Below are 72,089 nucleotides of genomic sequence, written 5' to 3'. Positions count from 1 at the left end.
ATAATTTGAAATTTGAGCAGATGAAATTTTTTTTTAAATTGTAGAGTTTGGATTATTAAAAAAAAGCCTTTTTGAGAAATGAAATCTCTTAAAAGATTTTTTAAATTATCAAAAAGGAACCTAGATGATTTTCGGGTAATTTTTTAGTTATCACAGATTTTAAGCAAACTAATGGAAAAATTCGACTCATTTAAAATGTTATAGAAAATTTTTGAATAATTTCAAAAATGATTAAAAATTTCAAAATATGAAAAAAATATTTTAAACCAAATATAGACTTTTGAAGATTTCGAAAAAAATACGCAAGCCTTTCAAGAATTTTGAAACGTTTCAAAAGAATTGCATGTTTTTAAGATTCCTAGTAAAATTTTATATGATTATTTTTTCAATTTAGTTTTTTGAAGATTTTGAAAAGGATATCAAAATATTAAAATATTATTTGAATCCTTAAAAAAATATCCGGAAGGTTTCAAGGATCTTTTTTGTTGTTGTAATATTCGTGCCGGCTACGAAAAATATCAACACTATTTTCTTAATTTGCAGGATTTATAAACAATTTGAAGAAAACTGTTAAATTTAAAAAAAGCTACTTGTGACTTTTTCGAATTTTCAAAGCTTTTAAAAGATTTTTGAAATTATAAAAAAATCAAGAATATTTCAAGACAATTTTTTAGTTTTGAAAGATTTCAAAAACGTTTGGAAAAATTTGATTCATTTTAACGTCATAAATAGAAGTATTGAGTAAATTTCAAAAAAATATTTGAAATTCAAAAACATTTTAAAAAATTGGAAACAAAACATAGATTTTGTACTATTTCGAAAAAATGCACAAGCTTTTTAAGTATTTTGAATTGTTTCAAGAGAATTAAAAATTTTTAAGATTCCTATGAAGATTGAAAAATAAATTTTTTTATTTCTTTCAGTATATTAAAAAAGATTTCCAAAAGTTTAGAAGATTGGAAGCTTTTGACGATTGGAAAAGATTTTAAAATATATATTTTTAAGTATTTTAAACTAGAACAGATTTTAATTTTTTTTCAAAAACTGTAGATTTTGTAAGATTTTAAAAAAGAAAACTTCTTAAGAATTTTGACAGATCTCAAGAGAATTGGAATTTTTTAAGATTTATCGAAAAATTTTTCAATTATTTTTTTGAATTAACATTTTGTGAGATTTCTCGAAGAAAAGTCTTCAAGATTAATTATATGTTTTGGATAGTCCTAAGAAAATTAAAAAAAAAAAATTTTTGAAGTACTTGTCATTTTCGCTTTATTTATAACCTTAAAAATAACGAAACTGAAGATTTAAGAAAAAAGCGCTATTGTCTAGCATGGTGCCATAAGAAGGCACCATGTTCAAACATTTAGGCTTGCTAAATTTTGTTATTTCTGACCTCCGACTATGTGCAAATTAGTAAAAAAGTTGAAACTTTCGGCAAAATCTCAAATTTCTAGCATTATTTAAATGCAATATTATTAAAAATACAAAATCACTTTATAAATTATAGAAAATTTGTTTTAAAAGAAACAGCTAAAAAAATTTTATTTTTAATTAAATTAATAATTTAAACTAGGGAAAACCCCTTTTTTCTTTTATGGGGTTTATTTGTGACCCTATAAAATGGACTTATATTTTCAGTGTGATCATTTAGCTGCATTCAATAGCTTGTTTCAAATGGAAAAGTTAAGCTTTATATGGATTCACCTGATATTGATGGTTCTTAATGAACAATAAATTTTTTTTTAATTGCAAATTCATATTAAATCTGATAGGGCTTGTGGAACCTCCAAACATAATTTTTTTGAATTCCCAAAAAGAATTATTTTGTTGTTGTAAATTTAAACAAATTTCCGGGCGGTATGTAAAAAAAATGATACAAAAAAATCCTTTTTAAATGCCTATGTTGATTTCAAAACATTAAGTAGTATTGAACAGGATTTGGTCAACCGTTTTTAAAATTGTGCAAGAATTAAAAGAAAAGTGTTGAGTAGTAAAACTCAGCCTAGAACCAGCCGATATGGATCAGTAGTGAAGGGTAGAATAAATAGGTTAAGAAACTAATTTGTTTGTTACGGATTCATCATTCTTATTGAGAATTCACATATGTGGTGAAAAATTCGTTTTTTTTATATTAATTATTTAAACTAAAAGTTTTACTATTCCACGTGCAGATTTATCATTTTAGTTAGAAATTTATCTTGCCGCTTTAAAGTTATTTTTTTAAAATAAAATTTCACAAATAACTTTTAATTTGTTAAAAATATTTTTTTTTAACTAAAAATCTAATGGTTCCCTTTTGGTTTAAAAATTAATTTTTAAAATTAAAAATTCCACAACTATGGTAAGAAATTAACCAATTTGTAGAAAATAAATTTTTTAGTGGAAGTTTATTTTTATGATTGAAAATTGAACTCTTTTATTGGAAATTTATTTATTTTTTGTTAAATTTAATTTTCGTTGATGAAAATCTAACATTTTGGTTCTGTTTGAAAATCGATCTTCTCTGGTTAAAAACGCAACTAGTTGATTGAAAATTATTGTTTATTGTTGAAAATTTAATTGTTTTACAGAAAATTCATCTTTTGGCTTGAAAGCTGAATACATTGGATGCATTTTTTTCTTTTCTTTCTTGACTGAAAAATTTTTACTGGTTCGAAATTCGTCTGTTTGGTTGAAAAATTTGATTTCTACGTTGAAAGTAGAAAATTAATATTTTGGATTTAAAAATTTAACTGTTTTGCAGAAATTTAATCTTTTCGGTTTAAAATTTGTCTTTTTAAGTTAAAAATAGAACGACTTTAATAAGATTGCATTGTTTTTTTGGCTTAGATTCATTTGAGTTAAAAATTGAACTATTTGATTAAAAATTTGACTATTCTAATCAGAATTCCTATTTTTTTATTAAAAATTTTTCTTTCACTTCAATTATTTAATAAATCCCAATAAGAAAATTTATCATTTTTGGGTTGAAAGATCATTTTTCTTGGTTGAAAAGTCTAAATATTATCTTTTTGGTTAAGCATGTACTAGCTTTTTTTACCATTTCATTATTTAGTTTGAAATTTATATATATATATATATATTTGGGTGTTTCTAATTAAATTTTTTTATTTCATCTTATTTGAAAATTATAAATATTGTCTTTTTATTTAAGAATTCATCTTTTTTGGTTACCATTTTATTATTTGGTTGGAAATTGAACTATTTTGTTGAAAATTTAAGAATACGAATTTGATTAAAAATTTGCCTTATCGGTTTGAAAGTCATCTCTTTTGGTATAAATGTCATTTTTTAAATTAAAAATGCAGCTTGTTGATTTGAAATTGATTTATTTTGGTTTAAGATTAAACTTCTTGATTAAAACTGATCTTTTTTGGATGAATTTGACTGTTTTAATTAAAAAATCTTTTTTGGTTGCAATATTCATTATTACATTCTTGAGTAAGAATTCATATTTTTTGTTGAAAATTCAATTAGTTACTGAAAAATTGAAATACTTTCTTATAAATTAATTTTCTGTTAAAAATTCACTACTTAATTTAACAATCAACCTTTGCGGTTGAATTCAGCTGTTTTTTATTTATAAAATAAAATCTTTTTCATTTGAAAATTTAACTGATTTATAATAAATCTCCATAATTGTCTTAAGAATAGTTTAATAATATTATTTTAATACTTCTATTGTATATTCTTTGTTCATTTTCAAAGTTTATTTTTTTTAGGGTAAAATTAGGACTTTTATACGCTATAAAGGATAGCCGGCTATAAGGATGCGTCAGCGAACTGACGTGTTTACGGCTTTGCCGTAATCAAAATTTGGGATGATTTATGCAGAGCCTTTGCCGTTTAGGAAGATCTATCTATCCTTTGTTACAGCAAAAAATCCCTGAGATTTTACCTAAAACATAGAGTTAAATAATAACCAAAGAATAGGTAATAAAAGTTCAAAATAAAGCCATTTTTTCTTTAATTTTTATGAAAATTATTCAGCTTTATCACAAGTGTCTGCGATTATTAGAAACTGAAAACGAGGCTGTGTTTATTATTGTTAATGGTGCAAAGACCAGGAAATAATTTCACTGTCATTTAAAAATGTTGTTTAGCTGAAAAATTAATATAAGATTATCTTTTTATAATTCCAATTATAGATAAATGAAAAAATTAAAAAATAAATAGAAGAATATTATGAAAATGTAATATGTTGTAAGAATTTTTTGAAATTTGAGACAGCCATATTAAAAGTTTGATAATATTCGTTTAAAATTTGAGAAAATTAAATTTGATTAAAACCAGATTCAAACCCCTTTTTAAGGTCCAATAATCAAGTGAATTTTTCAAGAGTTCTATACATTAATATTCGCTTATTTAATTTTTTTAAGTTTTTGATATATATTTACCAGTTTACAGAATAATTTATTATTATTAATTTCGTACTGGATTTTTTTTTAGCAAAACAGAGAAAATTCATTTCGCAGCTAAATTATTTAGCTCATGTACGAAATAAGCAAAAATATTAATTAAAAAGACTTTTTGTTCATATTCTACTTTTTAGCTTGAACTTTAATTAAAATTTCAACTTTTTCGTAAACCGTCATCCATTTTTGTCAAAACTACCAGTACTTGGTTGGAAATTGAACTAATTTGATAAACATTTATTTTTTGCATGCCGATTCAATTCGCAAGTTGAAAATTTTCTATTTTGGTTTTAGAAAATAAATCTTTCTGGATATAAACACATCTTTCCAGTTGACAGGTTAACTTTAAAAAACTTTTTTTTCAACTTTCTTTATTTTAGTTGGAAATGCATGTCTTCATGCAGCTCTTTATTTATTTTTTAACTGTTTTATTCTAATACGTTTTTCTTCTTTCAAAATTTAACTGTTCTTCCACCAATTAATGTTTTTTTGTGAAAAATTATATTTTCTGGTAAGAAGTCAATTAATAATGTTTAGAAACATTCAGAATTATTTTTATCATCTAAAAGACTTTCTTACTTAGAAACTACAATTAAAAAGTGCGAAAAAACCGAAAAAAAATTGGCAAAAATCACTTGAAGTCATAATTAAAGAGCATAATTGAAAGCGTTTGAAATTTAAAAAATGTAAAAAATAGAAGAATCTTAAATTGTAAGCCTGTTAAATTGAATCATTCTGAAAAAAACATTAGAAATAAAATGCGAATTTTGAATGAGAAACATTAAAAATAAAAATGTATACTCTCGAAGATTGAAACTTAAACAAATCTGAACTTTATTCAAGAATACAAAAATTTAGTATCAAAGAATTTTTAAATTAAAACTTTTTTTACTCAAAGCCTTAAAAATGTCTATTAATTTAAATGGATTTAATTCTTAAAAAATTAAAAAATTTCAAATTATTAATTATAAATTTTGTAATTCAAACATTTAAATATTAGTCAATTGCAAATTTTATAATTTTAGATTGAAACATCCTAATTATTTTAGTTTTAATTTTATACGCAAAAATCTCCTGATTTCTTAAATGTTGCATAAATATCATTCCAAGTTTTTCCAGGAATTACACTGATTACACTGATTCGACATTTCTTCAGAAATTTTTTAAATCCTGCAAAATGAAAAAAGCTGCCCTCAAATCTTTAAAAAAATAATTTTGTTCTAGATAAATTTTCACCAATTTATAAAATCATTTGAAATGATTTGAAAAAACTAAAACCAATTCGTACTTTTTTAGGACTAAAAAAATTTAGTCTTAGAAAATTGTTAAAATAAAACTTTTTTGTAGTTAAATCCTTGAAAATTTCCATTACTTGATGTAAATTTAATCGCTAAGAAATTTAAATTTTTTAAATTGTCAACTATACTTAATTAAATTCAACTAATTTTATTTTAATCAATTTCTAATTATATAATTGTTAATTTAAATATTCTGAATAGTTTGATTTTAATTTTAGATGCACAAAACTTTCTGGTTTTTAAAATTATTAAAAATTGTATAGTATCAAAATGTAAGACTTGATAGTATTACACTTTTTAGTTTAAAGGACTTGAAATTAAACTATTTGAAATTAATTTCCTCCAGAATAAATTCAATTAAATGAAAAATTAAGACCATAATTTCTAAAATTAAGGCTGTAAAAATAATCAGATTTTTTAACAAGGCATTGAATATTAAAGGTTTTTATTTAAAATGTTCTTAAAAATAAAGCATTTCAATCTCAGTTAAAAAAATTTCTGTTGATTGATTGAATAATTTATTTTATTTTTGATGGTTTCTATTTTATAATACTGAATTTTTATGGTATAAACTTAAATTAAGTTTTTCTTTATCATTAGTTTAAAATTGGCAATTAAAATTAAAATGCTTGAATTTCGAAAAGTATAATTGAATTTTTTCAATTATTTGAAATGTTTTTTATTTAAAAATAAATTTTAACTGTTTAGAACTAAAATATTTTCATTTGAACTGTGAAAATAAATTTATTTTTTGAATTCAGCAAGACTTGTCAATTTTGGTCTTGATCATAATTTTTTTAATTTAAAAGAAATTTAAATTTCTGGAATTTTAGTAACTTTAAATTGCCCTTTTTTGAAATTTTATTTAAAAATAATTCAAATTCGATATTGTTGAATTTAAAACAAAATTGTCTAATTAGGAACGCTTTAAATTGGAAATGAGATAATTTCAGCTGCTTTATATAGGAATTGTCCACATTAAAAAAATTTAGTTTAAAGATTTTAAATTTTAAAACCTTTTGCTATACACTTTATAATTTAAAGTCACTAATTTTAAATACTTTCAGTTGGAAATGATACACGTTAAATTCCTTTTTATTATTTCGAAATATTGCTCTTTTTAAAAATTTTACCTGTCTAAAATATTTTGAACTGAAAAATTTTTAATTCAGAAATATTTCATTAATTTTTCATGAGTCCGCGTGTGTGTGAGCCGATAGTAGAATCAGTCAATGAGGATCAGGAGTACAGGTGCATGTTTAATCAGACATTGTCTGGTGGTCTATGAGGCTTTTCAGGTCAATGGGGGCCATAGAGCTCATAAGTAAAAATTCGTTGTTTAGTCGGACATTAGAGTTTCAGTAGCGAAGTCCAGTATATAGTCAGGCATTCAAGAAAGGTGTACAGGAATTGTAAAGATGGGGTAGTTTCAGTAGCAAAAGTCGGATTGTAATCAGAAAATGAGAATAAGTAGTAAAAAGCACAGGTAAGAATGATATAAGTACTCAGTAGTATAGGTCAGCCTCAAGTCAACTATCATCAGTAGTATAGGTCCATGACGATATTGCAATCTTTTGTGTTCATTTTCATCATTAGGTTAAATTTTGAATTAAAAAAAAATTTCATTTCTAAATTTTAAGTTTTTTTAATTTGCACTTTTCTTTCCGTTACTAGGATTTAGTAATTAAGTAATAAATAATTAATCAGTTTATAAGATAAAAAATCATTAAAGAATTTTTTTCTTCAAAGATATGAATAATTTTTATTTAATATTTTACTTTGAACTCAAAGGTTGAAAATGTAATTATTTTTGGAAAATTTACATTGTTTAAATTTTATCTGTTTTTGTAAAAATTCATTTATTTTGTAGAAAATTGATATTTATGGATTAAAATTAATTTTTTGGTTGAAAGTTTGTTTTTTTTGGTAGAAGAGTAATGTTTTTAGCCTATTCCATTTTTGGTTTAAAAATTATATTCTTAAGTTAAAAATTTAACTATTCGATTGAAAAGTAAAGTATTTTGTCAAAAGTTAATTATTCTTGTTGAAATATAATTTTCATGGTAGAAAATTCATCATTTTTTCTCTAAAAATTCGACTTTTTTTGTAAAAAATTAATCTTCTTGTCTGAAAATTCATCATTTTGGTTAGAAATTCAACTTTTTAGTTAAAAATTCAATATTTTTGTTAAAAACTCATGTATTTTGTGAAAAATTAATGTTCATAGTTGAAAATGTATCCTTTTGGTTGATAATTGGTCTTTTTTTGGTTTAAAAAAGTATCTTTTTTAGTTCAAAACTGAGTTGAAAAAAACGATTAGATTGAAAATTAACTTATGAAGTCAAAAGTTTTTTTGTGTAGAAAATCTTTTTGGCTGACATTTTATCACTTTGGTTAGAAGTTCACCTTTTTATTTAAAAATTCTTATTGGATAAAAAATCATGTATTTTGTGGAAAATGAAGGTTCGCGGTTAATAATTCATCCTTTTGGTTGGAAATTGGTCTTTTTTTGGTACAAAATTAATATTCTTATTCTGTTTGATTTTTGATTTAAAACGTATTATTTTTTAGTTGAAAATTTAGTATAAAAAACTATTGGATCAAAAATATATTTATTTAGTCAAAAGTGAATTTTTTGTAGAAAATCAATACTAGTGTTCGAAAATTCATCTTTTTGGTTGAAAATGTATCTTTTTTGGTAAAAAATTAATTTTTTCGGCTGGAAATTTATCATTTTGATTAGAAATTCAACTTTTAAGCTAAAAATTAAATATTTTGGTTCGAAACTTATATATTTTGTGGAAAATTAATGTTCGCGGTTGAAAATTCATCCTTTTGGTTGAAGATTCGTCTTTTCTTTACATAACGTGTATTCTAAGCCTTTTCAATTTTTTGTTTAAAAAAGTATTTTTCTTAAGTTAAAAATTTAGTTAAAAGAAGCTATTGGATTAAAAATCAATTTATTTAGCCAAAGGTGAATTTTTTGTAGAAAATCAATACTCGTGTTCGAAAATTCATCTTTTTTTGGTAAAAAATTAATCTTCTTGACTTAAAATTCATCATTTTAATTAGAAATTCAACTTTATGGCTAAAAGTTGATTATTTTGGTTCAAAATTGATGTTCGCGATTGAAAATTCGTTCTTTTTGTTGATATTTTTATGTACAAAATTAATATTATAGCCTATTTGATCCTCGAATTGAATAGGTGTGCTCAAAAAGAAAAAAATGATATAATTTGCAAATTGAAAAATCAAATTAGACTGTTAGAAATCAAAGATATTCACAACTAATTTAAATTTTTAAACAAATAACTTTGTTTATTCAAAATAAAATTTAAAAAATGTATTTCTTCTTGAAGATTAAGAAATTCCGTTTAAAACCTTCAAATTTCAAGTGTTTTTAAAACTGACAACAAAACCAACATTAGACTTAACTAAGAAATCGACCATTTAAAAAACAAGCAAAAATATAAAGATATGAAATTAAATAAACATAAAATAGATTACAATAACAACCTAAACTATACATGGTTAATAAATATATCAGTTAATTAATCTATCAGTAGCTTTCTTTTAAATAAACATGTAGAAGTTTTTAAATTATTAAAGATTTGGAACCTAATATTGAAAAATTTCTGATAAGTCCCAAAATAAAATTTAAAGATAAAATGCTATCAATTGCTTCAATTTTTTCATAAATTAATAAATATGACGAAAAAAATGACAATTTTTTCTATTTTACGTTCCCGGTGCTCTTCAATAAGATGAACGCTGTTGTAATCGCCAAAGTTTTATAGATTTATATTATATAAAGATATTCGATCATGATACAATAAACAAACAAACAAATTATAAATAAATGCATTATTCAGGCATATTTCGTCAGAAAAATTCGTTTTTTTTTCAATGTTAATTTTTTCAAATTAGGAACCTCATGATACTTTAAGAAAATTCATGATTTTTTGATGAATTTCATGATTTTATTAAACAAATTTAATAAACAAATGCATTATTCGAGCACTTATGGACGGAAAAATTAATTATTTTCAATACCAGTCCTTTTTAATTGGAACGCATGATAATTTTAGCAACATCCATCAGTATTTAATATATTTTTTTAAAAACAAATTTAATTAAAAAATGCATCATTCGGGCATCTTTTGGGGAAAAATGCGTTTTTTTCGATGTCAGTCTTTTCAATTGAGAACTTCTGGTTAATTTCAGTAAAAATCATAATTAGTTCATAAATTTTATATATTTTTTTTTAAAATGTATTAAACAAATGTGTTATTTCGGAATTTGTCGACGAAAACACTTGTTTTTTTCAAAGTCAGTCCTTGTAATTTTAGAAAAAAATTCTTTTTTTTTTCATTTCGTACTTGCAGTTGGCCAACACAAAAGGGTTTTGAATACATAATAACTTTCTTCTTCCAGTTTTGTGTTTAAATAACGGTTTTTGGGTCGGTCGACAAATGCCTGAATAATGCATTTTTAAATGAAATTTGTTTAAGACAAACATAAAATTAATGAACTAATTATGAGTGTTACTGGTAAAGTTTCCAATTATAAGGATTGACATTGAAAAAAATGAGTTTTTTCGTCGACAAATGCCCAAAGAATACATTTGTTTATTAAATTTGTTCAAAAAGTATAAAATTTATTAACTAATTATAATTTTTGCTGAACCTAATATGAAGTTCTCATTTAAAAGAACTCATATCGAAAAAAAAAATTTTTTGTGAAAAGATGCCCGAATAATGCATTTGTTTATTAAATTTGTTTGAAAAAAAATTATCAAATAGTGATGGTTGTTGCTAAAATTATCATAAAGTTCTCAATTAAAAGGATTGGCACTAAAAAAAACGAATTCTTCCGTCGATAAGTGCTCGAATAATCCATTTGTTTATTAAATTTGTTTATAAAATTATCAAGAATAGACTTCAGATAAGTTTTTAAAATAAAATATTGTTTTCATTCAAATTTCTGGCAATATAACTGAAAAAAACGTTGAATTAATGAAAATTATAGGAAACCCATTTTAAACAAATAATTTGTTTATAAAAATATTTTTTGGTTCTAGAATCATGATCGAAATTTTTTTTATTTTCGTTTCGAAATCTTAATCAAATCGTATTTTTATTCGACGTTTTCATTGTTATCCAGCCTGAATCGAGTACTCAAAATCACACCACGTATGGTAACTTTTAAAATAAAAGGAAATTGTGGAGAATAGTCGCAGTTCTGTGACAAGCACAATCACAATAATCGACTAGTAGAGTGCTTTTACCCTATACCCTGTGCTTTTTTCACGTACCATTGTACACATGGTTCCTGGAAGAATACAGGAATGGAAACAATGCTTTAGATGCATGCTGGGAAGAGATCATGCTGAAAAAAGGGAAACCTGAAAATACACTGAAAAAAAGACGAAAGCTGCGTAATATTGACCGAGCGTTCGATTGATGCTTTGTATATAGGAAGCCGTTATTTTGAACAGAATGAAAATCCTCTAGTCCATTTCTATCCTTCCGCGTTGGCGTCAGTTCAGTGGTGTGTTTGCAAATCGTTTGCAATCTGGAAAAAGTACTACCCTCTTTCCAATAACAACAATGGACCACTTTTAGGTAGCCCCACGATTTCCGAAGCATTTTTTCATTTCATTGTTATTAAATGAAAAATATAGCTATGATTAAATTTTTTTTTTAAAATACCAGAAAAAACCTTAGCTGTCAGGAAAAAAAGAAAATAATTACTTGCAATCGACTTTAAGATTTTAGAGATCAAAGTGCTCTCAAAAGAGGGGTTATAGAGTTATTTTTTTACGAAAATAAGGTAAGAATAGGGGAATTAATTTTTTTCCATCAGATTAATTAATGTAGCATAATTCTTAAAATTTATTGTAAAAGTTTACTTCGCCAAAATACTATTTAAAAAATACTTCAATTTTGAACCAAAAAGGAGTAATTTTATACTAAAGGATATGAATGTATTATTAAACATAAAAGGCACATTTTTAACGCATGAATTGAATTCTCAAGCCAAAAAATCGATTTTTTTAAAGAAAAATTTGACTTCTAAACTAAAAACGAAGAATTTTTAACAAAAAGTTAAATTTTTAACTAAATTTTGAATTTTTGAGCTAACAAACAAAACAAAATAACAAAGAAAAGACTATTTTCTGCAAGAAATAAATTGTTAGCAAAGTAATGCAGCTTCTGTAATGGACTGTTAAATTTCTAATCAATAAAGATAAATTATGAACTAAATATTTAAAAAGTTGATCCTTCTACCAAAAAATATATTTTACTTTTAATAAAAAGCATTTAGATTCAACAAAAAAATATAAATTATTGACAAAATAGTTGTATTATTCACCAAAAGAGATTAATTTTCAACGAAAAGTTCAATTTTCAAACAAAGCAATGAACTTTTAAAGCAAAAAGACAAATTTATAACAAAAAAGATGTTTGAGATAAAAAAAAAATTTAACCAAATTGTGAAATTTAAAACTAAAAAAACGGATTTTCAAAACAAAAATATGAATTGTTATCAAAAAAGTTAATTTTCAACAAAGTAATTAAATTTTCAACTAAAATAGATGAAATCATAAACGAAAATATAATGGCAGACTTTTCAATAAAAACTAATTAACTTTCAATGAAAGTAGTGATTGTTCAATCGAAAGGGCGTGCATTCTATCTAAAAAATGAATGCTTAAGAAAAAACATTACTTTTTTTATCAAGCATTCATTTTTGGATTTTTTTTTCAACGAGAAGTTCCATTTTTCAACAAAAGCAATGAACTTCCAAACCGAAAGGACAAATTTTTAACAAAAACTATTTTTGAGGCAAGAAAAAAAATATAACCAAATTGTGGAATTTGAAACTAAAAAAGTGGATTTGCTGCAAAACAGTTAGACTTTCAGAACAAAAATATTAGCAATTACCAACCAAAGATGACACCAATTTTCTTACACATTGGGTAATGCGAAGCAAAGTTAAGAAAACGTTCTGACCATACAGGTTTTCTATATCAGTTTGTTATAATTCTATTGTTTACTATTTCTAGTGTTAAATCTGAAAAATTAATTTTATTTTATTTTGCTGATTCAATAGTGAATTTTAATTTTTCATATTCATATTAAAATTGCCACTGGACTCACTAAAACCACAGTCCCACTCAAACTGTTTTGCAGAAAAAGACAAACTCCACCACCCCTTCTCTAGTATCTGTCTCTTCGAAAGAGCGAATAGTTGTCAATTGAAAAGAAGCTAGAAGATATATTTGAAGTTAATCAGGACTCAGAAACAGCAATTAAATAGTAGGAACATGTACTGAAAAAATGTTTAAATTCTAGACAATGTGCCAAGACAGACCGGGCGTTAACATGAAAAATGCTTAAGATATCCATTGATATATAAAGAGAAAAATTACAATGTGAATACGATACGAGGTCTGTTCAAAAAATACGCGGACTTTTTGAATTTCGCGGCTCGAGTTGGTTTCAGGAGAATCCGCTTGGTGTCGCTAAGTTCGTACAGATCAGCTATTTAAAACGCGGTATTCTAGTCGCAGATATCTTCATTTTTTGATAAGCTACACGTTTTAAGTGAAGACTGTTTTTTTTGTTGGTCGGCATGTAAAATGGACAGCCTGAAAGAGAAAAGAATTGCTGAGAAATTTTGTGTGAAACTCGGGAAATCTGCAACTGACACATTTTCCATGTTCAACACGGCCTACGGTGATGTTGCCATGAAGTGTACTGCATGTTTCAAGTGGCATGAATGTTTCAAGGGTGGCCGATAGTCGATTGACGATGATGAGCGTCTTGGGGGTCCTTCAACGTTAACTGACGACCTACGCGTTGACAAAATCAACACCCTGGTGTGCGAAAATAGATGTCTGGCCATTAGGGAGCTTGCCGAAGAGTGTGGGATATCAGTTGGATCTTGTTACGAGATTTTGAGCGAAAAATTGAAGATGCACTGCGTCACTGCGAAATTTGTGCCACTCCTGATGACCGACGACCAAAAAGCCAATCGCGTCCGGGTTGTCAGGAACTGCTTGATCGTTCAGATGAAGATAAGAACTTTTTGACACGAATTATAACCGGTGATGAATCATGGGTTTATGGTTATGATATTGAAACGAAGGTACAATCAAATAATGGGTAGGTCAAACGTCCTCAAGACCCAAAAAAGCTTGCCAAGTTTGGTCGAGTGTCAAGGTTATGTTGACAGTTTTTTTTGCTAAGGGTGTTGTTCGCCACGAGTACCTCCCTCAAGGCTTCACAGTCAACTAGATTACATACATTGAAGTATTAAAACGTCTGAGGGACGCCGTACGACGCAAAAAGTTAGAACTGTGGAGAAGTGACAATTAGTTTTTCCATCACGACAACGCCCCAGCTCACTCAGCACTCAGAACTCGTGAGTTTTTGGCCAAACACTCGATTACTGTTCTTTCCCACCACCCCCCCCCCATCCTCAGCTGACCTTGCTCCTTGTAACTTCTTCTTGTTCCCAAAACTAAAAAAACCCCTCAAAGGAAGAAGATTTGAGACGATTTCGGAGATTAAGGCAAATGCGACGAAGGAGCTGAAAGCCATCACTAAAGAAGCGTACCAGGACTGTTCAACAAGTGGATACACCGTTAGGATAAGCGTGTGCGTTGGGGAGGAGAGTATTTTGAAGAAGAACCAGACGTGTAACTTCTAAATAAAGTACATTTTTTATGACCTCAATCCGCGTATTTTTTGAACAGACTTCGTATGTATGAACAAAATTCTGTATATTTGCTACAACTGTTTAAGCAGGTGAAACAGAAGTGTCTAAGAAATAAAGCAAGGAGATTTTAATACTTTTCTATGCAAACAAACAAGATTGAATGAGGATACAGAGTGAAAATGAGTGAAATACATGTAGTGAGGTAGGAGTAGCACTTGAGAAAAATTAGAGCTAAAGTTGGTCGCAGAAAAGTTGAAAAAATATTGGACTTAGGCTGTGGTTGCTATTGTAGTCCCTCTAGAGACAGTAGGTTTGCAAGATGTATTCTCGGCGCACCGTCCTCCTTTCGGCAAAAATTCTTCCACCAGAACTCCAAAGGAATATAATTTTCTTGTCTCTTTGGAGACCGAGAGCAATAGCATAGATTTTCTGGTTGAGTGGAGTTAAAGCCTCACAAAGATAAAAAAGGCGTTTCTTATTTTCGGTCTCTCCTAAACTCGAGGTAGAAAAATCCCTTTTGACTTAACGTCTTTCAATCATTTTATGGCGTAAATGTTCACAACGTCATCCTTAACAAGAGTTACATCAAGAGCCCTGGCAATCGACTCTATCTTGGAGATAAGGCCCTTATTTGTCTTCATTGGAAGACCATATATTTCAAAAGTAGTATGTAAAACCGCTTGATCGTTCAAATTCTGCGCGTGTTCAAGTGCAGCCACTTTCATCTTAAAATCTTTTACTTCCTTCTTAACGAGGTGAATTTCCTCAATTTGCAATACGGAACCGGCTTTGAGAAAATCTATGTGGATGGTGTTATTGGTGAGGTCAGTCTTCATTTCTAAAAGGGTTGAATTTAACTTTTCATTAAATTCCTGTTGTCGACTTTCCAATTCACTTAATCTCGCTAAAATCTCCCGAGACTGTGCAAGGGATTCCCTTTGGGCGTCCGAGATCACTTAACGTAAAACTTCAACGACATCTGCAGGTAGAGCTGGTGGATTGACAGGGGTGGAAGTAAAGGGTACAGAATTTGCACTACCGACGTACTGAGAATCGCAGATCTCGTTATTGGCATCAAGGTTGGTATCCACTGCCGCAGAGGTGGCACTAGTAGTTAAAGAATTACATCTCTTGTAGACATAATCCATCTGGCCCTTTTTAAGTTTTTCAAAGGTTTTTTTGCTGTGCCAACTTTAGCACAGGTCAAGTGAATGAGACTGCCATACTTCACACATGCTAGAACCTCAGGACCACCCCTAGAAATCACTATGTTGCACTCTGGACACGCTCCCTTGTTAACGTAAATTATACGTTATGAAAATAACTATAACTGTTGTAAAAAAGTTTGCACAGACTAGCAACAATTAAACGAGTTAAAGCAAAGCTAAAAGTTACAAACAAACCGGCCTCAAACACTTTTACAACGAAAATTTATTTATTTCCTTCTATCAGGAATGCTTAAACATTTTGAAATAAATTTTATGATGAATTTAATTTATTTAAAAAATTTGATGTACAAACTATTTCTTTATTTTTTTCAAGGAAGTTAAAATTGATCTTGCTTGTCTTTCGTTGTTGAAGATATCGACATAGAAACGAAGTTAAATAATATTCTAAGTGATTCTCGTTTAAAAATTAAATCCAAACTGATTAAATCTATTCCTTCTACGTTATCTTTATTTTTCGGAAAACATGTTCCGGACAATATTAGTCTACTTTTTAACGAAAAAATTTGCTCATGCTCAACTTTTAACCAAGTAATTTAATTTTTAATAACAAATATTAATTTTCAATAAAAAATGTTATAGTTGATATTTGTACCAAGAAGATTTTGATTTGAAATTAAAAACTGTGAAATTAAAAAAAAATAATTTGTAACAAATGAATTGTATCCTCAACTAAGCTGTTGAAATTTCAACAAAAAATATGAAATTTCTACCCAAAGAGACAAATTTGTAAGTAGAAAAAATAATTTTTAAACAAAAGTAGAATTTTGAACAAAGAAAGATTTTTTATTCAATGAAAAAACAAAATTAATACAAAATGTTAAATTTAAAAAAATGAAAATACAAGCTTTCTATAAAGCAGCTGAATTTTTATCCAAATTATTGAATTTTTAAACAAAACATGCATTTTTATATAAGAAGATTTATTTTCTACCATGAGTGGCGCAAGTTATCAACAAACCCAATACTTTTTAAAACAAAAGTTTGAATTTTATACCAAGAATATTATTTTCCAACGATAAGAGATGAATTGTCAACAAATTATGTACATACATTTGCAATCAAAAATTTTAATTTTCAAACCAAAAATGTCGAAACATATCAATTTTATTGCAAGTACAAGACTCAAGTTTTCATTTAGAAAAGTTTATTTTCAATTTGAAAAAAGAAATCTTCTACAAAACACTTAAATTCTCTACCAAAAATTTTGATTATCTATCAAATTGTTGAATTTTCAAGCCAAAGAGATCAATTATTTATAGAAAAATTAATTGAAAAAAACAAGTCCACAAAAACATAGTTAATCTTTTCATGAAAATTTGTTGACCACAAAGAAAATGAAATTCTGAAGAAGGAGTTCCACATTCATCTAAGTAGTGACATTTTCAATAAAACAGACGAATTATAAACGCAAAATGTCATCTTTAAATTATCAACTAAAAACAATAAATATTTTTAATAAATAAAAGATTTGAATTTCCATTTGAACAAATTAATTTTTTAAGCATAAAGATCAATTGTCAGAAAAGGTTATAGCTGAAATTTCAGTCAAAAAACTTTTTAATTTCTAATGTCAAGTAAATTTGTTTCACTAAAACAATAAATCTTCAACAAAGCTATTGAATTTTCAAACAAGATTGATGTCCTACGATGAAAGACACATTTTAAACAAAGTATACACCCAGTTTTCAACCTAATTTTTGAATTTTCAAACAAAAAATATGAACTATTACCAAAAGTGCAAAGTTCAGCTGAGTTTTCTACTTAATTGTTTAATTTTCAAGCTAAAAAAACGAATTTTCTATAGAAAAATTAATTTAATCAAGAATTAGCAAAAAAAAGTAAAAATTTAAAACAAAGAGATGAAAATTCAACTAAAATTATACATTTTTAATAAGAAAAAAAGAATCTTTTAAGAAGGAGTTTCATTTGCAAACCAAATAGTGACATTTTCAAAAAAAAAAAAAAAAAGTATTTTTCACGAAAAATTTAATCGAAATCGGTAAAATTACATGAAATTAAAAGGTAAAATTACGAATAAAAGGCTAATGCTAATACATATATAAAAAAACATAAAATTAACAGATTAAAATATATGATATTACGAGGTAAACATAAAATAATAAAGGTCGAAAAGAAAAATTTAAACGTATAGCGAAAATACAAAAACGAAGAAAAAAAAATATATATAACCACCTATCTCAGGGTTGTGAGACGTGATTGTGGCACCCGCTCCCGGCGAAATCCTGTGGTTGTCCTCCTGACAAATTTTTAATTATATATATATATATATATATATATATATATGGCAAAGTTAAACTAAATTTATAGTCTAAAAGTAAAAATTGAAACGTATCGCAAAAATACAAAACGAAATATCACAAGAAAATATATCTATGGCTTATCATTTTGTGTTTCCTAACCCTTATTAATAATAATAACAATAAGAAGGAAAAATGGAAGTTTTGTTAATTATTAATAATTAAAAGAAAACAGGAATTGCGTTTACATTACGTGTTAAATACGTTGGGTTGGTGACCGCTGGCTGCTTCTCTAATAAGAAGGAAGAGCGAGAGAAAAGAGAGAGAGAGAGAGAGAGAGAGAGATGACGCGGCGTGAGTCGTGCTCAGAAACCTGGCCACTGTAAAGCAATTTAATCCGGAAGGTTTTCCCAGTCTGAGCTTATGTTTTGTAAACACAGGGGAATTATTCCTGGCAAATTGGTTTAGAGTGGTTCTCAAACTATGGAACCATAACAAAATGATCAATTTTCATCCAGAAATAAATTAGTTTAATTCACAGTTAAAGAATGAATTTTCAACCAAAGATAAAATTATTTTCTTATGAAATGTAGCAACATTGAACCAATAAAATAAAATTTAAAAAAACAGTTAAAGTTTAAAACCAGAAGTAGAAACCTTTATCAGAGGAAATTATTTTTAAACAACAATACAATAATATACTTTACAATAAAAACGTATTAACTTTTAAATAAAAAATAGTTGTATTTTCTTAAGGGCAAAATGAGAAAAAGGTAAAAGAGAAAGATAGGGGAAAAACTGTGAAGTCTAGAGTTAAAAAATAGCAGCAAAAATTTTCTTTAAAAAAAGTTTTAATTTGAATTGTCTTGATAATTAAAAAGTACATAATCATTGCGGTAAATGATTCAGTTCTTATTTTTCGTGAAATATATAATATCCGTAAAAAATCTTAACAGTAAATATACTTAGTGAGTGATTTTAAGACGGTTTATTGGAACTAGCTCGGTAATTTGATCATAATTATGTTTCGAATGATTATCATGACATTTTATATAAATAAGAAATCATTTGGTGCCTATGAAATGTATTCACAATTGTCAGATTTCTCAACCTCATAACGAAGTAGGGAAACATTGATATATAAAGCGAGAAAAATAGAGGAATATTCACTTCTTCGATTAGGCAGTTGAAAATTAAATTTACTGCATCGTCATGCGATTTTTAATTTTTTCCTTCCTCGGTTACTTTCTTTCCAATGGTGCTAGTGCTATCTTCGAAATCGACCATGTATTTAACACCCAGTTATCAGCTCAACGTGAGTTTTAAAATATGTGACGTGGAACAAAGAAACCAGGCTTAGGACCGAAAATGGGATGTTGGATCCGATAGAGGAAATATTTATTATTTAGAATCAATAAAAAACAGAAAATTGATATTTTTTGTCATAAGGCTGGTTTCTTCGTTCGTCGTGTTTGGTTGAAAATTTAGCTGTTTTGTAGGAAATTTATTTTTTTTACATTGAAAATAATTTTTTAAAAATGGAAACCTAACTTTTGCACTATCAAAGTGACGAATTCCTGAACATTATACCAAGAATTCAACCACCAAATTTGGACAGCCACCACAAAATTTTCCTATTGAAATTTTCAAAAAGACAATGAGAAAGACTTTTTTCTCCTAAACATGGAAAGTAACCAATTTTCCTCCTTGGAGAACAATAAAAAAGAGAATAAAAGATTTTTTTAAAATGATACTCGGGCGTCAGGATCGTGTTATTGATGTTGTTCCTGTCTGATAGGGTATATTTTATTTTAATTTAATTTATTTTTTATATTGAATTTTTTTTTGGCTTGGTAAGGGTGATATGAGTACTGAAATGTTGATGTTTATTTATTACGGATGTTTTTTGTTGTGATTTGAGAATAATGAAAATAAAAAGGACGAAAAAAATAAAAAAGAGGATGGACGGGATTTGGTTGATTGTCTTCGTATTTTTCTTGTTGTCCAAGGAGAAAAATTGTTTTTTTTTGTTGCTTTTATAAGAGAAAAAAATTTTTTTTCTTTGTCTTTTTTTCAAATTTCAATAGGAGAATTTTGTAGTGGACGTCTAAATTTGGTCGTTGGATTCCTAGTGTTATTTTTAGGAATTCAGCACATTAGTTTTGATTATGGGACGTTAAAAAGGATTGTAAATTTGATTTTAATCTGATCTAAATTACTTTAATTTTAAAATTGCACTTACAGTAAGAATTCATATTGTTTGTTAAAAAATCCAAAATTTTTGTCGCAAATGTATGCGCATAATTTGTTAAAAATTCCCTTTTCTTAAGACCTTCAAGTTTTTCATAAATGTGGATTTTAAAGTTGTGTAATTAATTTAAAAAAAACTAATAGTCGTAACAAAAAAACGAAACAAACAAAAACACTTCTAGATTCGTCTGCGAAAAATCTCAAGGTTTTTTTGTCTTTTTTTTCGTTTAAACAATTTTAAAACAATTATGTTACTTTTTATAGTTTTCTTTTATTATAAACATTTTTTTATGGCTGTATTTGTTGTTTAGCGTACATTTGCTGATTGCTTGTGAATATGGATCTTAAAGTTGTGTAATTATTTTAAAAAACTAATGATCGCATTAAAAATATAAAAAACATGCCTATGCATAAAATTAAAAAAAAATAATTACATCAATTTTTATAGTTCTGTAATTGTTATAAACAAAGTAATCCTCGGATTAGAAGATAAGCAAAATCTCTGGATTATTCTCGAAAATATCTCGATGCGATTTTTTTCTTTTTCTTTAAAAATTTTTTCAACAATTACTGTATCGATTCGTTTTTACGGTTTTTTATTTAAACCATTTTTTATACAATTACATCACTTTTCAAAGATCTACAATTATTATAAGCAAAATGATGGTCTGATTTCACAAACAAAATGACTCTTGCTGTCTTCTCCAAAATATCTCGATGCGTTTTTTAAAACCATTTTTTCAACAATTGTTGCATTTGTTTTCAATTGTGCATTTGATGACTGCCTGTGAAAAACGAATAGTCGTATCAAAAAAATAAAAACATCCTTTCATTCGTTTCCGAAAAATGTCAACTAGATTTTTCATGTTTCTTGTTTAAACTATTTTTAAAACAATTGCATCACTTTTTATAGTTCTGCAATTGTTATAAGCAAAGTAATTGTCGCCTTAAAGAATAAATAAAATTTTCGGATTATTCTCGAAAATATCTTGATGTAATGTATATATTTTTTAAAAACATTTTTCCACAATTACTGTATTTGTTGTTCAGCCTGCATGGATATGGATCTCAAAGTTGTTCATTTAATGAAAAGAAAACTAATATTTGTTTTAGAAAAATTAAAACATCCCTAGATTCGTCTATCAAAAGTCTCTAGTCAAAGTTGTGTAATTAATTTAAAAAAAAACTAATAGTCCTATCAAAAAAATAAAAACACTCGTTGATTCGTCTCTAAAAAATCGTGATTAGTTTTTCAAGGTTTTTTGTTTTGTTTAAATAATTACATCACCGTTTTGAGTTCTTCAATGGTTATTATGTTATATAAGTTTTTATTGTTTAAATACGTTTCTTAGTTTTTTTTGTTGAAATTAATTACACAATTTTAAACTTCATGCCCGTGTAGAAAACTTATTTATTTTTTAGTTATATAAAATAACTTTTGAGCCGTTGAGCAATCCTTGGCTCGTTTATCTCTCTCACTTGGTGTGACGAGGATTGATTAGTCGTCTCTTCTTGGACGCCACAAGTCACGCCTGGTCCAGAGGAGAGAGATTTGCGTACTTTACGCTGGTAAAATGGAAGCATCTGCGTTCCGATGATTTTAACCGGACGGTTTCCCATCTGTACCTGGTAGACTTCGTCGCATTAGTGCTGTATGACCTGACATGGTCCTTGTCACTTTGGGCCGAGGGCGGCGTTGAAGCCGCGCTCCTTGTCGGACAAGAAGTGTGTACGAACGCGTACTAGATCACCCACTTGATAATGTGGATGTTTTCTTGGCTGGGGGTGATATTTTTTATTAATGTAACGGGCCTGATGACTCCGTACTTTCTTCGAAATCTCCTCACATAGAAGCTGAGGTTTAACGACGGGGGGCTCTGAAAACGCCCATTCTCTAGATCTTTTCGTGGAAGTACCGAAAAGCACCTCACTTAGAGTCTTTCCCGTGGTCTAATTTCTCCGATTGTGTGGATTAAAGAGGATCTCAGGAATGTCCTTGTCCCAATTCCGCTGAGTTTGGACATGGAGACGTACCAGCATTCCTTTCTTGAGTTCTTGATTTCTTCGCTCCATCGGATTAGCCTGTGGGTGGTAGTTGGGTGTTGTCCATGGCTCGGCACCCCACAGGGCGCAAGCGCTTCGTCACACCTTCCTTGTAAATTGAGTGCTGTTGTCGGTAAGAACTGTCCGAGGGTAATCATAACGCCGGAATACCTCGGACTACGTGAGTTCAACGATTTTCTTGGCTTAGCGTCACGGAGTGGAAGGCCTCGAACCATCTAGAAAATAAATCGGTAACGACAAGCAGAAATTTTTTTGCCACGAGAAGATCTAGAATAGGGCCCCATCAGATCTAGGGCGACAATTTTCCATTTTCCTTCAGGTTGTCTTGGTCTCTGCGGATTTATTTCAGGATTCTGTAAGATTTACAACTGGCACATAAAAGGCAGGTCCGTACATAATTCCGTACATCGCTAGGCATCCTATCCCAGGTAAACTTTTCCTGAATAGCCGGAAGAGTCTCATCGCATCCCGGATGACTCAACACACCACTCTCATGGTACTCGTAGAGAACCCGTTCATAGGAGTTCTCCGTTATCAGTATTGTCCACCGGGCGTCGCAACTTTTCCAGAGGCCGGAACCGTCTACTTTAAAGCGTTGTAAAAAATGCTCTTCTTCGTATACCATGATAGTAGCAAGGTAGATACCGGAAGTGCTGGCGTTCGATTCAAGTCCTGATGGCAGCAATTGCTCATCGTCATCGAGCACCTCCGACACACTTGTTTCATCCGGCCGTGACGCTAGTACCCTGGGTAAAGCCGATTGTGCAGACAGGCAATATTTCTGGTCGAAACTAACGCTGCCCAGCGGACAAGCCCATTTCCGCAATTTGGTGCTGGTACCTTTGTATCGATTTAACCAGTCTAGAGATCGATTATCGGTAATCAATGTGAACTTATGATTAAAAAATCGTTTGTATTTTTTAATCCCCCAGATAATCGCTAGGCAATTCTTCTCAGATTTTTCATAGCGAGCCTCCGTCGGTGAAAACTTCGCTCTTCGATAGCTGAGATTGGATTTTGCTTGATCAGAACGGAGCTGATATAAGACGGCACACATTCCAATGTCGCTAATATGTATTTGAAGACTGCAGGGTAGGTTGGGGTCAGGTCTGCCCAGCTGCAACAGATGGCTGTATGCTTCCTTTATTCGATGAAAAGCTTCTTCCGGCTGCGATGTACAAGGTTAATATGTAGGAGGTGTTCTTGCCAGTTTTGGGAATAAATAATTATGTCATCGAGGTATACGATGCAAAATTTATTAATGTACTCTTGGAGTTCTATTAGAGCCATGAGAGTCTGGAAGGTATTTGGGGTGTTTTTTTAAAACGAAAGGCATTTTCAGAAAACGGTGCATTCCCCCATTTAGGGATGCGAAAGCTGCGTACTTTCGAGACTCAGGGTCCATTGGCACCTGCCAATACCCGCTTTTCAGATTCATGGTGGTGAATATTTTGATATTGCTAAGTTCTTTCACGAAGCTTTGGATTAAGAAAAGGGCTTGCGTGGTATCCTCTGTAATTGCGTTCAAGCGACGGAAATCTGTGCAAAATCTTAATTCCCCGTTTTTCTTTTTTGCTAGAACGATTGGTGAGCAATACGGGGATACGCATGGTTGAATTATTCGTAGGTCAAGCATTTCCTAAATTTGCTCTTCTATAATCCGTTTTTTCTCCTGAGAGTGACGGTAAGGACGCTGTCTAAACAGTCTGTCCGTGGTCAACGTAATTTTGTGACTGATAGAAATCCCCTTACATTGCTCGGCAAATTTTGTTGAAAGCTCCGTTTGTATTTGATTAAAATCGATTTGACCCGCCTTGGTGACTGACGATAGATCAGTCAAACGAATTTTGAAACGCTGATTTTTGTCAGCGTGCAGACATCTTTAAGGTTTATTATAAATCACCTACTGTTCTGAAATCCAAGCATCCCCTAGAATGATCGGGTGTCTCAGCTCGGAACTAACGAAGAATAAGGTGGTCATAACGTGACCCTCGATGGAGAATTCCGCGATTAATTCGCCCATAAGGTGCATTGATACGGCGTTGATGGCTATCTCGGTGTTCTCGAAACAGGGCATGAATGTGGTCATTATTAAACTGCACGAGAACTCGAGGCCACCTTCGCCTGCTCCTCGCAGCCGTTCTTACGCTTATTGAAGATTGTTTTTTTTTTGGACGGCCTTGCAGGCCGTCTCCAGTTTTCTGGAGCCGGATATTTTTCTTTTTTTTTAGGCGGGCGGGATTAACCTTGCCAGATTGTTCCATTAGTTTATTCCTCTCGGGACAGTCCCGATTCAGGTGTCGTCCTGGGCAATAAGAACATCTAGGCGGGGCGTCTTTGGCGTCGATCTACTTGACCACCGGTCTTAGCTCGGTCCTGTTTTCATTTCTGAGGAAAGAATTTTTCTGTAGTTTAATTTCATCTGCCTCGGCATTGTTGGCAAAGGTAACTAAGTAGTGATAGGTCCGGATGTCACCTGCCCTTATCCCTTGTCAGATGGTTGGTCTTAGTAATTCTAGAAAGATAGCTACTAGGGTCTCCTCGGGCTCATTTTTGCTTAGACGGCGGTTCAGGAGCATTTTATTTTGTAGGAAGACGCTCCCTGGATCCCTTTCGCCCTGCTTCTGTAAATATAGGACAGATAACAGACGGCCTTGTGTGGCCTCGTTGTTAAAGCGCTAGATTAAATGTTCCCGAAAGCGGTTCCACTCAAACGCCAGATCTTTATGAGGATCCCACCACCAGGCCGCGTCTCCTAGGAGGGAGGGCGTCTCGAAGCGCGTTCTAAGATGCATTGGGGTGTTCGATGCATCCATGTATTGCTCTATCTCATTCAAGAACACGAGTTGTTCCTACACTAAATTCGGGTTTAAGAGGACCACAAAGCGTGCTCGTTCTCTGGGCCATTATCGGATGGACCACCCAGGAATAAGTTTGCCCCCAATGGCCGAGGGGTAGCGGGACCCCATAGGTTGTAGGTGCTTGCACCGATTAATGTGGGTATGCTTGGGCATAATTGTAGACGGGTATGCGGGACTCGTAGATGGCGGATGCTGGGGTATCGTTCTAGGCGGGAACGTGAACCCCGTGGGAGTTGGGTGGCTAAACACCGTTAAGAGTAGGTCCATGTGCCCAGGTAAAGATGGGCGTCTGGGCGCCATTGGAGGCACGAGTTTGAGGACCAGTGTGGGATGGAACTTGCATCCTGTTGTAGGTCGGTACATGAAAACCGCTGGGGTTAGGTGCCTGGGTACCGTGGAAGGCTGGTGCCTGGGCACCGTAGAAGACGGACGCCAGTGTCCCGTTGTAAGTAGGTACCTGAGCACCATAAAAGGTGGGTTTTTATTTACCATAGTAGTTTTTTGCCTGTACACCATTGTAGGCGAGCACATAAGTCTGCTTGTAAGGCCTGCACCTCGTTAAAAGTGGGTCCACGGGCGTTGGTAAAGACGGGTGATTGGGCGACGTTGAAGGCGCGTGTTTGGGCACCCAGGTGGGGTGAAACCTGATTCCCTTTGCAAGCTGGCGCCTGGACCCTATTGAAGGTGGGTGTCTGAACACCTTGGTGGTCGGGTCCTGGGGAACCATTTGAAATGGGCGTTTGTACCCCGTTATAAAGAGGGACAGGAGGCCCTTCGGAGGTTAATGCCTTAACACCGTGCAGAGTGCATGCCTAGCCACCGTTGAAGGTGCGTGCCTGGACACCGTGGATATCGGGTCCTGGGGCACTATTAAGGATTCAACACACAAGATTCAACAGACGAGGTCTAAAATAGTGCGGGGAATTGTGGAGAGGAGATTGTGGATGATCGTGGATGGCCAGGCGAGTGAAAGCCTGTCCGTGAGCGTGTGAGAGCTCGGCCGGTGGATCGTGTGGAGCCGTCTGTACCTCTTCTGAGGTATGGCTTCCCACCACGATGACGATGACGGCTACAATGTGCAGGTCTTCCTAGGCGTGGCGAACTGCACCACGACTTCCGACGTCTTCTCGGGCGTGGCGAGCCGTTTGTGCCCTCCTGGGCAGAGGTTACTTTACCGCGGCTTAGGTTTCCCGGGGCTGGATCTCTCCTTGTACGGGAAGGCTCCTGTTGTTATCCTGCAGGTAGGTGTCCAGCTGGGCCATATACCGAGTCTGGTTTCTGCGGCTGGTTGGTGGTGATAGTGGGAGGCGAGGGGCCCCTCGAACCTTAAGCAGGTATTGCCAGGCCTGCAGTCCATCCGTGTGTTGGTGGGTGGAGGGCCCCCGACACGTGCAAGACGTGGTGACTACTGATACAAAATATTGCAATGAAACAGAATTTCTAGCCTTCCTGTGTTTTCTAACCCCGGGTATTATTGAAAATGAAAGGAATTAAAAATATTCATTGAAAAAATTACAAATGAGAATTTAATTTAACAGGGAATTTTGTTATACGTATTAGTCAAGTTGGGTTGGCGACCGTTGGTCGCTTTCCCAACGAAAAGGAAGAGAGAGAGAAAAGAGAGAGAGAGAGAGAGAGATGACGCGGCGTGAGTCATGCTCACAGGCCTGGCGCGTGACGGGGAAACCTTCCGTCGCAGATGCGCCAGGTGTCTTTATGGCTCTCTTCCTTTTAATGACTCATGGAGAGAAAGCAAGGTCGTCTTATTGCCACTCTAAAGCAATTTAACCCGGAAGGTTTTCCCAGTCTGGGTTTATGTTTTGTAAACAGAGACGGGGAATTATTCCTGGAAAATTGGTTTAGAGTGGTTCTCAACTATGGGGCCATAACAGTGTGCGTAAATGTGTAATAGCTATTAAAGATCATGAAATCTATTTACAGTACATTGCATTGATCTCGAGTACGACATTCATATGAGAAGTGGATCAAAGCTTCTTTGTACTCACTACCTACAACAATATCGACCATTTTACCTCGAGAGTTATGAAAAGGCCATACGTAAGTAAATTAATTTCTATTATTATTTTAAAAAGTGATAATTTCTAATATTATTATTGAATAATATCAAGTATGGTGGTTTAGTTTTTTTCGGATATTCATGCATATCGCCCGGAAATTTGTTTAAATTCACATAAAAATAAATTTCATTTTTTTGTAAACATTACATTTAGAGGTGACGCAAGCCCCGTGATAGTTAACACGTACGAACGGATAGAGCTAGAAAGTCGCTGTTTTATTAATTATACAGGCCCATAAAAAAAAGTTGTCTGCACGAGACAAGTGGCTAGGCTACCCTTATGGATTTTGAGTCGCTGAATCTGAATGTGGCCTCAGAATTTGTCATACTCGTCTCAGTTTTCCCCTAGATGCAAGAAGTAGGGAAAAGCCTAGAGATTTTCTCGTCACACAGGCCATACAAAAAATTTGTTAGCACGAGACAAGTGATAAGATAACCCTTATACATTTCGAGCAGTTGAATCCAAATCTGACCTCAGAATTTGTCCTAAACGCCTCAGTTTTCTCCTAGATGCAGAAAATATGGGAAAACTGGGGCTATTCTGGAAATTAGTTTGATAGTACCAGTATAAAGAGGAATAAACGTACTGGTGTCATATTCTTATGTTTTGTGACTCTAATGGATAAAATTCAAACACAAAAATTCCCTAGTGTGCTTACCCTTTTATGAAAATTTACGATTATCATCTATATTTACATTATTAGAATTTTTTAGCTTCACCAATATTTTTAATTTTCTATTTCTTATTGAATCTCAAAACAAAATTATTAAAAAACAAAATCTTTAAGACTAAACAAAACTTCGTGTAGTGAAAGGAAACAACTACACAGTGAGAACACTATTTAAATGATTAGTAATTTTCTTCCACTGTTTTTAAGCTTAAACGCTTTTTTTATTATAAATTTGATAAAAAAATATCATTTCTTTACAGATCACTGCATCCGTGAACTTCCCCATGGACGCGGCTTTGTATGCCGTGATAGCCCAGTAGAACCAATATCTTAGTTTTAACACAATCTATACTAGGAAGCTGTCTCTAGAAATTCAGATGACTTCATCATAATTAAGCACTACCGATATCAATAGAATATTTTTCAAAACAGATTTTAGGCCGAAAATACCATAAAATTTAAGAAATTTAAATTGGTTTGAAATCAAATTTAAAGTTTTATTTAACATCCAATAATCAGTTGCATGTTAAAAATTTTTAAAAATAAAACCAACAATCCAAAAAATAAATATGAATAACCACCATGAAATGCTTCTATTCTGATTTAAAACAATATCCTACTATAAAAAAAATATATTTCCTAAAAACATATTTCTGGACAAAAATAAAAAAATGCTCTCTTTGATACCTCATTTTTATTTCCATTTTTTATTTTTTTCCAGACATTTCTTTTTGAACATTTTTTTTTTAAAGTGACTTTTTTAAATCTAAATAGGAGATTTTGTTGGTGGTTTTTCAAATTTGGTCGTTGCTATCTTGGAGAGCGAAAATATTTATTTTTACAAGGCTAATTCTTTTTTAGAACCTTTTTGGCTAAATAAAAAAAATTATTGGACATTTTCAAAATCGTTTCCTCCATATTGCTTTGAATAAAACTTATATCCTAATTGCTAAATATATTATTTGTATGATAAAAGCCAAAAGTGATTTAATTGTAGCGAAATCACTGAAATTCATAGGAGAAAAAACTACTGTTAAACAATTATACAATTACCAGTTTTGCTTTTTGTAAACCTGATATGTATAAAACTCTTAAAAGACAAATAAAAACATCTTATTAAAAATAAAAGCTTTCTGAAAAAAATTCTTTCCTCACAAGTCCTAAATACCTAAGAACTATTATTATTAATGATTTTTAATTCAACATTTTTATAATTTTATGTAAGGGAAAGTTCAAATATTACATTATATTAAAAAGGGGGAGTTTTGAGTTTTTATTCAAATTTTTTTAAGTAAATTGAATTTTGTAAGGTTTCAAGAGGGGGGTCGTGTTTCCTTACAGCTTGGTATGTTTGGAGGGGGGGAGGGTATATTTACCCGATGACGTAACCTTTTTAATTTATTCATTTATTGCCCCATTAACTTTTATGCCAAAATTTGTAAATAAATAATTCACATTCATTTAGAAAATTTATTTTGAAGTTTCTCTAAACATTATTGATAAACAAGAAAATTTGATTTTTTTAAATTAAATAAATTAAATGATTATAAGCAAAAACTTATTTTGAAGAATCCGAAGAAAATTTAAAGATTTTTAATAATTATGCAAGATTCAAGGAGTTTAAATATCAGGCAAGATTCTTAGAAAAATTATGAATGGTTAAGGTTTTATTTTAAAAGAATAATTTTAGGTTTTGATTCAACGATTTTTAGGTTAGCTGAAGCGGGGGTTATTTTGAACCGATGACGTAACCTTTTTAATTTATTAATTTAATGCACCAAAAACTTTTTATATCAAAAATGGTAAATAAATAAATTAAATTCATTTATAAAATTTAGCTCGTAATTTTTATGAACATTATTCGCAAACCAGAAAATTTGATTTTTAAATCATGAAATAAATTTAATAATTATGGAAAAATACTTATTTTGAAGAATCCGAAAAGGTTCTTTAGATTCATTGGAAATTTTTAAATGATTGTTCTGTATAGAATTTTCAGCGAAAATTGAAAAAAGATCCTTAAACATTTTTTAATTATTTTCCAAAGTTCGAAAAAATGGTTTAAGACATTATGTTGAATAATTTTGTATTGTGCCACATTACTCAATTTAAAAAAATTCAAGTAATTTCAAGACATATTCAGAAGATTTCAAATGATTTAAAAATAATTAAAGCTTGTAATGGTTCTTTTACAATTTTGTAAAGTTTCATGCAATTAAAAAAATAAAAATTGAGGTTTCCAGTAAAAATTAAAATAATTTTTTAATTCGAAAATTTTATTCTTTAAGATATTATTTCGAAAGATTTTAAACTATTTCAAAATATTTTGAAAATTTTCCAAGAAGAATCTGAAAGATTTCAAGGCATTTTTTTTTTAAATTTTGCAGAATTAAAAAGAAATACGAAAAAATTGCTATAACTTTTAAAGATTAGAAGGTATAAAAGGTCCGACTAGATTAAAAAAAGGATTTTTTCTAATTTTCGATTGAAATTTTGTCATGTTTTTAAATTTTGAATGATGAACTATAAGAGCGAATTTAAAAACGTATATAAATATAAAAAACGATTTCCTGAAATTTTGAAAACGAGAGTAAAAGATTCTAACAAAAATCTTTCAATTTGGTGAAACTGCAAAATAGGCCCCAAAATTTGAGTAAACTTAAGAAAAACTTGTTAGAATTGAAGAGATTTATAAAGAATTTTAAACTTACAAGGACTTTAAGAATAAAGCTTTTTAAACAGTTCAAAAATAAATTTCAAAAGCTTTTAAAGAATTTCGAAATATTTCAAAAGAGTAAACACATATTCAGAAAATGTTTGGGAAAATTTAAAATATTAAAAGCCAATTTTTACATTTGAAAAGACTTTTCAAAATTTTGAGAAAAACTCGAAATTTTCATAAATATTCTTGATTCCTTCCCAAATTCTACAAGTCCTAACCATTCTTGAAAGAGACTCAAATCCTTAATAATATTTGTTAAAAGCCTATAAAATAAAAAAATTTCTTTTAAATCTTTTAGGTTCTTTTCTTATACTGCTAAAATATTTTAAAATATTTTTTTTATATTCAAATTCTCAGAATTTAATTTAAATTTTAATTAAAGTATTATAATATTATAACTATTTTGTATTCTTCATGTTAATAAAAATAATTTTTAATTGTTGAATTTCAATTAGTATTCACATGAGATAACTTTAATATTTGCATGACTAAAAAAATTTTTAAAAATGAGTTACTGCGACATAAAAAAATTGTTTTATTTATTTTTGGAGAGAAATTCACCTTCAAAAACATGTTATTACATTAGTAAAAGTCTGTTATATTTTTAAACAAAACATTAGAAATTTATGTAAGATGCATTTTAAATAACTGAATATTAGCGGTAATGAAAAACAAAAAATCAGACAGGAAGGTTACAAAATTAAAAAAAAGTTGGCAGACACACTTGTATAATAATATTTTTAGTTCAAAATTATCATTATTTTTTTTTATGAAATCACTGATTTTGTTGACAAATGTTTATTTCTGTCACAAAATTCTTCTCTTTGGGTTGATAAGTAACCTCTTTTTATAGAGAATTACCTTGTACTTTGAAAATTTTACTATTTTTTAGTCAAGTCGTATTTTCGGTTTAAAAGTTCGAAGTTTAAATTATACAATTTATCATTTTTATCGACAATTTATTTTGATCTTCAAATATTTAAATACTTGTTTAAAAGCAATTTTTCTTAATTAATTCTTTTCACCGTAAATTTAACAATTAATTTTTTTATTAGATATCAATGTTTTCTGTTGGAAAATTGAACTATTTTCTGGAAACTTCTTTTTTGTGTGTGGATAAATTAGTCTTTCTTCGTTTAAGGTTGAAAAACTTTGTTGAAAATCAATTTATTGTTTGTTGCAGATTAATTACTTTAGTTAAAAATTTATTTCTAGGTAGAAAATGATTCCTTTTTACCTAAAAAACCAACTTTTCCATTTTTGCATGAAAATTTAGATGATCTCATTTTATTGGAAAACCAGTGATCTCATTTTATTTTTAGGGCTGGAACACTTTTCAATTTTTTTTCGATGATGTAATACGTAATTTTGCATGTTTGTTAACCGTATTAAAATTTATAATCTGAGTTATCTTTTGTGACGAAAGACTTTGAAATAAAGGCGTCGCTGAATAAACTAATAAAACAAAATTTATATTAAAAAATGTTCACTTCTTGATGCTTATCAGATTTTTTCTGATAGAATGTTTCTAAATGAAATTTGTGGAATTTCCGTTGGCTATCGGAGAAAAAAAAATATTTTTAAATTTGTTCAAAAAAATAAGTCCAATCTGATAAAAGTTTTGAATTTCTTATCGAGGACAAATCTTTGTTATTTTAGTTTTTGCGAATAAATTTTAATAGGAATAATTACCTAATTTTGAACGAAATTTTTTAAAAGTATAATTATACAAAATGAGTCATTTTTTATATTTAATTAACTTGAAATTTAGCTGGGTACCCTATTTATCATCAACAAATGACCTACAAAGGATATTTTTAAAAATATAGACATAAATCATGTATTTTATTTTAAAACGGAATTAATATCAAATTTGCATTTTGATATACAATTGGATATTTTTAATTATTTTGGAAACTTTGCAGACATATTTACGTGGAACTTGTTTTTGACAAAGTAATAATTTCTCAAGGTGGAAAATATTGTGAAATAAAAGCTTATCAGTTTTATATACGGGTCTCGAGCAAATAGGTAAGACTCTTACGAAATGGTTCTTTTGTCTACAAAAAATGGCTACATTATTAATTTTGGTGAAACAAGTAGTTTAACCTGTAACATAATAATTTACGATTGTTGTTAATTTTTTTATCTGGCCAGCCTTAAATGTTTATTATTTAGAAAAAATATAGAGTAGTTTTTGTAGACTTCAAGGATTCTTCTAAAAATACAGAATTACACAAAAAGACAAATTTAAAAAAATAGCGGAATGGTCTATCTCTGAAATGTTTTCCAAACTCTAAAATGACGTTTAATCTGCTCGCTTGCAGTGAAAAAAAAAAGTTTAAAGAACCCTATTTTTTTTAGTTTTTTTTTTGGTTCTTCTCGCATTTTCTGTATTTAAAAATTCGAAATAAATTAAATTCTTGCTTTAAATGATTAAATCTCTGTTTAATTTGCCTCTCTTATCTGGATTGGACGACTGAAAAATCCCGAAAAATAAAATTCCCCAGACTGTAAAATTCCCGAATTAGAAAATTCGCGATTAATCAAATTCGCGAATAATAAGATTGCCGAAAAATAAAAATACCGATTTGGAAAATTCTCAAATAGTAAAATACACGAATAATAAAATTATCGAAAAATAAAAATACCTAATTGGAAAATTGCCGAAAAATAAAATTCACCAACAATAAAATTGCCGAAAAATAAAAATACTGAATTGAAAAATTCTCGAGTAATAAAATTTTCGAATAGTAAAATTTTAGAATTATAAAATTCCCGAATAATAAAATTCTCGACAGTTTATAATATTACCGAATTGGAAAATTCCCGAATTTTAACAATTAAAATTTTTGAAAAATATATTTTATTGATTACAAATACAACAATAAGAAATTAGTTGCCAAATTTTTTTTTAATATTTAAAATTTCGAAGCTTATTTCTTGAATTTAAAATAGCAATAATTTTAAATAAAATATTTCTAGGTGACGCATGTTTTTTTAATTTTCGCAGTATTTGAAAAAATCTAAAAACGTTTGCAAAAATAAAATTTTTAATTAATATATATAAATTGAGTTTTTATTTGAAAAACTTTGTAAGGTACAGAGAAAATTTAGTAATAATTTTTTTTCTTCGAAGCGCATTTTTTTTACAACACATTTTCAAAAAAAGCGTCAAAATGTGAGTCATTATTTTTTCTTTCAATATAGAATTACATTTTTTATCGCCTTCCTTATTTTTGAAAACGTGCGCTTGGAATAAAATTCTCTTTAAATTTTCTACGTACCTTGAGACGTTTTTCAAACAGACACGAAATATAAATTTATATATATATATATATTAATTTAAAATTTTATTTTTGGGAAAGCTTTTTGTTTTTTTTTCAAATACTGTAAAAATTAAAAAAACATGCGTTACCTAGAAATATTTTATTTGAAATTATTACTGTTTTTAATTAAAAAAATAAGCTTCAAAATTTTTAATGTTAAAAATAATTTTTAAAACTAATATTTTATTGTTGTTTTTGTAATCAATAAAATATATTTATAAAAAATTCTAATTGTTAAAATACGGGAATTTTCCCATTCGGATATTTTATAAATCGGCAATTTTCTTTCGGGAATTTTCCAATTCGGTAATATTATAAAGTGTCGGGAACTTTAATATTCGGGAATTTTCCAATTCGTTAATATTATAAGCTGTCGTAAATTTTATTAATCGAGAATACTCTAATTCGGGAATTTTATAATTCTAAAATTTTATTATTCGAGAATTTTATTATTTGGGAATTTTTCAATTCGGTATTTATTTTTCGGCAAATTTTATTATTCGCGAATTTGATTATTCGGGAATTTTCTAATTCGGGATTTTACTGTGTTGGGAATTTTATTTTTCGGAATTTTTCAGTCGTCCCATCTGGATCACATTAAAGATGATTTAAGACAAATATTTCACAATTCAGTTCTTATTGTTAGTCAATAAATTAAGCAATGATATTTTTAATAGAAAGACGAATTATCAACGCAAAATAAAATTTATTGTGGATGCATATCATCAGAACGTTTTATCTCTACAAGCAAATATTCAGTTCCTATCAAATGTGGTAACAATTGTCATATATCATAAGCTTTATAAAAAAGTAGAAGTAGATTCTGTGTATATAAAGCGAAAAAAATTCAGAAAAATTCTTATCCTGAATTACGCGTTTCAAAATCATTTTTCATTGCATTGCCATGCGATGTTTACTTTTTGTCATTTTCTGCAACCATTTTTACAATGTTTGTGCTGATCCTATTGTATACTATACCATGGAGAGAGCTGAAGGTGAGTTTCAGAATATATTTTATACATTTTCTATAAATTAATTTTATGTGTAATAGTGTTTTATCATTTTGGCATTCGAAATAAATAATTAAATTAAAAAAAAATGCACTAATTCCCGGCTTATTCTAAACACTCTTTAACACAGCAAAGCATAACTTTGCAAAACAAATAAATTTTGAAATAAATTATTTAATTTTCCACTAAAAATATCAAGTTTGAAAAAAAAAATTTAAGCTTTATTTAAAATAATTAATTTTTAACAAAAAGAAAATCTCTGTTTTAATAAAATAGTTTAATTTTTAACCTAAACATGGAATTCTCAATCAAAATGAATAATTTTTAACTGAAATAGTTTAAATGATAAAAATAAAAAATTAATTTTTATCAACCAAATTTTTTTCAATTAAAACCTGAGCATTTAAATTTTATTTGAGAACAATTAATGTTTTAGCAAACAAATTAATTTTCAACTCAAATTGTGAAGGAATCTGTATTATCAACAGAGAATAAATAAAATTTGAAACAGCTTTTCAGGCTGGATGGATATTTGAATTAAAAAATTTTTTAATTAAATAGTTTCTGAAATAAGATCTTCTCCTTCGCTCTGCTGGGAATCGAACCACTGAACTTCCGGTTTCCATCTGGGTGATTTTCCCTTAAGCTACTAGAGAGAGCAAAGGAGAAGCTTGTTAAAGAAAAAAATTAATTTGCAAATTCTATATGCTTAATTAGAATTGTTAAATTTTAGACCAGAAAAATGATTTTTCATGTAAATTGCTAAAATCTTTAACTAGCGTAATTGAATTTTCGACCAAAAAGATTAATTTTCACCAAAAAATACGAATTTTACATTAAAAAAGATCATTTTCCAATAAAAGAAATTCATTAAATTTTTAGTCGGAACATGAATATTTATCTAATGAAGTGAAGGCCCAACTATAACTATGGGATATTCGATTGAAATAAGTGGTTAATTTTTAATTAAATTAGAAAACTTTTAACGTAATTTGTTTAATTATAGGCCAGAAAGAGAAATTTTCAAATAAAAAATATAATTTTTTAACCTAAAATTAAATAACTAAATTTTTAGTTAAAAAACGAATGGTCAATCGATGCGATTGGAAATAAGGAATTATTATTGGAATAAGGAAAATTTTAAGCAAGAAAGAAACAAAGTTTTAAAAAAATAAACAAATAAAAGCTAATTTTTTACAAAAAAAGAAGATTTTTCCATAAAATAGGTGGAATTTTAACGAAACATTTGATTTTTCAATTAAAAAAGACAAACATGCATCCAAACTAATGAATTTTGAATGATAAGAGTTCAATTTTTAATTAAAAATAGAAATGTTAAGTTTTTAATTTAAATGTAAGTTTTTTAATGAATTTTCTACAAAGTGCATACATTTTTAAACAAATAGTTCAGCTTCGAAATGAAAGGTATCAATTTTAAAACAAATCCTCAACCTAAAATTGATTAGAATTTTTTTCTAAATTTGCGTTAAAAATAAACAGATTTTCAGCAAAATAGTTCAATTTTCTACTGAAGTAAATAAATCTTCAATCGAAAAATTGGCTTTAAACAAAGCAGTTACATTTTTAATTAGAGATTAATTTGGAATTTGAATTATGAATTTTCAACCAAAAATATTAATTTTTAACAAAAAAGTTTGACTTTTAATCAAGTATTTGAATTTTTAACTGGAAAAGATGAATTTGCAACGAAAAATAAAATATAATTCATACTATAATTTAGAAATATATCTTCTAAAAGTACTTCTTCTACTCTAAAAACTACTTGAAGTACTTTTTAAATCTAAAATTTGGAAAGGAGAAATTTCAAATTTTCACTATTTTGATTTAGAACAAAGATTTTTTAAAATACTTTTCTTTTAAATCCGAATTATAATTCTTTAAAAAAATTCGCTTTTTATGTGAAAAATGCAATTTTCCAAGTGAAATTTTATCCCTTTGTGGAAAATTTTTAAATTTAAAGAAAAAATGTGCTTTATCTTATTATTTTTTTTTTTTCAACAATAATTATTCACTTCTACTCAAGAAGCTTATTTTAATTGTATGGCTTTTTTTCTTATGCAAAGAATCAAGGTTTTATAAACTAAACTGATTATTAGTGAAATTTTACAAATTTCATTAGCGAAAATTTATTTACTACAGATAAGATAATAATTAATAATTTGACTTGTTATGATAATTCACAATCAACAGTGAAAAACAACTAATTGCTTTGTAAAAATATATAAACTTATTTAGGACTGTATATAATAAATTTAAAAAGTTATTAAAATATTAAACGTTAAAAATATATAAGTTTATTTAAATGGCGCGATAATGTGCCATTTTTAAATCTACATATCAGAAAAATCAGAAGCTAGTATTAAGAAAATGTTGATTATTGAAATATTATAATATAATTTCACATATTTATAATTCGTTGAGATCTAAAAAAGTCCTTAAAAACCTCGTGAAATTCCCGGAAATCTGGTCAAATATCCTAAAATCATGGAAAATTCTTAAAAAATTCCTTGAGAGTTTCTTCCGGAATTATAGAAAATGTTTCAATACCGCATAGTTTTTTTGTTATTACTCTTAATCATTTAACTTCTTGAAAATTTTTTTCGATTTTGTAAATCTCCGGAAAATTTCTTAGAAATATCCTAAAATATTAAAAATCCTTCGAAACGTTCTCAAATACCTCAAAATGTTTTTAGGCCTTGAATTTATCTTTTTAAATTTCTGAAATAGATTGAAAATATTAAAAAATATTTTTAAATATTTTAATATCTTTGAAACCCTGTAAATCACTTAGTTCTTGTAAATAAATTTCTTGAAATACACTAAAATATGATCAAATCCGTTTAAATTACCTAAAATTAGATGAAATCTTATAATGTTCCTTTATCGATAGTGACTCTTGGGGTTTATTTTGTTAAAACGGAAAAAAATATAATTTTTTTTAAACAATTTTCTATAACTAAATGCACATATCGACCATTTTCCCAATCAGAGGCTCTATTTTCTTTCTGAAAAAAACTAAATATATATTTACAATAATTCCTTGCTATATTATTATGCCAACGGATAAGAAAAGTTAATTATTTAAATAATTTTTATTAACGAATGTACCTTCCTGCCACTTTTGCAAACTATTTATTATTTAAAAAATATTTGTTTAGAAATGCACAGTTTGACCATTTTTCTGTGAAAAGTATTATTTTTTTTGTGGATTGAACAATACATATCTTGTCAATACATGAGAGGACTTTCGTGTTTGCTGCTCAGTCCGCAAAAAATGTATCATGGAAAAATTATCAAACTCTAAATTTATTTATAAATATGGTTAAAACAGTCAACACTTTTTCCTAATTAGAAAAATTTGACAAGAAGGAATAATTGGTGAGACATTTATTCTTCATTCCGCAAAGAAAATTAATACTTTTCAAGGAAAAATGGTGAAACTGTGCATTTCTACATAAATATTGTTTAAACAATGAGCAGTTCTTATAAGTGGGACAAACAAGACAACAAGGAGTCATGGGCGAGACATTTCTAACTTTCTCTACAAAAAATAAGCCTATTCCTGCAAAAGTGACCGTAATGTACATTTGTTTATCAAAATTGTTTAAATAATTAACTATTCTTATTCGTTAGCAAAGTACCATAGCAAAAATTCATTGGAAATACATTTTTAGTTTATTTTTCAAGAAAAATGGATTTATGAAATAATGCTAAAAACATGAATTTCTTTATGAATATTGTTTAAACAATGACCAGTTGTAGTTAATGTAAAAAAATGATAGCCAAGAGTCATTGGCAAGATATTCTTGGTCAATTCTAAAAGAAAGGAGCCTATGAATTTCAAACAAACTTATCTTCGCGAATCAAAAAGAAGGCTTTTGTTCATTAATTTGTTTAAAACATTATGACAATTTTATTCTTACTTTAACCTACTAGAAAAGTTTGATAGATATTAATTAAACTGGCTGAGGCGCTTCTTTAGTAAATTTCCCGATCTGACAAAAAAGGCACATCTGAAAACTTAGGATAAAAATATTGTTTATTTTGTTTTTAAATAAAAAATTTTGGTGTAGCCAAATCGAAATTCTCGTACCGACTCGATGCACCCGAAAGCCTAATGGTCTTAAAAAAATATCCATGATAAATACAATTCTTTCTTTATTTTGCAATATCTGAATAAGCAATCCCAGACAGAGTGATATAAAAAATGTATTATATTTAACATAAAAGTATTGTGTATAATGTAGAAAATTTGACATTTTGTACAGAATCAAGTGCGAAGCACGAGATACGTTATGAGAGTGTATTCGTTAAAGCCGAAAGAGCTGTAACAAAAGAGAGTTCACAATCACAAAATTACAGTTGTCGATCCTTTGACCTTTTATTTTAAAAGGTCTGTGCACGAATGTAAGAGAAATGCAAAGACCGAGCGCGGAGTGCGAGAGCCATCAGTTGCGCGCCGTAGGTTTGCCGAAACTCTCGATCTAAGATCTTTAACAAAAGAGAATTCACAATCTCAAAATTACAGTGGTGGACGTTAAGAGTCTTATTTTTAAAAGTTTTGCACAGGAATTTGTAAGAAAATAAAGACCTAGCGCGTAGCGTGAGTTACATACTTAATCGAGCGTGAAGCGCGATATAAATGAACAATTGAGCTTGAAGCGCGAGATAAGCAAATAATTGAACTTACATAGACTGCCAATTTTTTATATTTGAGTGGAAAAAATCATGTGCCGACTCAGAACCAAGGGGTGCCGACTTAGGACTATCATTTTGAGAAACAGAAAAAATTTACGTCTTCATTTTGGGCTGCATTTCGACCGCAAAAATCACCCCAAACTACTTCGAATGACATAGAAATGTAGATAAAGCGTCGTGATACCTAAAGAAAGAAATTAAAGTGTTATTAAACTCTTTTTGGCCTGTTTTTTCGACAAAAACTCTCATTGTGCTGACTTAGGACCAGTCTCCCCTATATATTATTATTATTCATTATTATTTATTAGTATTATTTTTAATTTTTCATCATTATTATTATATCATATTATTATATTATATATTATATAAATATCACGAAATTTATTTACAGCAAATTGCATTAAATACGAGTACACGCCAGGGGGTGTGTTGCGACATAAATGTACTTTTAACGTAGAAGATATGGAACCACTTTCCTTCTATACTATCCAGATGGCCAGGCGTAAGTAAATTTATTTCTATCATTATTTTTAAATATCGTAATTCCATAATATTTTTAGAAAAAAAAATCACATAGATGAAAAAACTGAAAATTTTTATTGAAAAAATCTGATTGGTCACTAGACAATTATTTTTCATTTTCTTCTTTAACTCCGTTTTAAACTTGAACATTTATTTCATTATAGATTTATTAAAAATATATCTTTTTCATAGGGCACTGCATAGGTCAAAATCCCAGAGGACGCGGATTTGTATGCATTGCTAAACCAGTAGAACCAGAACCAAGGTAATAAGATTACTGGCGGCCCTGCGGACCTAACCTCAAAAAGCAATACTAAATCAAATGGCGTCAGACAAGGAACATTTAAGATAATACATTTTATTTGAATTTTAATTAAAATAGAAAATCTGCCTGCGTCGCGCGCACAGTCTCGTCGCGCGCTGCGCGCGCGGCATGCAAGTTTGAGTGCGCCTAAGGCGCGCGACGGTTGAATCTCGCGCTTCGAACTCGAACATAATTACACCTCGCGCTTCGCGCTCGGATATCTATTCTTTGCATTTGGAATGCTTGAAAAAAACTTTATCAAAAAGATATTTTTTAGACGGCAGTATTTATATGCGTCTTCATATTCTGAATTGTCTACTTAATTAAGTATAGTCAAAGATTAAGTTTCTAAAAGCTCTGTAGGCTTTGATGTACATATTCTCATCGTGATATTCGCGCTGCGCGCTCGTTTTCCGACAGACATTTGTAAACAGGTTTTGTTGGATTTTTTTTTCGTAACTTTCGTCGCTTTTCCACACATTTTTTTCATTTTATTTTTTTTCAACGTTATTTTTCACGAATAAAACAAAAAGTACGCGTCCTATCAAGAAGTGATTCTTAACGAAGTTGTAGATCCTTTTTGGGATAACCATTTTTGTAAGTTCATCTTTTTTTGTATCCTACATAGTTTGTCCACAAAATGGAATTTTTTATTTTCCATTATTTTTTGTGCAATCAAAATGTCAATTTTCGATTTTTAAAGAAAATCCAAAAATTGGTTATGATAATCTTGTAGAACTTTCAAAAAGAAATGTTTTTCTTTCCATGACTTTTTTTCATATCGTATGTTTTTCGGCTTCAAATTTTGATTTTCGGTTGATTAAAAAAATTTTGAAAACGCTATAATTCTAAGAATTTGCTTTTAATCGAAAAAAGTCATGATGGTAAATTGTTTTTTCTTTTTAATACTATAAATATCCGTACATAGAATTTTCAAATTCAGAAAAAAGTGGTCTTGAAAATTTTCAAAAGACGCTCACTTTTTGAATTTTTTATCAAAAATGGCTGGTTTATGAACTCGTCCTTTCTTTGAGGACCTAAAAAAAGTGTGCCAAAGATGAATTTGATTTGTTCATTTTTTCGAGAGTTATCGTGTTTACGGAGGGACGGACGGACAGACAGACAGACAGACTCCATCGAAAAACCTGATTTTCGGATTCAGGGGTCTCGAAACGTGGGGATCTGTTAAAAATGTGTGATGTCAAATTTCGGACAATTCTAATACGTTCTCCATCATAAATGATGAGAATGTAAAAAATTAGCTGTAAGGACCAAAATTTTTTTTTGAGCATTATGAAAATGGCCGGTGAAAAATAAAGTGCTTAAAAAGTGATTTTAGACACTTGAAAATGATGTGTTTCCAATAGGAATGCAAAAAGAAAGCAGTGTCTCAAATGATTCTTGTCGGACGCCATTTTATTAACCACTGATATTTAGGTGGAGACCGCAAGACCGCCATCTATTATATTTTGTATTAAAGATTACGGTTCGCCCTTTTAAACCACTTTAGGAGGAGAAAAAATATTTAAATTAGTAAACTAAAATAATTTTGTTTATTGAATAAAATTATTAAAGAGATTAATTTTAATTATCAAATAAAACTATCAAATAAATTAATGAAATAAAATAATCAATTTGTAGACCTAATATTAAATTCATATGAAGTGTTGCAATGCATAATTAGATAACCAACAAAATCGGAATTTTTCAGGAGAATAAAATGACTTTCTGTAATATTGAGATTACCATTTAAAGATTTTAAAAAATCCAAATTATGAGCTAAAGTGTTTCTAAATTGACGCCAAAAAGTATGATAAAAAAATATTATGGTTTCCGAGAAATAAAATTAAAAGTTTATAATTTCATAGTGACAGAAACCTGAAATTGGAATAGCTTGGTTGCGAATCACGATAAAAAGTGAAGTTTTCAGTTAAAAAAAAACATACTCCTGATATGTTGAGTTGCTATATTGGAGGAAAACGAGTTTGATTAAAAAAACTTAACCAAGTTTGAGCCACGTATTAGAGAATTTTGAGGCTTAAATTTTATAGATTTTGAAAATTATCTTTGGATAGTGACCGAAAATTCATTTGACAATTGAAAAAAATGAAAAAATTTTCTTCCCAGAGTATCAGAGACAATTTTTCGTTGAAAGTTCTATAAAAACAGTATATGTTTTTCTGCATATATTAAATTAAATTGTTGAATTGTGGAATGAAAAAAACTTGATAAAGTGACTTTTTTGTAGAAAATAAAAATTAAAGACTTTAGGCTGGAATTTTATTTGTACATTGGTCATAAGAAAGGTTGCAAATAATTTTATTCATGGGCTCTTTTTTGAAAAAGAAGTACCTTATTATTTTATTACGCTTCAAAACTTTTATAAAAAGGAAGTTGGTCAGAAAAAGGGTTTAAAATATATTAAGAGTTTAGGCAATTAAATAAAAAGATAGGAGACAAGTACAGAGAGAGAGAGAGAGAGGAAGAGTTAATGAGTTTTATATAAATAATTTTTTTAATATTGTATCAAAAATAAGATTTAGAAAAATCCTTTTAAAATAACTAGTACTGGATTTTTCATGAATTTGTCATGCAAACAGAATTCTCGGAATTTTATTTTACGGAAAAAAGCTGTTGGTTATCTAAATTTGTGAAGCAAACCTTCCTATGATGTTATACTAATCCGCTGGAAATCAAGCCCAGGTTTTACGATTGCAATTAGAGTGCTTTACCTACTAAGCTAATAAAAAAATCGAGCGGAAACTTTTTTCAGAAATAAATGCTCTCTTCACCAAAAGTATTACATTTTAGATACATCTATTTAACAAGGAATCTGTACTATCAGAAAATGGCAACAATCGATCAGTAGAGATGTCTTTCACCGATAGTGAATTTGGAAAATAAACACTATCGATCTAAGTTAATCCTTCAAATAACATTAAATTGTAAACGTCTTTTTGGAATAGATAAAGCTATAAATTAATTTTATAAATTAAAATATTTTTTCTAAAAAAAAATATCTTCTCATTTCGCTCAGCTGGGAATTGAACTAAGGTCTTTACGGTTGCTGGTAAAGTGCTTTGACCAATAACCGGCACAAACAATTATTTTCAGGCTAAATGAAGCTGTGAATTAATTTTATAAATTAAAATTTTTTGTTCTGAAAAAAAGATCTACTCCGTTCGCTCCGCTCGGAATTGAACTAAGGTCTTTCGATTGCTGGTCGGGTGCTCTGACCACTAACCGGTACAAAAAATTCTTTTCAGACTAAACGAAGCTATGAACTAATTTTAAAAATTAAAATATTTTTTCAAAAAAAATATCTTCTACTTTTTCTCCGCTGGGAATTGAACTAAGGTCCTCCGATTGCTGATCGGGTTCTCTAACCACTAACCGGCACTCGGCTGGGAAACGGAAGACCTGGGTTCGTTTCCCAGTGAAGCGAAAGGAGAAGATCTTTTCTTAGAAAAAAATATTTTAATTTAAAAAATTAATTTATAGCCCCAGCTAGTCTGAAGAGAATATTTTGTGATTTGAGGAGTGAACTTAGATCGATAGTATTGATTTTGCATATTCACGGTCGGCAACAGAGATTTTTACTGATGTATTGTTACCATCTCCTATGATAGTGCAGATTCCTTGTTTCATTTTTTGAGAGACAACTGCTACATTGAATATAAGTTATTTAAAATTAATATTAAGAACAAAATGAACGAGAAACATATAAAAAAATATATAAATTAGTTAAGTGAATGTTAAATCGATTTTTAATTTTGGTCTTTCTCTACCTTCTCTACAGTGGTACAAGCAATAGCCCCATTATATATTATACCATGGAAAGAGCTGAAGGTGAGTTTCAGAATATATTTTATGTATAATATACAATGTGTGTCATTGTTCTGAAACAAGAAATGAATAAATAAATAATTTTAATATTTTTCCTAATTTTTCGGGACTTTCAGATACATTCCATAATATAAGATGTAATATATTTTTCGCAATAAATATGCTAAAAGTTTGAGATTTGATTTTAATATGGAGATAGCTGGAAACCTAGGGTAGTCCAAAAAATTACTCGCAATTTTTTGTGATAATTTCTTTACATTTACGATAAAAGAAATTTTAAATTTATTTTTCAACTTGAATAAAGTCAATTTATCTGAGAACGGTTTATATTGGTTATACGCTGTTTATTCTTTCAATTCTCAAACTATTATATAGTGGAGGTTCTGGCGAACAGCACCTCCACCAAAAAGTCAGTTTTTTTTTAGAAAAATAAGAGAGCCGGAAAATCGGGATGGTTGAAAAAGAATAACCCACAAAATAAAAAAATTTGGAAATGTTTTAATTTATATTAGGTGCATTTTTTAAATTTATTTTTCAAAATATAGGGGCTGCTTTTTTAAGCCTAACTTTTGTGGTTTTTGAGATCCTGAAAAAACCAGAAATTCTGACGCTATTAATTTGTTTAATTTTACTTATTTTCTGCAGCGGAGGTGCTAACGGGCAGCACCTCCAACCCAAAATTCTGTTTTTTTGAGAAAAATAAATCAGTCCGAAAATAAGTACTGATGCCCAAGAAGAGACCAAAAAAGCACAAAATTTAGATATGTTTACTTTTAGATAAAGCGCCTATTTTATTTTAAGGGTAGTTTTTTGGAGATAGGAGTGTTTCTTTCAAAATTAATTTTTTAATTTTTGAGATACGAAAAAAAATTCCAAAACTCTGGAGCTGTTGATTTTTAAATTTTTTACAATTTTGTGTAGTGGTGGTGCTGGCGGTCAACGCTTTCGCTAAAAAGTCTGTCTTTTTGAGAAAAATAAGAAAGGACAAAAATCGGAATTTGTGCCAAAGAAGAACCCAAAAACCCCTAGATTTGGATATCTTTACATTTAGTTTCAGTGCATATTTTATTTTAAGAACAGTTGCAAAAAGATAGGAGTTTTTTCAAACTTAATTTTTGCAGTTGTGGAGAGCCCAAATAAACCCCGAAATTCTGATAAGATGACTTTAAATTGCAGAGAATATTTTATTCTAGGGGTTGTATTTTGTTTATGGGGGTTGTTTGGTTCTTTGATAAATATAAGAGAGCCCGAAAATCAGGATTCGTGCTATATCGAAAAGCCGCTTTTTGAGAAAAATAAAATAGCCCCAAAATCGGAATCGGTGTCCAAAAAAGCCCAAAATTATCGAAAAAAGAAAATATTCAAATTCCGTTGCCGAGGTGCTCGTCCCGGTTTAGGAAACTTGTCAAGCATTCGTAAAAATGCGGAAATTTGAATACTCATAACTTAATGAATAAAATTGCTAAAAAAGATTATAAATTTAATTTAGAATCAAATTAAAAATTTGCAGAAGCATTACTTTTTTATCAATGTCGAAAATTTCATTATTACAAAGCTATAACAGTTTTGCGGAAAGTTTTGAAATAAAAAAAGGCCGAATTTAGAAGCGTTTCATTCACACATTGTGTCTTGATTTTATAATTTTTATGATTGGAAAAATCTTCGGTAATCGGCAACTGACAAAAAATTGGGTTTTTTAGAGGCTATTTTCAAACGAATGATTTATTTATGATAAAATTATTTTACTGTTTAGTTTTAATTTCTCAAAACATTTTGCGTGAATGCATAATGATTATTAAAGATCATAAAATTAATTTACAGCAAATTGCATTAAATACGAGTATAAGCCGGGGGGTCTGTTGAGACATGAATGTACTCACTACATAGTAGGAATGGAACCACTATGCTTCTACACTATCGAGATGGCCAGACGTAAGTATATTTATTTATGTGATTATTTATAAAAATTAAAATTTCATAATAATTATCTTAACGAAATATTAAAGTAATTAAAGAATTATAATCTTTTTGTTAAGAAAATATGATTGATCACAAGAAACTTGTTGATCAGTTTCTTCAACTCCTTCTGAAACATGAATCCTTTTTTTTATCATAGGGACCGTGCGATTTGATACGCTTTTATTTGTTAAAAATTTTATGTGCGTAACTTTCGCAAATTCGCTAAAACTTTCTCCTGAAAATTATTTTTTTATTGATAAGTTTGAATATTTAGTTAGAAATTGAACAATTTTCTTAAAGAGAGATCCGGTTTGTTTGCAAATTCAGGGTGGCCATTTTATTTTTTTTAAAAATTTCTGGCCATTTCCTGGTTTTTTTCCCAGTTCGCAAAAACTTGTCGCGTTAAATGGTATATGTAAAATTATACACTAAATCTGAAAATTATTCCATGTAAATTAATAAAAACTGAATTGAAAATTAAAACATTTAAAATGAAAAATATAAATCTACGTTATTATTTTTAAGGCTCTAAATTTCAGAATCAATCAATGAATTTAAAAATGTTCAAAATTATACCATTTTAAGCAACTATAAATTATAGTTCCAGTTCAGAATGGGGTAAAATAGAAAATTCCCTGTTTAAATTCGAAATTTTAATTCTTTTCGAAAAATTCTCTGTTCAAATCCAGAATTTTAATTCTTTTACAAAATTCTCTATTTCTACCACTTTTAAGAATTACATTTTTTTCGTAAAATTCCCTGTTCCGATACATATTTCAAATTTTTATTAAAAATACCTCGTTGCAACAAAAAAATTCATTTTCCCATTGAGAATTCTTGTTCTCCTGGATAAATTCCAATTCCACCTTAGAGTTGGTTACACAATAAAAATTTCCTGATCAAATCTAGAATTTTACTTTTTTAAGAAAATTCTTTATTTCAACTAAGAATAGTAATTTTTTATAAAATTACCTGTTTAAATTCATAATTTATTTTTTTTGCAAAAATATAGATATAGATTTTTAATTCAATTTTCAATTCAGAATTGTTATTTTCCTGGATAAATTCCCAATTTAACTCAAAATCGTTTGACAATTAAAAATTACTTATTCAGATGCAATATTGTATTACTTTTTGAAAATTGATTAAATTGAAATTGCAGATTGAACTTAGAATTAAAATTCAATCTTCAAAAAAATTTCCTGTACCACCTCCGAATTTATTTAAATCTTAAAATTCCCTGTTCCAAGTCAAATCATAATTTATTTGGATAAATACCAGTTTAAACTCATAATTGGTTAACATTTAAAAACTTCCTGCTTCAACTCAGAATCAGAATTCGTTGGGAAAATTTCCAGTACTATTTTAAAATTTATTAAATTTTGAAAATTATTGTTTCGAAGTCGGAATTACTATTATTTTGGATAAATTCCAGTTTCAACTGGAATTTTTATTCATTTTTTAAAATTTTGTAAATCGTTATTATTTTCAAACATTCTCTTAAATTTAGTTGACAAAAATAAGAAATCATTTTCAATTTTTTCGGGAATTTTTTTTATTCTTCTATAGCCGATAGGTGTTCAAGTGCTATATTTAAATAAAAATTTTTTAATTTGACTCACAAATTAAATATGGTCAAAAATAAAAATTACAAACGTAAATTTCAAAGCTCAGCTTTCAATATTTAATTTATATTTACTGATTTTAAACAAACAGTCAGATCTTTCTGAAAATTAAGTGACTGTTCTTTTTCATAATTGAAAAATTTCAAATTGCATGGTTTCAAAATATAATATTTTAGAATGAAGTTATGTTAAAAATTTAATAGAAGCCTTTAATTCTAAATATGGTACATTATTTTTAAGTTATTTGAAAATTAAAAATAGTTTTTAAAGTTTCAATGGGGCGTTTACATTAGTTTAACTAATATGATTTGCCAATTGCAGTAGTTTAATTTTTAATGTTAAAATCTGAACATTCTAAAATTTTAAACTGATTCCGAATCGCCTTATAAAATAAATTACAATTTACTTTAAAAATCGTAAAGTAAGATTTCATTAAAAAATAAATTATTAATTTATATACACGGTATAAAATATAATATTTTAAAAAATATTTCACAGGTGGGTATGTTATTATGAAATGAAATTAATTCTAAGACAAATTTGTTTAATTTATTGTTAATAAAAATGAAAATAGTGGATCGTTATCGAACTATAAAAAAACTGTAAAAAGTGTGTTATTACAGTTGATTACACAAAAGAACAAGCTTAAATTCTAAGAAATAACCAAATAATGCATTTTTTATTTCAGGTTGGTCAAAAAATTATCAAATGTTATCGATTAACAGCAAAAATTTTTTGCTAAATAACTGGATGCTAAGCCCGTGAAAGAAGCGGCATTTTATTTATAATTACGTAAAATGATACGAATTTGTTTAAACAATTTTTTTTGCAATAATTAATTGTATACTGTTGTAAAATTGTTCTTAAAAATTTGGAATTTATTTATTATCATTGAATTTTATCGAAAAACAACCTTGTACCTCCAAAAATAGCCAAGTAGTGCATTTGTTAATTAAGGTAGTTAAAACAATCATTAAATTTTATTTGATGTCCAAACATGATACTAAAGTTTCATTCCCGAGTAATATATGATCGATTCCATAAAAAAACCTGTATTGTTCCATCAAAAATACCTGATATGTATATTTGTTTATAAAAAATGCTTTTAAAATAACAAAATATTTATTAACTTTCATTAATTTTACTAAAAAACTTTTTTGTCCATAAATTGTTCAAATGTAGTGCGAATCAAGTGAGGAATCGCCGCCAATCCCCACGAAAATGTTTTTAATCCTTTATTTGTTTATAACATATTTATTACACTTTTTTAAATTTACATTTCAATTACAAATATTGTCTGGATATTTTTTTCTTAGTTTTTTAGGTAGTTTTGATATAATCAAAGAATTTTTAAAAAACTGGTATCCTTTAAAACTCAAAATTTTAATTTTTGTTATTAAATAAACAATAATTTAAAAATCAGTGGTGACAGTATTATGAAAATTGTAGTTAGATTTTATTTAAAAAGAAAGTTGAAATCGGATAATAATGGTCCTATGAAACTAAATTTGTCCACGGACGTTTTTTTTGCACCACTGTGAACCGGGAGAAAATTTTTTTTCTTTGATAGTGGCCACCCTGGTTCAGTAAGAGGAAGGAGGGGCATATTTTGTTATGGTCTTTTGAAGGGTAATAGGGGGTCTTAGAGAGGGCCTATAATTTGTTACTTAAATCTAAGTATAGCTCCATAGATTTGACAAAAATATACCTTCTTTACAGGGCACTGTATACGTCGACTTCCTGGAGGAAACGCATTTGTATGTACGGCTAGACCATTAGACCCAGAACCCAGGTAACGCCATTTTTTACAGGAAGCTAAATCTAGCATTTCAGATGACCTTTTCATAATTACGTACTATTAATATCACTGAAGATTTTTTGAATTTGGTTTTAGGAAAGTAACTTATTAGCTTGATATGATGTAATATAAATTTTTATTTATTTTATTTTATTGTATATGGCATATATAATTTTTTTCTGTCATAATTTTTAAATATAAATTTTTGAAATCAACGTTAAATATATTTTTATATTCCTTTAGTAACCCGTGTAGAATTTTTGCTATGGCTCAGACCGAAGCCAGTCGCCCGATTGGCACCCCACCTGGTCCCTACCAATTTTCCGTTGAGAGCCATTTTTGAAATTTATCATTTTTATTTTCGTCCAAAAATAACTCTTTGCTTTTCACGAGAATTTTTTCCATACGGAATTCTCAACTACTTGATGAGATATTACAATTAGTTTATTACAAAATTGTTTTTATAGTACATTTATCATTTAACTTTTATTGGTTGTTATGTATAATGTGAAATTTTGTTAACCAGTTTTGATTGTTATTTATTCCAAATAAATAATATGCTGTTATTTATATTGAGCCCAATAAGCTTCTTCGAACGCCTTCAAAACAGTTCATTCATTTTACAGCAAGGCAATTTTTTTAAACTGGGACTAGGTGGCGTTGCAATACTTGAACGGTCTGGCTCGCGTCTGGGCCATTGAAGTATCCCAATCTGGCCCCTAAGATATTAAACCGATCAGGGCCAGATCGGTAATCAGAAAAATATAATGCAGGAAATAAACTACAGTGGATTTATATTCAGTATTTCTTAAAATCCTTATACGCTGTTAGTTACAAATTATTTTTATTTTTGAATCACTAAAAGAGCTGCATGATTGATTTTCTGTTTCGTGGGTTTGCGCACTAATCATAATAAAATTTCATTGGAATTTTTTTAATATAGTTCAAAAATTCTAAAATATTATTATTAAAAATAAACACCAAAAAGTGCAATTGAAAGTATTACTATTCACCTAACAATACTAATTTATTGTTAAAACATTTGGTTTATATTTAAAAAATGTATTTGATGGACATTTTAAGAATCATTACCATTAAATTGCTTCACATAAAGCTGATATATTATTGGCCGAAAAATTTTGGAAGTGAAACAAAACCTAATAGTAATATAATTGTGGAAAAGTCACTGAAATGATTGAGAAAATAACCAATGTTAAGTAATTATACCACTACCAGATGTGCCTTCGGTGAACCTGATCTGTATAAAATTCTTAATAGAAAAATAAAAACAATCTTATCAAAAACAAAAGCATTGTGGATAATTTATTTTCAGATAAGTAAGTCCTCAATACCCAAAAACGATCTTGTAAAATATACCATACCTCTAAATTGTGAAAATTTTAAGTAAAATTGTTTAAATGATCGGATCAAGGTGTAAAGAGAAGCTGACATTTTTATTACAAATAAACCAAAATAAAACATTGGTGGTAAATTTAATTAAAATTTTTTGAAACTAAATTTTTTCGGAAAAAGATTTTCTCCTTTGTATCGATCTCTCTAGTAGCTTAATGGAAAAGAAACCAAACAAAAGTCGGAAGTTCTGCAGTTCAATTTCCAGCGCAGCGAAAGGAGATTTTTTTTCAGAAAAAATGTAATTAAAAATTTGTTTAATACTTAGCTCCATCCAGTCTGTAAAGATGTTAAGATATTCTGTTATTCTATGATAATAACATAGATTCGTTTTAAAAATTGTATTTTCAACACCTGGAATAATAACTCCATTCAATTTTATATTTTTTCTTTCAAATTAAAGCTAATTAAATTCTCGAAAGGTCTGGCGAGGGCGATTTTTCTAAAAAGGCTCTGTCTGTTTGTTATTCAAGTTGCAAAATACTAAAAAACCATAATTTTTCATCTTTGAGCTGCCTGTTCTGTAGCATTCATTGATTTCACCTCAAAAAGGTAAAAAGCTCATAGATTTACAATAGATGAACAAATCCTAATAACCTAGATGAAGTTCGTGCATTCTGTTCAATTGTTATAAACAAATTAATGAATGAAATGCACTAGTGCTGTATATTGAAGCCTGGAAGTTATTTTCGTCACGTTTTTCCCCGCGAAATCAAGTGAAATTAATGTTTCGTTAAAATAACACTTGAGTATCATTTTTTTAATTGTTATAAACAAATTCCATACAGAAGTTTAATAAATAAGTGCCTCTGTATATATAAAATTAATTTTTTCTGCGCAACCATTAGGTTTGCCTTGAAAAATAAAAAATCCAAGACAGAAATTAACAATAAAAATATTTACCATTGTTATAAAGAATACTGATTAAAAAATGCATTAAACGTTCATTCTTTGATAGAAAAAATCCTTTTTTTTTCATAATTGTTTATTTTATCCCTAAATTAATATTCTGATAAAGGAAACTGACGTTTTTCAATATGTTTAATTTTTATTAAAAATTGTGATCAACGAATGCATTTAATAGACGTTTTCAAATAGACAAAATTTCTTTTTCGTTGAAATGTTGATTATATCATAAAAAATGAAACTCCTAAGAAATATACTGATATCCAACAACATTTCCCATTGTTATAAACAATTATGATCAATCAATTCCTAAAATAATTTTTTCGTACAGAATAAATCTGTTTCATTTTTTATGATATAATCAAGATTTCATCAAAAAGAGGTTTTTCCTATTTGAAAGCATCTATTAAATGCATTTGTTGAGCAGAATTCTTCAAAAAATGAAAAATATTGTCAAAAGTCAGTTTCCTCTATCGGAATATTAACTTAGGGATATAATCAATAATAATGCAAAAAATTGATTTTTTCCAGCAAAGAATGGCCGTTTAATGCATTTATTAATCAGTATTCTTTATAACAATAATAAATCTTTTGATTGTCTATTTCTGTCATGCAATGTTTATTTTTGAAGGGAAACCTAATGATTGCGCTGAAAAAATTTATTTTATATATAGAGGCGCTTATTTATTAAACTTGTTTATGAAATTTGCTTATAACAATAAAATAATGATACTGTAGTGTTTGATTTTAATGAAATATATATTTCACTCAATTTCGGGGGAAGGGGGGGGGGCTTGAAGAAAAGAACTTCCAAGCTTCAATGTACAGCAATAATCGATTTTTAAAATAAATTTGTTTATAACAATTGAAGAGATTGCATGAACTTTCTGTCAGTTATTATAATTTGTTTATCTGTTCTGAATCTATCAGTTTTTCACATTTTTAACGCAAAATCAATGAATGCTACAGAACAGGCAGCTTAAATATGAAAAATTATGTTTTTTTTGCATTTTTTAGCTTGAATAACAAACAAACAGAGCCTTTTTAGCAAATTCGCTCTCGACAGGCCTCTTCAGAATTTAATTAGCCTTAATTTGAAAAAAGATGAAATCGGATGAAGATTGTAGACTCTGGATCATTTTGAACCTTAATTTTCTAATTTGCCTCACTGTGACCCGGCCCGCAATCGGAAGTTCTGTGTTTCGATTCCCAGTGAAAAGAAAGGAGAAAGTCTTTTTTCAAACAAAATTTAATTAAAACATATTTTTAATTTTAAACTCAACTTATTCTGTAAAGACTATAAAAATTTTGTTATTCTCTGATGATAATAAAGATTCCTTGAAATAATTTGCACTTTTAACACCTGGCATAACAATGCGTGTATTTCTGAAAAAATATTTTTCTCCCGGATCTCTCTAGTAGCTTAATGAGAAAGCACCCGATCGGCAATCCAAAGTTCTGTGGTTCAAGTTCCAGCTGAGCGAAAGCAGATTTTAGATTTTTTATAATTTTTATATTTTTAGAATTTTATAATTATGTCAATAAATGTACAATAGAAAATGAAAATTGCAATAATAAATGCACAATTTAGCTATTATCTAACATACTTAATACTAATTTTTCTAGATATCGTGAAAAACCTATATTTTTCTTTTAAAATTCTATTAAAAGTATTAAAAAGTATGTTTTACGATTTCTAGGACCGCCACGATTACTGGGACATATAACTTAATTGATTTAGGATTAACTAAGAATAAATATCTTTGATTCGAAAAGTAACCTGTTTTATTAAAAATTTGTCATGTTGAACCATTCCATTTTTAGTACGAAATTTATACTTTATTTAGTGAAAAATTAAAGCTTTGTCATGAATTTTTTTTGTTAAAAATGGATGTTTTGATTTAGTTCACCAGTACTATAAGTTAAGAGCCATTGCAAAGCGCATGTCTCGCACTACCTCTCCCCTTCGTTCTAGAACTCTCTTTTCTTTCCTTTTCAAGGAAAATGGCCAGTGACGGCCAACTTGGATATTTTCACTGCATGAATAATTAATAATAAAACTTAAATAAAACCAGTAGTTCTGAATAGGAAAATTAGTATAAGGACTTAGGTTTCAAATAATATTTTCGGCTTACTCGGCCGTGTGTTATTTTAGCTTTTTAAAATACATGAGCCTCGAATTTTAAATATGTTTCCATATATTTCTTTTATTAACTTTAGACTTATTTTCTGACACTACTTAAACTTTAGAGTTTTAATATATATTCTTTGTTGTACGTTTTTGAATATCTTTGGATATTTTAGTTTTTCTTTTAACTATGATCTTAATTCTATAATTCAAGTAGGAATTCGCTATTAATTTTGTCTCAATTGTATCCAGCCAAAGGATGTATTTTTATTTTCTTGAATATATGCTTTTCAAATTTAGCAATTTTACCACGTTACATAAGACGCTAGAAAATTCGAACGACGCGCCGAGAGACCTCAAGAGTGGGGAAGGTAGAAGGGGCCACTATGCCCCTCTACCTACGATGCGATCGCGCGAGAGTCCCGCTCCAATCACGGGCCAGCGGGCTCTCCTTAAAATACAGTGCACTCGGCGGTGTCAGTGCACTCTCGCTCCAACGATCGACCGGCTTAGTCACCCTTCAGAAGTCACGGTACTCGTCCCCTTTTTGATTGAGCGTTGAGTAAAGCTAACATTAAATTAATTCCAGTAGTTTTTCTTTTAATTTCCTTCACTCTACTCCTTCTCTCTCACTCCTATTCTGCATTCTTCGAGGCCGGTAAGCTATCTTCAGCCCTGTCCACCTCTCTCTCTTCCTCGGGGGCCGATAAGTTTCAGCAGCTCCGCTCACCCTACTCTTTTTCATCCTCGGGGGCCGGTAAGCTTTTTCTTCTTCGCTCACTCCTCTCTCTCCTATCCCTATAGAGGCCGCCTTGCCGCCATCCAAAACTATTTTACCACCCAAGTGGAAGAGAACCAACCTTCCTCTTTCTCCGCCATTCCTCAAGCCATCATCTGTTCAGTGGCTTGTTCTCCAGATTGAGATAGTCCACCTAAATAGCGCCTTATCACCCCCCACCATCGTCTGGTTTGGTACTGATAGGTTTTTTCCGGCATCTGGGGATCCCCAAAGACCAAACGAGCCACTACATCTTGATTAGCCGGTTACTACACGACCGTCCAACAACTGGGGTAACATCAGTCTTTAGATGCAATATCTAATCTTCATTTCAGAAAAGCGATCTTTATGTTTAAAAATAAACTTTCTAGTAAAAGCTTTAACTATATCAAAAAAGCGTCTTTTTGGTTTGAAAATTGAACTATTTCGTTAAAATTTAAAATGGCGTTCAAAAGATGAATACAGTGATTTTCGGCTTTGCAGTGTGACGACATCTGTGACTTAATATCGTTCAGAATTTTTTCTTATTTTGTGCTGCGATTGAGTGAGGTCTTTTTATATCTAGACATATCTATCGGCATTGTAAATTGGACACGAAATTGACTGTTAATTATAAAGAAAATTATTTGTGCTGCGTATTGAATGTACCGGCGGTGGTACTCTTCTTCAGCATGGTTGTGCCTCCAGATACAAGATTTCGTCGGAAGGGATAGTTTCTAAGTGTTGCTCAATAGCTTTCAGATCCACTTCTACTAACACTGCGTTTTCAAACGAATCACTCAAGGAAATTATGTCTGAATTATTAGAAAAATATCTTTTGGCTGTAAAACAAGAGCTAGCTAAAAATAAAGAAGATTTCAACACTACCATCCAGAATCTATCTAAAAAAATTAGGCACAATATCTGGTCGTCAGAAGGCCACAGAAGAGTCTGTGGATCTTATTAAGACTCGATATAATGCTGTGAACGTTATCGGATATAGAAAATGTCAACTCACCCGCTGAAACAAACGAAGTTGTATCTAAATTCCTGCATCGTCAGTCCAGAGCGAAAAACTTAATTTTTTTTCGAATACCTAAATCTAATTCAAGTACAGACGATATGGGAATTGCGGATGATAGGACCAAATTAACCGAAATTTTTAGCAAAGCCCACAGAGTGGGCAAAAAACTTCACGAGTAACATCGGTCAGTCAAAGTCGTTTTCTCTGACGCTGGATCAGCCTCAAAATTACTGCGCAACAAATCCAAATACGACAGACCGTACAGATTCCACGCTGATCAGACTGTAATGCAGAGGAAACAATTCAAAATGTTGAAATCAGAATTACAATACCTTCGAAATAAAGGACAAGTCGATAAAACTGTACGTTTTTTCAATGGAGTTTCAAAAATTATTAGTGTTATACCTACTAAAAACTTACCAGATTAAAGAAAGTAAGGAAAATCTCACCAGATTTATAAACTTCTACGTCTACTAGTATTTCCATTTACTACCAAATTGTGAGAGAGCTAAGAACGAAACATCAGGAACTAGTAAACGCTATCTCAGTCTCATCTACTCGGTTGGACGTGATTGTATTCACGGAAAGTTGGTTACATCCTGGCATAAACGACGCTGAACTTGGCCTTAAAAATTACCACGTCTTTCGGGCAGATAGTACTTCTAGTACCAGCAGTCTTGAAATGGTTGGAGCTGTACTAATATCCGTAAGTAACGAACTGCGTTGTAATCTTATACCTTCCTTAGAAAACAGTGTTGAACAAATTTTTGTTAGAGTCAAGTTTTTCATACTGATTACATATTTAGCTCTACTTATATTCCTCCCGCTTCGTCGCATGAAACTTACCTAAGACACTGTACCGAAATCAATGACATCGCTATCAGATTTCCACATGCCAAACTCTTACTATTAGGTCACTATAATCTGCCTGAGATCTCTTGTTTAAATGACAAATTGGGTGTCTCAATGGAATCAGGACCCACACTCAGTAACCCGACACTGAAGGGAGCCGAAACTATTGTAACCGTTCACGGTTTGTAAAACCTAAAACAATCTAATAAAATATCAAACAGTCTTGGAAGAATTTTAGATTTTGTATTTTCGGATATTTAAGAACTATCTACTCAGGTCGCAATTGATCACTTAGATCTCTGTGATGCTTTTCATCCTCCTCTGAACATTTCCATTTCTATTAGTCTTCCGGGACAACGTCTTCATGTTCTTAATTCATTTTTCGTATTAGACTTTGATAAAGCAAATTTACAAGCGATTCATGAGTATTCAGGAGAAGTTAATTGGGCAACAGAACTACAAAATGACGACATTGAGACATTTAGCGATCACTTTTACTATCACATTAAATTTAAGATTAAAAAGTATGTTCCTTATAAAAAAGTGTTCTCATACACGTATCTTAGATGGTTTAACCTGGAACTGAAAAAACTAATTCGATTGAAAAAATAGCGCACAAGAAATTCAAACAAACGCAAAACTTAACGAATTATAAGGCTTTTTTATCTCTTAGATCTAGATGCAAAACATTGAGTGAAACATTGTGCTCCGCATATACAATCAGAATTGAGGATGATATAGAAAATAACGCAATGACCTTTTAGCGGTTCGTAAACAAGAAACGTGCTAAAACATCTGTCTCATCAGTCTTAACTCACAATGACGTAGAAATAAGCAATGGAAATGAAAGCGCTCACATTTTTTCAGATTATTTTAAATCAGCTCATACCATTGACCATTTTTTTTGTTCCCTAAACGATCTCGAAAACAATAACGTATTATCAACTATACAATTATCTTCACAGCAAATCTGTGATAAGATAAAGGTCCTTGACCCCCAGAATAGTGCGGGATCAGATGGTATACCACCTCGGTTTTTTATAGAATGTGAATTTGTTACTGTTGAACCTTTGCGACTGATTTATAATCAATCATTGGGAACGTTCAGAAACGTGCAGAAACATTTTAGCAGATGAGTAACATGGCTTTCGCTCTCGTAGATCCACGGTAACTAATCTCACAGTCTACAGACAATATATCACAAACTGTATGGACTCTGGTAACCAGGTAGATGCTATTCATACAGACTTCGCTAAAAACTTCGATCGGGTTAATCACAATCTACTTCTATCACAACTAAAAGCTTACGGTGTCACAGGATCTTTGTTAAACTGCTTCTGCAGTTACCTGAAGGAGAGATCACAATTTGTAAAAATAGGAGGATCCGAATCTTATAGTTACTGCCCTAGTTTAGGAGTTCTCCGGGGCTCGCACCTGGGTCAATATTGTTCTTCATATTTATCGACGACTTCACTAGAGTACTAACTTTTGGGAAACTCCTGCTCTATGCTGACGATCTGAAATTATTGTCTACAGTTAGTTCAATTGAGGATGCTCAACTCCTACAAAAGGACTTAGATAATATCAGCAATTGGTGCCAAATAAATGGCATGTCTTTTAACGTCGACAAATGCCAAACTATCTCGTTCTCGCGCAAATCTATAATTATAAAACATCAGTATCATATGAATGGATCTCCTCTCCAGATAACCGCAAACATAAATGATTTAAGAATACCAAACAGCAGCGATCTTACTTTTACAGAACAATATAAGAGCGTGGTCCTTAAAGATTCAAAAATACTTGGACTTATACTCCGTGCCTCTAAAGGCTTCCGACAAATAAAAACAATGAAAACGCTCTTTGTGTCCTTAGTTCGACCCATACTAGAATACGCCTCCGTGATCGGGGCTCCGCATCAAAAAGCCTATAAAGACGAAATTGAATCAATTTAAAATCTTTGTTTGCGAGCGATTGCGTTCAAACTGAAGATTCCTAGAGAGATTGGTTACCTTAATTCTGTTAATGAAATAGTAAAACTCGAATCTTTAAACAACAGAAGAACTCTAACAGGTCGAATATTTTTACACAAAATACTTAATGGTCACATTGTTAATTTTTATTAAAAGCTTTTTATCCGAGAAAATTTTACCAGAATTTAAACCTTTTGTTTTGTGTGAACATTTTTTATTATATTTATTCAATTTCGTATCTATTTCGAGGTCTTTGGCGCCGAAAGATAAGAGAGTATAATTTGGTTAACAAACTTATAAACTGAATTCCTTGAATTCTCTGAATATCCTGAGTTTTTAAAATATTTTTAATTCTTTCTTTTTTCTGAATTACCACAATTCCTGAAATATTGCTACTTTCCAAAATTGCATATATTCTTAAACTCCCCTGAATTCCTTAAATATTCAAAATGCATTGCTTGAATATTTAAAATTACCTGAATCCTCTGAAATCGTTTAATATTCAAAATTTCCTGAACTCCTTGAATATTCTAAATTCCTGAAATTCTTGGAATTCTTTAAATCCCCGAATTGCTTTATATCTTTTAGTTCTTCTAAATTTTTAGAATTCAAAAAATCTCTTGAATTTCTTTACTTTAAGGAATTCAGAAAATACAGGCTATTTAGATAAATACAGATGCATCTGGAAATACGAAGAAATTCAGATAATTTAAAGATACGTAAAGGATTCAGAGGGTGTTCAAAGAGTTTAAAAGCATTTCAAGCAATTCAATGTACTAAAAATTACCCAAAACTGAATATTTCTAAGATCTTCTTTTTAATTTTCTATGACCCTTTCCATATTAGTAGGTGAAAAAATTGAAACGTTTTGCTAGAAAAATAAAACCATGCCTCTCAAATTATTATTTGATTGCCCCTATTAGTTCTTACGTACATTTACTAATATTATAAAAATTTCGGTATATATAAAATATATCACTATTGACGTGATACATTAAAAAACCTTTTTCAAAATTGCTCACTTGATTTTTCAGCCATACTATGAGGTATAAAATTCTTATAAGAAAATTTTACAATAGTAAAAATTTCTATTTTGCACCAGAGATCAATAAAAACAATAAAAACTCGCGAAACCCATTTTTGACTTCAGGGTGTTTTTTTAACTTCCTTACTTTGCTGTGGATTGGCACCAATGTTCAATCAAATGCATAAAAATTTGGGGGAAAAAAATTTGGACTACTCTCATGCCTGACTCATCATATTATATTCAAGGATGTGGCTGACTAAATAAGGTCATTACCACTTGAGAAGGCGCCGCTCGCGAGATAGTGCTACTGACTTTTTCATTTATTTTTTTGCTCTTTAATAATAAATAAATATTAACATTCTTGCCGGATGCAATTAAAGCGCGATGTAAGATATCATTTTATTTATTTATTGCGATATTGTTAGAAAAATAAATTGTTCTTATTTTTGAGTATTACTAAAAAGTCTAAAGAGAATTATTAAATCATAAAAAAGTGGCCTTAAACATTTTTTTAACTCTCAAACTTAATGAATTTGCATCTGAAATGGCTGGCTGACGAGCTCGATCTTCAATCTTGAGACACGAAAAAAGTGTGCCAAACTCAATTTTCAATAAACAATTGAATGATAATTTTTAAAAAAGTGGAATTTTGAATTGAATAGTTGCATTTTTAAGCTAAAAAGACTAATATTCAACAGAAAAATTAACTGGCAGCAAAAACAACGAATTTGAAAAACAATAGTTATAATTTCTATCCGAGATGAATTTTCAACCAAAATTATGACTATTATTAATAAAGAAATAAATGTTTTAAAAAAGGTAATAATTATCATTGAACCAATATAATTTTAATCGCGATAAAAAATAATACAATTTAATCGAAAAGTTGAAAAATTAATTCGAAGAACGTTTCACCAGAAGAGATACATTTTGAACCAAAAATAAAATATAGAACAGTACCTTTTAATATCAGAAACGTCATTTTAAAAAGCTTTTAACCAAAACAATTAAAATTTTAGCTTACATTTTTTTAATTTTAATGAAAATAACAATATTATTGCTATGTACTTCTAATGCATTGCAATTTTTTTCACTTTAGATGGCAAGGCACCCCTCACCCAAAAAAGTTTTTATTTCTGGAGGAAGAAAATCCGTATTTTTTTTTTTTTGAAATTCTAATATTAACACGTGCCAAAAAATCAAAAAACAACATTTTTACGTATTATTGTTACTTTTGAGCAATTTCCATCTTTTTTTTCATACAAATAATTTCTCATGGAAAATTTGCATATTTACTATGACTTTTTAAACAATTTTCAATTAAAAAATAAAAAAATAATCTTATTTGATGATTTAAATGCAATATTTTGTCATTATTTGCAGTAGTACATTTTTTAAAAAACATTATGTGACAAATTTTTATTTTCTTAGACAATTTTGATTCGTTCAAGCAGTTATTTTTTGAAAAATAACAAAATGAAATAAAATAGAAGACTTGCACTTAATAACGACTTGAAAAGTTTGTTTGAAAAGTAATTATTCCAACAAATTATATATGTTTAAATAATTAAAAAGTGGTGAATTTATTCTTTCTATACACTATACAGTCAGAAATATAATTGTATGTATTCCATATTATTTTATTTTTTTAGTTATTAAGAAAAACTGCATGAGCAAATAAAGATTGTTTAAACAAATTGACATTTATGAATTATGGAAAAAGTATGTGTCAAATTTATTTAATTAATCAACAAAGCGTAGCATAAGATACTAATCTGAAAAGAAAGTTGATATATCTGGCTCAAATTTGAGCAATTTTTAAAATATACAATACCTAATAATTGAAATAATTACATAATGTTTTTAGAGAAATTAACTACTCCAAACAATGACAAGAAATTATATGTTAATCAGAAAATACGATAATTTTTTACATTTTTTGGGAATGAATAATTGCTTAAAAAATCAATTTTTTTTAAACAATTGAAATTACTTTTCCAAAAATTATTTAAAATCAGAATTATTGGTAACATTAGAATTTAAAGTAAGTATAGACACACATCAAAGTTTTCCCAAACTAAAAAAAACTTTTCATTTTGTGTAGTCTGTTTTTGATTTTGTTCAGAATTCATTTATTGGTTGAAAATTGATCTGTTTTGTTGAAAATTTTTTTTCTTAATTACAAAAACGTTTTTTACTGAAAAATTATTAATTTAATTTTTGAGAGCAAATTAATCGTTTATATGTAATATTAACTTTTTTCTTGCAAATTAAACTTTTTAGTTAAAAGTTAAACTGCATTCTTGCCAATTCAGTTGAATTTTGAACTCTTCTGCTAAAAATGTAAAAATGAGTATTTTTGGCCTAAAAAGTCAAAAATGAAGTTCAAAATTTCACTTTTTCTACTTAAATAATTCTGTTTAAAAACAGAAATATTTGTTTAAAAAAAATCAAGTGTTCTTCTGTTGAAAATTTATTTTTTAAATTAAAAAATTACAATATTCTGGTAAAAAGTCATCTTTTCTAGAAAAAAATTCAATTATTTGTAAAAAAATTCGTTTTGGCACACTTGTTTAATTTCTCAAAATTGAAGCTCAAGCTATAAATAATTTAATAATAATAATTTGATTTTCCAATTAAATTTTTTTATTACTACTATTACTGTTATTATAATAATTATTTGGTTTCCTAATATTTATATTTAGATGTTAAAAAGTCAATTGGTGAAATGGAGACTTTTTAAAATTAAATTTCAACTATTTTTTTCTCTTGAATAAAAATTCATCCTCTTCAAGAGAAATTTGATCTTACTTAGCAGAGACCACAACTTAGGTAAACTTAAATTCATTGACATTTTTGGATGGATTCAAAATGAATAAAAAATTTTTGGCTTTAAATTTTATTTGGCCAAAGGCCAAAGGAAAGGCCAATAAATGAATAGTAGCACAATAATAATAAATTAATAATAAATAAGATATAGATTTTTAACAAAAAATGATTAAAGTTAGAGAATTTAAAAAAATTTTGAGATCACTTTATTAAGAATCAAACATCCATAATCATTCCTAAACATTAAAAATATAAATTTTTTGAACAATAATTAAGTTTTGTTCGATAACCCCGGCCATTTTGGATACAAATTCATCAAGTTGGAGAATTTTCGAAATGTACGAGACCACTTTTTTAAGAATTAAACATACTCTGTACAGTTATTAGTATGACCCAAAAAGAACAATTCATTCTTACAACTTTTTCGATGACAAAAAAAAATTGCCGGAGTAATTTTGAAAAAAAAAAAATACGGATTTTCTTTCTCCGGAAATGCAAACTTTGTCTAAAATAGAAACCAAAAATATTTGTATTCAATTTATAATGATAAAAAAAATACATAATCACAGCCTTAAGGCTGTTTTGGTTAAAACCAACTCCTTATTTTTATTTGAAATAGGTTTTGTACGATTGTCATGAGGGAATTTTTATCTCGATGTGGTGATATTCGGCGTCTATCAAATAAGGCCACAACTGCGACATTTTACAACCTTCATAAAAGATAGAGACACATTTTTTGTATATAAAGCGATAAAACTGGAACAATATTCTCTTATTTGGGTTTTGCAGTTAAAAAGAAAATTCATCGAATCGCTATGCGCTTTTTAATTTTTGTCCTTCTCTGCTACATTATCCACAATGGTGCTAGTGCTCTTCCGATTGATAATATATATTCTACCGTGGCTTTAGCTCAAGGTAAATTAATAATTTCCGATACAAATATAAAATTTTCAGATTTATTGCTTTATTTTAAACTGAAAAATTTGCTTGCTACTATAAAAGATTACTTTTTAACAAAATACTTGAATTTTTAACAAAATAATTAAATTTTTAACATAATAGTTGCATTTTCAACCTAAAAAACAAATTGCTAAGAAAAAAGTGTCATAGTTTATGTTCTAATTATAAAAGATAAAATTTACACAAAACAAAAGAATTTTAAAACAAACAAGAAGAACTTTACACTTATTTTTTACAAGGTAGGAGAATTTTTAACTAGAAAAGATCAACTTAAAAAAAACGGAAATGTTACATTTCCAGTTAAAAAATTATTTGAAACACAAAAAGGCTTTTTTAAATAAAAAGTTTAATTTTCAACCAAAGACAAGTCTAACTTTAACCAAATATTTGAATTTTGAGTTAAAAAAAATTATTTTTTAAATAAATAGATATAATTTTAACCAAAGAGATGAATTTTCAACTGAAAATATGACTCTGAAAAAAAAGAATTATCAACAAAGTGATTCAACCAAATCTTTCAAACAAAATAGTTGAATACTCAAGCAAACAATAAAAATTGTTAACAAAAAGTTGCATTTTTATAAAAAATCAAATTTCTACTAAAACCGATGCATTTTTTAAACAAAAAGATCAATTTTCAAGCAAAAATAGCTGAATTTTCTGTTAAAAAAGATTACAGTTAACTTTTCACAATCAAAATATGAATTTTTAAATAAGAAAATGTTTCTACGAAAAAAATTGAATTTTCAATCCAAAAAGACGAATTTTTAACCAGAAATAATGACTTTTTAACAAAATTGTTGAATTCTTCACCAAATATTTGCATTTTCATCCCAAAGAGATCAAATTCCTATTAAAACACATCCATTTTTAATTGAGAAAAAAATTTGAGGAAAATAGTTGAAATTTCAATTAAGAAAGATTTCAGTTGAACATTTGGCTGGTTTTTTGCCAACGAAAAAAAAATAAAAAAAAAAAATATAGTTGAAACAATATAGTTTAATTATCAGCCAAACAGTTGCATTTTTATAAAAAAAAGATTAAACCCATGCACAAAATGTGAATTTTCTACGAAGTAGTTAAAATAAAAAAACCAATATGCATTTTTGAATAAGAAAGAAAAAAGTTCTCTTAAGCATATGAATTTTCAATATAAAACAAAGAATGATTTTTTTAAAAATAGTTTAAGTGTTATCCAGAAAAAAAATTCACCTCTCGTTTTAACAACAAAATATTAAATTTAAAAATAAATTTTTTCTCAAGGAAGAAATAAAGTTTTATCGAAATTATTGAACCTTCAAGCCAAAGAATAAATTCTCTGTACAACAACTAAATTTTAAAACAATTAATATGAGTTTTCAGAGAAAAATTAATTTTCCCCGTAACTGATGTATTTTTATAGAACAAATATTAAATTTCAAACCAAGGAAATTATAAACTGTTAAATTCTCAACAAAATGGTTTAACTTTCAGAAAAAAGATGCATTTTTAACTTAAAAAATAAATCTTAAAAAAATTATATCTTTGCAAAGTGATTCAGTCAAAGTATTTACATGAGAAAAGTTTGATACTCAAGCACAGAAAAATAACTTTTAACCAAAAGTTTTGATGTTGAACAAAATAGTTCACTTTCCAACCAAACAGTGCATTTTTTTTTAAGAAAGAAGAAATTTCTTTTAAGACATAGGAATTTTTAATTTAAAACAAAAAATAATTTACAAGAAAATAGTTTAATTTTTATCCAGAACAACATTCAGTTCTCATTTTAACAAAAAAACATTAAATTTGAAAATTAATTTTTTTTCAAGGAAGAAATAAAATTTTATCGAAATCATTGAACCTTCAAGCCAAAGAACAAATTCTCTGTACAATAATTAAATTTTAAAACAATAAATATGAGTTTTCAGAGAAAAATTAATTTTCACCGAAACTGATATATTTTCACAGAACAAATATAAAATTTCAACCCAAGGAAATTATAAGCTGTTAAATTCTCAACAAAATGGTTTAACTTTCAGCAAAAAAGATACATTTTGAACTTAAAAAATAAATCTTAAGAAAAATTATATCTTAGCAAAGTGTAGCCAAACAATATTTTTATCCTAACACTTCAGATGTACCTTTTTCTATAAAATCTGCGAATTGACTAAACCAAAGCCTCAGTACTTGTTATTACTATCTAGCAATAATTTTTAGTAGGTTAGAGTAAAAAAAATTGGTTATAATCTTTTAAACAAATTAATGAACAAAAGCCATCTTTGTGATTCTCAAAGATAAGTTGTTGGAAATTTACAGCTTTTATATAGAATACGAGAGGAATCTATGCGTAATTATATATATGTGAAAATATATTCTGCATGGCAGCATTATTTAAACAATTTTTATAAACAAATACACAGTTTTCCAATGTTACAATAAATAGGTTCCAATTTCGTGCAGAACCGACCAAGAATGTCTTTTCAATGAACGCTTGCCATCATTTTTATCCAAATAACAACAACTGGTAATTATTTAAACAATATTTATAAACAAATTCATATTTTTTGCATAATTCTACGAATAGGGCTAATTTTTTTGTTGAAACCCACTAAAAATGTATCGCTAGTGACTCCTAAGTGTAATTTTGTTAAAACTGATAAAAAATATTAATTTATAAACAATTTTCTATAAATAAATGCAAATACTGACCATTTTTTCAAGAATAGGCTCCATTTTTCTTGCGAAATAAACTAAATATGTATTTCTATGTTATGATGCCATCAGATAAAAAAATTTAATTATTTAAATAATTTTTATGAACAAATGTACCTTTTGGCTACTACCATTTATACTACCTTTATACTACCTTTTGCTGAAATAGGCTTATTTTTTTCGTGGAGTAAGCTAGAAATGCCTTACCAATGACGCCTTGTTGTCTTGTTTGTACAGTTGACAAGAACTGTTTTGTATTTAAACAATGTTTGTTTAGAAATGCACAGTTTGACCATTTTTTCTGTGAAAAATATTAATTTTTTTGCGAATTGAACAATACATGTCTTTCCAAGTATTCTTTCTTTTCACATTTTTCTAACTAGGAAAAAGTGTTGATTCTTTGCATTTGGCAAGACATTTCTAACTTTTTCTACGAAAAAATAAGCCTATTCCTGCAGTAGTTGCCGAAATGTACTTTTGCTGACAAGAAAAAAACTGAGCCTATTCTTGGTAAAATGGTAAATAGGTCCGTTTATTTATATAAAATTGTTTAAAAAATTAATATTTTTCAGCAATTTCAACCTAATTACACCTATGAGTCACTAACGATACATTTTTAGTGGGTTCCCCAGAAAATATTGGCCCTATTCCTGTAATAATGTTAACAATATTAATTTGTTAATAAATATTGTTTAAATAATCGCGATTTGTAGTTAATGTGAAAAAAATGACAGCAAGGATTTATTAGCAAGACATTCTTGGTCGATTCTGGAAGAAAATGCAGCCTATTCATTGTGCCATACCAAAACTGTTTATTTGTTTAAAAAAATTGTTTAAATAATGCTGCCATGCAGTAATATTTTGAAATAATCATAAATAGGCATGCAGTCCTCTCATATTCTATATAAAGGTTATGCACTTTAAACAACTTTTCTTTGTAAATCACAAAGATGGCTTTTGTTAATTAACTTGTTTAAAACATTATAAACAATTTGTTTTCACTCTAACCTACTAGAAAATATTGATTGATAGTAATTACCCTGACTGACGCTCTTCTTTAGTCAATTCGCAGATCTTACAAAAACGGTACATCTGAAAACTTAGGAGAAGAATATTGTTTGTTTTATTGTTAAATAAAAAATTTTGGTTTAGACCAATAAAAACTCTCGTACTGACTCGATATACCCGAAAGCCTAATGCTCATTAAAAAAAATTTCAAAGTCCATAGAAAATTGGGTTGTAGGCAGACTTTAGTACACAAAAAGTGCTTTTGGCCTGTGTTTTCTATAAAAACTCTTACTGTGCCGACTTAGGACCAGTCTCCCCTATATATTATTATTGATTATTATTATCTATTAGTACTATTTTCAATAATTGATTGATATCATACCATATTATGATATTATATATTATATAAAGAGCATGAAATTTATTTACAGCAAATTGCATTAAATACGAGTATACGCCAGGGGGTCTGTTGCGACATAAATGTAGTTTTTGTGTAGAAGGTATGGAACCACTTTCCTTCTATACCATCCAGATGGCCAAGCGTAAGTAAATTAATTTTTGTAATTGTTTGTAAAAATCGTAATTTGATCACATTTTTATTGAAAAAATATTAAAGTATATCAAAAAACTGAATTTTTTTATTGAAAAAAAAAACGGATTGGGTACTAGACAATTATAAATTATTTTCTTCTTTAACTCTGTTTGAAAATTGAACATTTATTTCATTATAGATTTGACAAAAATATATTTTCTTCACAGGGCATTGCATAGGTCAAAATCTTAGAGGACGCGGATTTGTATGCACTGCTAAACCATTAGAACCAGAACCAAGGTAATAAAATTATTGGTGGCCCTGCGGATCTAACCTCAAAAAATATTAGTAAATTAAATGGCGTCAGGCAAGGAACACTTAAGATAAGGAATTTTCTTTGCATTCCAATAAAAATAAAAATTCAGCTGTGAGACCAAAATTATTTGCTGAGTCTCAGAAGAATGGGCAGTGAAAAATAAAGTGTTTAAAAAGTGGTTTTGGAAATTTCAAAATGACCATTTTCCAATAGGAATGCACAAAGAAAGCAGTGTCTCAAATGATCTTTGTCGAACGCCATTTTATTAACCACTGATATTTAGGTGGAGACCGCAAGACCGCCACCCACTGAACACAAAATTTAGCGACATCTTTACGACATTGTTACGACATCTTTACGACAACTTTACGACATCCTATGTCCATGTCGTTACAGTGTGTTTAAGATATCGTAAATATATCGTCAGATCATACGACATATTTACGATATCGTAAAGATGACTTAACGACATAGACATAGGATGTCGTAAAGTTGTCGTAAAGATGTCGTAACGATGTCGTAAAGACGTCGCTAAATTTTGTCTCCACTGGGCATCTATTATGTTTTGTATTAAGGATTACGATTCACCCTTGTAACCACCTCAGGGAGAAAATAATATTTAAATTAATAAAATACAATAATTTTGCTAATAAAATAAAATTATTAAACAAATTAATTTAATTAATACAATCAAATTATTTATCAAATTAATGAAATGAAATAGTCAATTTGTAGACCTAATATTAGCTTCATATAAAGTGTTGCAATGCATAATTAGAAAACCAACAAAACCGGATTTTTTCAGGAAAATAAAATTATTTTCTGTAAAATAGAGATTACTATTTAAAGATAAACCGAAATTTAAATTACGAGTTAAATTGTTTCCAAATGGATGCCAAAAATTACAGAGAGAGAGAGAGAGAGAGAGAGAGAGAGAAAGAGTTAATGATTTTCATATAAATAATTTTTTAATATTGTAATAAAAACGAGCCTAAGAAAAATCATTTTAAAACAACAGGTATTGGATTTTTCAAGAATTTGTCATGCAAACAGAATTCTCGGTATTTTATTTCACGGAAAAAACTGTTGGTTATCTAAATTTGTGAAGCAAACCTTCCTATGCTGTTATATGCAGATAATCCGCTAAAAAGCAAGCCCAGGTTTTCCGATTGTAAAAAGAGTGCTTTAACTACTAAGCCACAAAAAAAAATCGAGAGAAGACTTTTTTCAGAAATAAATGCTATCTTTACGAAAAGTGTTACATTTTAGATACGTCAATTTAACAAGGAATCTGTACTATCTGAAAATGGTAACAATCGATCAGTGGAGATATCTTTCACCGACAGTGAATTTGGAAAATAAACACTATTGATCCAAGTTAATCATTCAAATAACATAAGACTGTGAACGTCTTTTTATAATAGATAGAGCTATAAATTAATTTTGTAAATCAAAATATTTTTTCTAAAAAAAAGATCTACTCATTTCGCTCCGCTGAGAATTGAACCAATGTATTCAGATTGCTGGTCAAGTGCTCTTACCTTTAACCGACAGAAATAATTCTTTTCAGAATAAATGAAACTATGAATTAGTTTTATAAATTAAAATATTTTTTCTGAAAAAAGATCTACGCCTTTCGCTCCTCTGGTAATTGAACCAAGGTCTTCCGATTGCTGGTCTGGTTTTTTAACCACTAACCAGCCCAAAAAATTCTTTTCAGGCTAAATGGAGCTATGAAATCCTTTTTAAAATTAAAAATTTTTTTCTGAAAAAAAGATCCTCTCCGTTTGCTCTGCTCGGAATTGAACCAAGGTCTTTCGATTGCTGGTTGGATGATCTGACTACTAATCAGTAAAAAAAAATTCTTTTCAGACTAAATGAAGCTATAAATTAATTTTTTTAATCCAAATATTTTTTCTAAAAAATATCTTCTCCTTTTGCTCCGCTGGGAATTGAACCAAGGTCTTCCGATTGCTGGTCTGGTTCTTTAACCACTAACCAGCCCAAAAAATTCTTTTCAGGCTAAATGGAGCTATGAAATCCTTTTTAAAATTAAAAATTTTTTTCTGAAAAAAAGATCCTCTCCGTTTGCTCTGCTCGGAATTGAACCAAGGTCTTTCGATTGCTGGTTGGATGATCTGACTACTAATCAGTAAAAAAAATTCTTTTCAGACTAAATGAAGCTATGAATTAATTTTTTTAATCCAAATATTTTTTCTAAAAAATATCTTCTCCTTTTGCTCCGCTGGGAATTGAACCAAGGTCTTCCGATTGCTGATCGGGTTCTCTAACCACTAACCGTCACTCGGTCCTGAAATGGAAGACCTGGGTTCGATTCACAGCGGAACGAAAGGAGAAGATCTTTTCCCAGAAAAAATATTTTAAAATTAAAAACTCATTCATAGCTTCAACTAGTATGAAAAGAATATTCTGTGATTTGAGGAGTCAACTTAGATCGATAGTGTTGATTTTGCATTTTCACGGTCGGCGAAAGAGATCTTTACTGATGTATTGTTATCATCTCCTATGATAGTGCAGATTCCTTGTTTCATTTGTTTGATAGACAACTGCTACACTGAGTGTAAGTTATTTAAAATTAATATTAAGACCAAAATGAACGAAGAACATATTGAAAAATATATAAATTAGTTAAGTAAATGTTAAATCTATTTTTTAATTTGGTCTTTCTCTATCTTTTCCACAGTGGCACTAGTAATAACCCCATCATATATTATACCATGGGAAGAGCTGAAGGTGAGTTTCCGAATATATTTTATGTATAATATACAAAGATTCTCATTGTTTCGAAATTGGAAATAAATAATAGAAAAAATTGAATATTTTGCCTAATTTTTCGGGACTTTTAGAGACATTCTGTAATATAAAATTTAATATATTTTTCGCAATAACCTTGCTGGAAGTTTGAGTTTCGTGTTTAATATGGTGATAGCTAGAGACCTATGGTAGTCCAAAAAAATTACTCTTAATTTTTTGTGATAATTTTTTTCCTTTTACGAAAAAGAAATTTTTTATTTATTTTTCTACTTGAATAAAGTCAATTTATCTGAGAACGTGTGATTTTGGTCATACGTTCCGCTAAAAATAATTGTGGAACCAGTTGTCAATGAATCATGCTTAATTGTCAATATTAGAAAATTAATTTTTGAATTTCTGACGAGCACAAGAAAGCCCAAGATTCTGACGCTGTTTATTCTTTTAATTCTTAAACTGTTATGTAGTGGAGGTGCTGGCGGACCGTACCTCTACTAAAAAGTTCTTTTTTTTTTAAATAATAGAGGCGGAAAATCGGGATAATTGAAAAAGAGGAGCCCAAAAAATTAACAAATTCTGATACTTTTAAATTTAGTTGAAGTGCATTTTTAAATTAATTTTTCAAAAGATAGTGGTTGCTTTTTCAAACTTAATTTTTAAAGTTTTTGAGATTCTAAAAGAGCCCAACATTCTGGCGCTATTGATTTTTTTAATCTTACAATTTTTCTGCAGCGGAGGTGCTAACAGAAAGCACCTCCCACCCAAAATTCCGTTTTTTGAGAAAAATGAAAGAGTCCACAAATCAATACTAACGCTCAAGAGGAGACCAAAAAGCGCAAAATTCTGATATGTTTACTTTTACGTTTTGAAATTAATTTTGAAATTTCTGAAAGCCCAAAAAAATCCCAAAACTCTAGAGCTGTTGGGCCAGCGCTTCCACCAAAAAGTCCCTCTTTTTAAAAAAATAAAAGAGTACAAAAATCAGGATTTGTGCCAAAGAAGAGCCCAAAAACCCTAAGATTCTAATATTCTTACATTTAGTTTGAGTACATATTTTATTTTAAGAGTAGTTTTAAAAAGATAGGAGTTATTTTTTCAATATTAATTTTTGCAATTATTGAAAGCCCCAATAAAGCCCAGAATTCTGATATGATAACTTTTAATTGCCGAGCATATTTTATTCTAGGGGTAGTTTTTTGGGTATAGGGCTTGTTTTAAAA

This window comes from Belonocnema kinseyi, chromosome 10 (assembly GCF_010883055.1).
Source record: "Belonocnema kinseyi isolate 2016_QV_RU_SX_M_011 chromosome 10, B_treatae_v1, whole genome shotgun sequence".
Lineage (NCBI taxonomy): Eukaryota > Metazoa > Arthropoda > Insecta > Hymenoptera > Cynipidae > Belonocnema > Belonocnema kinseyi.
Note: the sequence above shows the minus strand (reverse complement) of the source record.